At 45.7% G+C, this 72,089-nt stretch overlaps 1 protein-coding gene across 1 annotated transcript; it reads right to left on the bottom strand.

Annotated features, from left to right (window-relative positions):
- Positions 1-14,578: 14,578 nt before the first annotated feature.
- LOC136576827 (heparan sulfate glucosamine 3-O-sulfotransferase 2-like) lies at positions 14,579-58,386 on the bottom strand. Its single transcript, XM_066576409.1, has 2 exons — positions 57,797-58,386; positions 14,579-16,020 (listed from the first exon to the last, which is right to left on the bottom strand). Exons 1-2 carry the CDS (start codon positions 58,294-58,296, stop codon positions 15,402-15,404), a joined length of 1,119 nt encoding a protein of 372 aa, XP_066432506.1. The 5' UTR covers positions 58,297-58,386; the 3' UTR covers positions 14,579-15,401.
- Positions 58,387-72,089: the final 13,703 nt, after the last annotated feature.

The following is a 72,089-nucleotide window of genomic DNA, read 5'->3' as shown; positions in this document are numbered from 1 at the left end:
GTGCCCCAACCTGCCACTGAGATCCAACCCCCCTCTCAGGGCACAGGCACTACCGTCTCCTGGCCTGCACCCACACCCTCACCTCCGCTGTCCTCGGCCCCATCCACCAATGTCTGTCAGCGCACCGTCCAGCTGTCGCTAGCGCAAGTGTTGGAGCGCAAGTGCAAGTACGCCGCCACGCACCCGCACGCTCAAGCGTTAAACGTGCACATAGCCAAATTTATCAGCCTGGAGATGCTGCCGTATAGGGTTGTGGAAACGGAGGCTTTCAAAAGTATGATGGCGGCGGTGGCCCCGCGCTACTCTGTTCCCAGTCGCCACTACTTTTCGCGATGTGCCGTCCCAGCCCTGCACGACCACGTCTCCCGCAACATTGTACGTGCCCTCACCAACGCGGTTACTGCCAAGGTCCACTTAACAACGGACACGTGGACAAGCACAGGCGGGCAGGGCCACTATATCTCCCTGACGGCACATTGGGTGAATTTAGTGGAGGCTGGGACAGAGTCAGAGCCTGGGACCGCTCACGTCCTACCCACCCCCAGAATTGCGGGCCCCAGCTCGGTGGTGGTATCTGCGGCGCTGTATGCTTCCTCCACTAAACCACCCTCCTCCTCCTCCTCCTCCTACGCAACCTCTGTCTCGCAATCAAGATGTGTCAGCAGCAGCACGTTGCCAGCAGTCGGTGTCGCGCGGCACGGCAGCACAGCGGTGGGCAAGCGTCAGCAGGCCGTGCTGAAACTACTCAGCTTAGGAGATAAGAGGCACACGGCCCACGAACTGCTGCAGGGTCTGACAGAGCAGACCGACCGCTGGCTTGCGCCGCTGAGCCTCCAACCGGGCATGGTCGTGTGTGACAACGGCCGTAACCTGGTGGCGGCTCTGCAGCTCGGCAGCCTCACGCACGTGCCATGCCTGGCCCACGTCTTTAATTTGGTGGTTCAGCGCTTTCTGAAAAGCTACCCACGCTTGTCAGACCTGCTCGGAAAGGTGCGCCAGCTCTGCGCACATTTCCGCAAGTCCCACACGGACGCTGCCACCCTGCGCACCCTGCAACATCGGTTTCATCTGCCAGTGCACCGACTGCTGTGCGACGTGCCCACACGGTGGAACTCTACGCTCCACATGTTGGCCAGGCTCTATGAGCAGCGTAGAGCTATAGTGGAATACCAACTCCAACATGGGCGGCGCAGTGGGAGTCAGCCTCCTCAATTCTTTACAGAAGAGTGGGCCTGGTTGGCAGACATCTGCCAGGTCCTTGGAAACTTTGAGGAGTCTACCCAGATGGTGAGCGGCGATGCTGCAATCATTAGCGTCACCATTCCTCTGCTATGCCTCTTGAGAAGTTCCCTGCAAAGCATAAAGGCAGACGCTTTGCGCTCGGAAACAGAGGCGGGGGAAGACAGTATGTCGCTGGATAGTCAGAGCACCCTCCTGTCTATATCTCAGCGCGTTGAGGAGGAGGAGGAGCATGAGGAGGATGAGGAGGAGGGGGAAGAGACAGCTTGGCCCACTGCTGAGGGTACCCATGCTGTTTGCCTGTCATCCTTTCAGCGTGTATGGCCTGAGGAGGAGGAGGATCCTGAAAGTGATCTTCCTAGTGAGGACAGCCATGTGTTGCGTACAGGTACCCTGGCACACATGGCTGGCTTCATGTTAGGATGCCTTTCTCGTGACCCTCGCGTTACACGCATTCTGACCACTACGGATTACTGGGTGTACACACTGCTCGACCCACGGTATAAGGAGAACCTTTCCACTCTCATACCCGAAGAGGAAAGGGGTTCGAGAGTGATGCTATACCACAGGACCCTGGCGGACAAACTGATGGTAAAATTCCCATCCGACAGCGCTAGTGGCAGAAGGCGTAGTTCCCGAGGGCCAGGTAGCAGGGGAGGCGCAGAGATCAGGCAGCATGTACAGCACAGGCAGGGGAATACTCTCTAAGGCCTTTGACAGCTTTCTGGCTCCCCAGCAAGACTGTGTCACCGCTCCCCAGTCAAGGCTGAGTCGGCGGGAGCACTGTAAAAGGATGGTGAGGGAGTACGTAGCCGATCGCACGACCGTCCTCCGTGACGCCTCTGCCCCCTACAACTACTGGGTGTCGAAGCTGGACACGTGGCCTGAACTCGCGCTGTATGCCCTGAAGGTGCTTGCTTGTCCTGCGGCTAGCGTCTTGTCAGAGAGGGTGTTTAGTGCGGCTGGAGGAATCATCACAGATAAGCGTACCCGCCTGTCAACCGACAGTACCGACAGGCTTACACTCATCAAGATGAACAAAGCCTGGATTTCCCCAGACTTCGCTTCTCCAATTAAGCCACATTAACCAAAGCGATTAATGGGTTTCACCTGCCCGCTTGGTTGGGCATGGGCAATTTTTCTGAGGTACATTAGTACTGTTGGTACACCAATTTTTGGGGGCCCTCGCCTACAGTGTAATCCAATTAACTTTTTGCCCACCTGCATTAAAGCTGACATTACATCAGCTGTGATGGGCAATGCAATGGGATATATTTATGTACCGCCGGTGGCTTCCTGGCACCCACACATGCTGTGGGTCCACAGGGAGTCTTAACTGCATGTGTCTACTTCTAAAGAATCCCAGTCTGACTGGGGCATGCAGTGTGGGCCGAAGCCCACCTGCATTAAACATGACATTACCTCAGCTGTGATGGGCAATGCAATGGGATATATTTATGTACCGCCGGTGGCTTCCTGGCACCCACCCATGCTGTCGGTCCACACAGAGTTGTAACTCCATGTGTGCACTTCTAAAGAACCCCAGTCTGACTGGGGCATGCAGTGTGGGCCGAAGCCCACCTGCATTTAATCGGACGTTACCTCAGCTGTGATGGGCACTGCAATGGGATACATTTATGTACTGCCGGTGGGTTCCAGGGAGCCACCCATGCTGTGGGTGCACACGGAATTCCCATTGCGGAGTTGTACCTGCCTGTGACTATTTATAAAAAACTGCGGTCTGACTGGGGCATGCAGACACCTTGACAGAATGAATAGTGTGTGGCACATGGGTTCCCCATTGCTATGCCCACGTGTGCAGCTCCTGATGGCGGTGGCACAGGATTATATTTCTCATTGCTTCTGTACAGCATTGTGGGCTATCGCCCTGCCCCTTTTAAAGAGGGTCGCTGCCTAGCCATGCCAACCTTCTGCAGTGTGTGCCTGCGGTTCCTCTGGCAGACGCACTTATAAATAGACATTAGGGTGGTGTGGCATGAGTGCAGCTGAAGGCTGCGCAGGGAGACTTTGGTGTGCGCTGTGGGCACTGCGTCGCCCATTGACTTCAATGGGGTTCGTTACTCGAAACGAACCCTCGAGCATCGCGATAATTTTGTCCCGAGTAACGAGCACCCGAGCATTTTGGTGCTCGCTCATCTCTACTAGCCAGCTTGGGAAAGGTTTAAAGACAGTAACGGAGGCTGGGTGAAAGATAATGGACTAGGAGATATGTTGAACAGTTGGAATTAAATACAAGTTCAGACACAGTGGGAATGGGTTATCAGAGAAAGGATTTTAAGGGACACATGTAATTTTTGTGGTAAACCAGGTCATTTCAAACATGAATGTAGAAAGTTCCTGGGACAGAAACAACAGTCTGACTCCGTGCCCCCTCCTCCTCTGGAGGAACAGGCATGAGAAACAGGTGACCCGCTGCCCCTATTCCCCATCACTGTGGAAACAGAAGGTTCAGTGGTCTACATGAAGGGGGAAGTTTTACATCATAAGATTCCATTTCTTATAGATACAGGGGCTGCCATGTCTGTCATACAGGGGCACCTTGTATCTCCACCCCATAGACAGTAGAGTACACAATCAGTAGTGGGGTTGGGAGGGAAACCGATTGCAACGTGCCCTTCTTATGCCCCCTAAAATCTCTTTCCAGCAGTGCACTGCGTTGAACCCGGCTACTCTTCTTCCAATCGAGTACCCTGGTTCAAATGGGGGAGGGAGAGACATAGGTGATCTAGGTACAAGTTACTGAAACCCCTCTTAACAATGCACATTTTGAGCTTTTTGTAGATGGTTCCAAGTACCAGGGTGAGGATGGACGATTCCACACCGGATATGCAGTGGTCACACAACATAATGTCCTAAAAGCAGAAGCTCTGCCTCTGCATGTCTCAGCACAAGAAGCGGAACTGAAAGCCCTCACTAAAGCATGTAGATTGGCAAAAGGTAAGTCGGCAAACATTTACACTGATTCCTGGTATGCATTCGGCATAGATCATGATTACAGCCCAATATGGAAAGCCAGATAGTTTCTTACCTTAGCTGGACAACCAATTAAGAATGGTGCAGTGGTGCAGAGTCTCATGGAGGCCCTACTTCTACCTGACAAAGTAGCAGTCCTCAAGGTGAAAGCTCACACCAAAGCCGACACTGGAGAAGCAACAGGCAACGCCCTAGCAGACTTCACAGCAAGGGCAGCAGACCTCAAGCCGTCGAAGAAAGAAGAAAAGAAGATACTGACAGCACAAGTCAGAGACAATGATTTGGATATTGATATATTAAAAACTTTACAGTTACAAGCCAGCAAGAAAAAAAAAGGATAAATGGACTAAAATGGGAGCAGCGGAAAAGGACGGCGTATGGCGAACAGTCAACAGAATTTTCCTATCATGATCCTTGTATCCCATGATGGCCCAGCTGATGCACGGAAAGACACATCTATCAAAAGCAGCAATGATGTTGACACTTGAACAAAGATGGGTGGCTCCTGGATTCTCTGTAGCTGCTGCATCATTTGTCCAATTCTGCATAATCCGTATCATAAGCAACCCAGGACTGACGGAAAAGGTGCCACAAAAACACTTGCCTAGGCCACTCTACCCATTTCAGAGATTGCAAATTGACTTCATTCAGCTCCCACCCATTGGGAAGTATGAATATGTGCTTGTTTGTGTTGATATCTTTTCAGGTTGAGTTGAGGACCCTGACTATCCTGTTACCAAGGCAACCGCGCAGGTAACCGCAAAGAAGCTCATGAACAAGGCAATCTACAGATACGGGGTACCGGACGTGATTGAGTCAGACAGAGGTACACACTCCACAGGTTAAATAATGCAACACATCATGTTTGCTCTGGGTATATCCCAGGCTTTTCACACACCCTACCATACACAGAGTAGTAGGAAAGTAGAGAGGATGAATGGTACACTGAAATTAAAAATATAAAAGGCAATGGAGGAAACGGGCAAACCTTGGCCTTCCAATAGCCCTTTTCTCAGTTAGGTACATACCTAACAAAAAGACAGGATTGTCTCCCTATGAAATTTTGTTTGGTAGTGTGCCAAGACTGGGCCTGTACTTTCCTCAACAACTGCAGGCACAGTTTGGAACACTGACTAAGTATGCACAGTTCTTAAGCAAACGTCTGAAAGTAACACACGACCAAGTATTCTCTTCTATTCCAGATCCTAATTCTCTTGAAGGCACACATAACCTGCAGCCTGGAGATTGGGTTGTCATGCGCAGACATGTGAGGAGAGTGCTGGAACCCAGATTTGATCGTCCCTACCAGGTTCTGCTGACCCCAAGCACTTCAGTCAAGTTGGAAAGAAAGACAAAATGGATTCACGCTTCACACTGCAAAAAGGCAACCAAACCCCATGGGCAATAAAGCTTGTAGTCATTTATATATTGCTCTGTTGCGGCATACAATGTATACCTTCTTTAATATCTCTATGTATGGGATGTTTTGGGCATGCCAGAAACAGTCTTGAGAAAACACTTAGCCCAGTATTTCCCAACTCCGGTCCTTAAGGCACCCCAACAGGTAATATTTTCAGGATTTCCTCAGTCTTGCACAGGTGATGTAATTGTCGGTGCCTCAGACATTGTTACAGGTGTTCTTACTAGAAGATATCCTGAAAACATGACTTGTTGGGGTGCCTTGAGGACTGGAGTTGGGAAACACTGCCTTAGCCTAACCGCGCGTTAAGCAGAAGTAATAATAATGCAATCTGCTATTTTACCTGTGGTAATTTTGTTTTCTTTGTATTTCCTGATTGCTAAGCATTTGATTTTGCCAAGTATGGAGACAAGCAAGGAGACTTCAGAACGCCTACCTGTGTATGAGATAAAACAGCCACTGAAGAATCGGTGGCGGTGGGAATTGGGCAGAAAAACAGAAGAAAAATAAACGGACAAGCCCCGCAGGGGTAGAGTAGAACCCTTGAATGTACCTTTAACGCAATGTCACCAAGAATCTCAGGTGAACTGTTTTAAATGGGGGAAATGTTAAGACCCAGGTTCTGTTTCTCTCCATTTTGTCTCCTTTCAGCCTACAGAACTGACTATGAACTTTAGCCTAATTCTCTTTTCAAGCTCAGATGAGGACTCATCTTGGCATACAGCCAAGTTTTGCTATCTCAGCAGTTCTCATCAAATATTTTAGCTGGTTATCTTTTAGTTGCTTATAGTTTTCTGTAGTTCCGTTAAAAGTTATCTTTTGAAATGTACTGTGTGTTAGTTTCACATGAGAGTGAAAAATTGCTTAGGTGAATTAACAGTTTCACACAAGACCTTATGTGAAGCTTTGGCATAAAGCCATGTATACGCCTTCTTCTTTCTGATAACAACTCTATGCTTGCGGAATAAACGTAGAATTCTTTGAGATACAACAACCTGTGTGTGTCACTGAACTCTCCAGGCCTGTAGTAACATATACTCATTTGGAACTCAGCAACATATCTTTGGGGTCCCTGGAATATCCCTAACACACAGTGAAAAATGAAAGCGGACTCCAACATAAAGTGTCACAAGGAGCGCCAGACTCTGCATATAAAGCAATGTCTACACTGCACAAGTCCTTGCTGGGAGTCACAACTTGCTAAAGAGGTTTCAGAGACATAAACATAGCAAAAGAAATAAAAGAGAAGATACTCACAGAATTGCTTGTGCTGCTGTTGAGTGGCTGAGCCCCACCTGTCTACAAGAAGGGCATGGCATGTTTTCAAGGTACATTTTCACAAACCTCTCTCCAAAATACTTGCAGTGGATTCCCTACAATTTCCCGAAGGCTCTATAGCATCCTGACAGGTGGCTGAGCAATTACGCTGTTCTTCACACATGTCCGTGTAAGGGGGTCTTTAGGGTCCATTTATGCTTTAAGGTAATGGTTTGAACAAGCGACCGAGTGAATAATGTCAGAGTTCGCTCAGGTAGCCTGTTTATACAGGCAGATACATCGTTGGTTCGTTTAAACGAGAAATCGTTTTTTTGTTCACATTCGCTGTATAAGTGACTGAGAACGACTAAACGATTGGTGTTTAAAGTAAACGATAAGTGAACGAGCCGACGATGGTTTTTATGCTGCATAAAATGAACGACGAATGAAAAGTGAAGGATTATTGTTTGACTCTTTATCTCTACACCAACATAGAAGGGGGTTCTTTACTGTAAGAGCAGTGAGACTATGGAACTCTCTGCCTGAGGACGTGGAGATGGCAAACTCAATAAAAGAGTACAAGAGGGGCCGGGACGCCTTTCTTGAGTGATAGAATATTATATATTATAGTTACTGATTACTTCAGAAGTGTCGGTGATCCAGGCATTATTCTGATTGGAGTGAGGAAGATTCTTTTTCCTTAAAATAAGGGAAAATTGGCTTCTACCTCACTGGGGTGCAATAGGCTGAACCACACATACATTTTTTCGGCCTGTGCTGGTTTAGGATCTGTGATGATGTCACTGTCCTGTGACCCCAGACTCCTCACACACAGGCGACTGATCACATAATGGTGATATCATCACTGGTCCTGTCAGCAGATGGCTGCTGTCCAGTTCTGCAGGTTTTTAATAAACTGAAGCAGCAGTGATGACGTCAGCATGCTGTGATCGGGGTGGAGGTCACAGCCCATGTGACTGATCACATAATGGTGACATTATCACAGGTCCTGTGAGCACACAACTGCTTTCAGGCACGGCATGTTTTATACTTTAGGACCTGCAATAACGTCACCATCATGTGATCAGGGGCTGAGCATGAGAAGCATTTATCCTGTGTATTCACTGCATATTTACTCAATCCCATTTACTTTAACTCCTTAAGGACATGGCCTATTTTGGCGTTGAGGACCAAATGATTTTTGGTATTTTTTCATCTACATTTTTCAATAGCCATAACTTTTTTACTTTTCTGTCGACGCGGCCGTATAAGGGCTTGTTTTTGCGTGGCGAACTGTAGTTTTTATTGGTACCATTTTTGGGCACATAGACTATATTGTAAAACTTTAACTTTTTTTTATGATCGTAGGGAAAGAAAACGCATCAATTGTGCCATAGATGGTTTTTTTTTAAAGCGTTAATCATGCAGCATAAATGACACAATACATTTTTTTTCTGCGGACCGGTACGGTTACAACGATACCAAAATTGTTATATTTTTTTTTAGGTTTTTCCACTTTTCTACAATAAAACCCCTTTTTTGGAAATTATTGTTTTTTTCTAAAATTATTGCATTCAAAGTCCTATAACTTTTTTATTTTTCCATGGACGGAGCTCTCTGAGGGCTTATTTTTTGCAAGACGAGCTGTAGTTTTTATTGGTACCATTTTGGGGTAGACACGTTTTTATTTAATCACTTTTATTGCGTTTTTTGGGAGGCAAAATGCTAAAAATTAGCATTTTGCCTCAATTTTTTAGCATTTTTTAACGCTTTTTGCCGTGCAGGATAAAAAGCAAGTTCAATTTATTGTACACGTCATTACGGATGCGTCGATACCAAGTATGTGGGATTTTTAATTTTGTATCGCAGCGGGAGGCCGGCTACTAGTGACAACCGACTCCCGCTGCGGAATAGTGCGAGATCTGCTATGATCTCGTGCTATCCCTATGATGTAAGGGTACGTCATTTTGTGGTAAGTACCCTGCTCCCATGACGTACCCGTACGTCATGGGGAGGGAAGGGGTTAATGCACAATTTTGGGCCATAATCTGACCCAAAATAGGACATGCTGCAATTTTGTTTTTTTTGGCACACATAAAAAAACCTGCGTGAAAAATGCATGTCTGAATACCACAATGCAACTCAACGGGGGACTAAGCTGTCCGTTTTACATGTGTAACAAATAAGCACGTAATACGGAGTGCAGATACGCCTCTGTGAACCCTTTGAAGGCAACCATAATGCGGATATGTCCCTAGGCGAAAATGAGTTTGTCCCCCCTGTTCTACATTGTAGCAACTAGTGGCTGTTACCTTATTGACATAACTAGGTGTCCTACAGATGCGCCAGGGGATTTCGGTCTCGCAGTTGTCTATGCGCTATTGCTGCCATGAAACACCGGATGCAGCCGAGTTGTTTGGCGCCTACAAGTCGCCACCGTGGAGGACTGTTCTTCAAACTCAGCCTGAGACCGCTTGGCTCCCTTCTCCAACTTGTCTCATGATAAGTGAAGTCCTAAGACGCGTACAGTAAGTCATTTCACGCCTACCTGCATTACATTTCAGGGGTGCGCAGATTTTATCCGGAACACAGGCAGAACTCATTATCCCAGGAAGACTATTATTTACAAGGCACAAGTGACTCGGCTCCGGTATCTCTCCCTGCAGATGCTAGACATATATATTGTAAATGGTAATGGCTAATATAGAGCCAACCTTCTCCTGAGCCGGATCTTAAGATCAACGGGAAGGAGCGATGATTAATAAATGTTCATAGGCTGAAAAAAAGCTACAACAATCACATTATAATCTGCAGCCGACGAGCTGACAGAACATCGAGCTGATGGTTGTATTGGAGGGGGCTGAACAGGTCTGTTGTCACGTAGAATATTAAATCCATCGATTACTTCTTTTTTTCCTCCAGATAGATAATCTTACCGCTCCAAACTCAGCCGCTCACGGAGTTCTTTAAGAAGAAACTATGCATAGAGTCTAAGCTTGAATAGATGGAAAGCGTACGTCAATCCCAGGAGGCCTTCAGTCGTATCATTGAAGTACAGATGGAAAATTGTTTATACTAGTGGTTTGCAAGAAACTACAACTCTCAGCATGTACTCAGCACTGCAATAGCTAAATATCAAGTTCCAGGCTCTAAAAGAAGTTGTGCCATTAGGGCAACTCAAGAGGGCACATAGACATCATTGGTGAGAGGTCCTCATGTAGGATACCCTGCAGAAGGGGCTCACCACACTGTCGTTTGTTGCATCCGTTAGCAGGCAGACTTTAGAAGGGTATCCCAGCCTGACCGCTGGTCTACAGACCTGAACTCGGAGTATCATAAGGACGTATGATGCTCCAACGTCTGGTCTGGAAACAAGCGGTCAGGTCAGGCCACCCTTCTGAAGTCTGTATATGAAATAGATGCAACAAAAGACAGTGTGGTGAGCGCCTAAGACTTTCGGCTTGACGGACTTGGCCTGTCCATATATTACACGTGAATGGTCACTATGTAATACTACATTTCACCTGTGGTGGCCACTGCAGAAGTAATAGCCAATTCCCTATATCATCTCCTGGTAAGGTCTATTTGGCAGGGGAGCTGGACTCATGGTGCCTCTTGTACTAAGGGGTTTATTTGTGGTGAGATAACACTTTAAAAGCCAATATTCATAGAACACTGCTTTCCATTTTATGTATAGTTACATCTTAATAAAAAGTTAAGTACCTTTGGAAATACATTATATTACTTATCCTGTACTGATTTTGAGTCACATCCAGTATTATTCCTCCAGATCTGCACTCACTATTCTGCTGGTGGAGTCACTGTGTATATACATCCTCTATTATACTCCACCAGCAGAATCGTAAATACAGCTCTGGAGTATAATACGGGGTGTAATTCAGGATCAGTATATAAGTAATGCATGCATACAGTGACTCTACCAGCAAAATATCCTGTATAGATCCTAAGTTACATCCTGTATTATAGTCCAGAGCTGCACTCACTATTCTGCTGCTGGAGTCACTGTGTACCTACATTACTTATCCTGTACTGATCCTGAGTTACATCCTGCATTATACTCCAGAGCTGCACTCACTATTCTGCTGGTGGAGTCACTGTGTACATACATTACTTATCCTGTACTGATCCTAAGTTACATCCTGTATAATACTCCAGAGCTGTGCTCACTATTCTGCTGGTGGAGTCACTGTGTACATACATTACTTATCAAATACTGATCATGAATTACATCCTGTATTATACTCCAGAGCTGCACTCACTATTCTGCTGGTGGAGTATAACAGAGGATGTAACTCAGGATCAGTACATAATTAATGTAAATTATGTACACAGTGATTCCACTAGCAGAATAGTGAGTGCAGCTCTGCAGTATAATACAGTATATAACTCAGGATAAGTACAGGATAAGTAATGTATGTAAACAGTGACTCCACCAGCAGAATAGTGAGTGCAGCTCTGCAGTATAATACAGGATATAACTTAGGATCAGTACAGGATAAGTAATGTATGTACACAGTGACTCCACCAGCAGAATAGTGAGTGCAGCTCTGAAGTATAATGCAGGATGTAACTCAGGATAAGTACAGGATAAGTAATGTATGTACACAGTGACTCCACCAGCAGAAAGGTGAGTGCAGCTCTGGAGTATAATACAGGATGTAACTCAGGATCACTACAGGATAAGTAATGTATGTACACAGTGACTCCACCAGCAGAAAGGTGAGTGCAGCTCTGGAGTATAATACAGGCTGTAACTCCGGATCAGTACAGGATAAGTAATGTATGTACACAGTGACTCCACCAGCAGAATAGTGAGTGCAGCTCTGGAGTATAATACAGGATGTAATTCGTGACCAGTATATGATAAGTAATGTATGTACACTGTTACTCCAGCAGCAGAATAGTGAGTGCAGCTCTGGAGTATAATACAGGATGTAATTCGTGACCAGTATATGATAAGTAATGTATGTACACAGTGACTCCACCAGCAGAATTTTAAGGTTTATGTCCCTCGGCAAGCTTATTGACTGCTTGTAAAAACAATCAGCAAAATTATGAATGCAGCTTTGGGGTACAAGATAAGTTATGCAATTTATTTAAAATACATGTTTATTTTATTTAAGTCTGCTGTCTAAACTAGACAGCTCTTAATAATGGGTGGAGTCTGACAAATATTTTCTCCTATGGGAAACCAGTTGTCATGCACTGTGAGAGGGAAATCTATTTAGCAGTATATTAGGATCACTTAATATAAAGTGGCCGCATACGGTAGATTTCGTTAGGTTTGAGCACACAGTTAACATTTTATGTGATGTTTTCTGGTTTTCCCGGGGGTAACAGACCTACTCTAATAACCAGGTGTGAAGAACAATGAACCTTTTATCCTCCATTGTGCGGTCTACTACCTGGCAGACAGTATACAATTTGTGGAATCAATGCTGACCAGAAAGATCCCTTGGTGCAGCATCTTAGCGGTGCAATGCATTGTGGGTAAGCAGAGACAGGAAGAGATTAAATGCCACACATCTATAGAGCATCACACATGGGTTTTATTGGATTGAGTTGTTTCGTAATAGGCCCTAGCGTCCTGACAGACGAGGCTCCTCACTCCCAAGTTTAATTTCTTCTGAGTGAAGATTCTCAAGACCAGGAAGGATTGTTGCAAATGATCTGGAACGCTGCCTCGAGGAGTCTTATCTCTCCAGAATCACAATCCTAATCCCCCAGACCCTGGGAACAGGCGGAAGATATTAACCTATGGAGAGGACAAAAAATCGACTGGCTGCAAAGTCTGTCTCCTTGACTTTGGGCCCTTTTAAAGGATGATTTTCATGGTAGGTCATCAATAGTTAATCGCCAAAACCCACTTTTTAATTCCCCCAGCAATCTCCTGATTGCCCAGCCGGCCGGAGTGCATCATAGTAGACGGCAGCGGATGTGACCTAGCTGGCTTCACTCTTATTGAAATCAATGGGCTATTGCACTTTTGAGGCTGTTCCTGGTGTTGGAGGCGGAAGTGCCAAAAGTGTAATAGCCTGCCTCAGCGATATCAATAGGAGTGAAGCAAGCTAGCCACTTCCGGTGGTCTACAATGATATAACGTCCGACTAGCTGCACTAACAGTCCGCCGTACGATCAGGTGATCGCTTGGGGTTCCATGCGGCAGGTCCCAGACAAATAACTATTGATGACCTATCCTGAGAATAGGTCATCAATAGTTTTTGCCTGAAAAACCTCTTTAACTGATACACAGTGTGTATTGGGATGCATCAATATTCTAAGACACTACATGTGGCTCTGACTGGTCAGTACTGCTCATGTGTTCAGCACTGGCCAATCAAAGCAGCATGTAGTGTCTTCGACTAATAAAGCATACTAGTGCGCATCCAGTAGTCAGAGAAGCTGGTGCGACCATCTTTTATTTGTCTAGGACCGGAGGGTTGCTTTAATTGGATATTGCCAACTCAGACATTTATGGCAGGTCCACATTCCTAATAGATATGGGTTCCATCTCCGATACTTGTCCCTATAGTGGAAGAACAGGTTTTGGGAACCCTGTTCTTCACATAAGTGCGAATCCCAGACATTGGACCTACATATTTCAGACATTTATGGTATATTCTGTGGCTGTAGCATAAATGTCTAATTTGGGAATACTCTGTTTATGTGTAACTCAACAGAAAGTCTTGGAGTCCATCTTCAACTAGTAAACAGAGACTGTTTTCAGCTGAGCACTTCTGCTACTACATTCTAGCGATCTGTAGGGGTTTCGGTCCATCAAAATTTTGACAGCTCTCTATCACATCTCGAAAGTTTTATTCACAGCTTAAAATAAATGTCCGAGGCAACTACTGATTTTGGTTGGATGGGCCAACCATCTCTCAAGATGACCAACAACGGGGAAAGAAAAAACATGCATGTTAGATCTCAAAATGCCCAATCTTTTGTTCCCGTGGGAGTCAAACTTCTGCCAGCTTATTCCCCTCTATCCATTAAACAACGTGCAAGCTTTGCCAAGGTCAGCCTTAGGTAGAACTCCTAGCCATGGTGGAACATCTCGTCAATTTCTAGGAATATTACATGAGCAATATCCTTTTTTTAAAGTATTTTTGAGTGTCAGAACTTTTTGTCGGTCACTCTGAAAGGTGTACATATATATTTAGGCATCTTTAGTTATTGACCATCAGCACTAGAGATCTATGATATGGGGCCTTCGCAATTTGATAGAATTGAGGGACTGTGGGAGTAATATCCCTTCAACCTAACTCTATATATCTATGTAAACTTGGTAGCAATTCTATTAAAATGAACAATATGGTTATTTTATGCATTACAAAAAGTTCCTGTGAAATAGCTTCAGTGTAAAATAACAGGTCTGCTTGAAGGTGGAGTGAAATGGAAGTTGTCGCCTATTAGTCGTTATTAGAGTCATGGATTGGAGAGGACCCTTCTATGGACACATTGCGATCTCAATGAAAGAACAAAGCTCGGACAGTGGTATTTAAAGTGGATGCCATGCCCATGGTCTGGCCCATAATTCTACGCTCTTCAGTGCAGAGTTAGGACGTGACATCTCCAAAATTTCCCACCATTTAGCATTTATGAACCTGAAGAAAAGACAATGCGAGACGCTTTTTGATACGGATGGTCATTCCCAACTCTTGGTCATTTATTTTAATAGAATGTGATCCTTTAGTAATTCCCTATTTTATGGTTACAATCTTTTACATAAAACTTTTTTTTGCTGAGGTTTCCTTAAAACGATTTAGGGCGCTTTCACATCTGCAAGAGATTCCACTCTTCTGCTTCCCACAGCCGAACGGTTCCATCTCTAGACGGAACCGAACAGCGCCGGACGGACCCCATTGACTATAACGGTGTCCACCTACTTTCCACTCAGCTACCCAGCTTTTGGACGGAAGAAAAATGCTGTAAGCAGCGCTTTTTCTTCTGGTATTTTCAGCCGAACCTGTGATGGAACCTCCGGCCGGAGGTTTCAACTAAGATGTGAAACCACCCTAAAACCTTCCTTTTTTGAAGAATATGGAGTAACCAAAACTTAAAATGGATGAATAGTTAGTAGAGTTTTGATTACTGGAACCTTCTAGTTCTGATGCTTTAGGCTCCATTTATGCATCATGTTCTCTGGTATTTGCAGTGGAAGAGCAAAAGTGCATCGTGCTTCATGTCTCCTTGATATGTGGGACAAGTTCATCCATGATGGTTTAAGATTTTGAGGATGTGGAGATCTCTAGACTCTTGGTGAAGACTTATTACAGCCTTGTTTCCTCCTCTTATCCTGATCCAGGCATCTTAAAATAAAAATCCAAAATATCTCCATAAGACTAAAGTCGGTACCTCTTGGTGCCCTCACTTTGTCCACAGGGTAAAGATATTTATCATTACGCTGTGTCTTTTTCTGATTACTTTCCTCGTAATAGACTTTGTACCCTTGTTTTTGACTGATACCCTACTCCCAGTGAAAGTCCTGGCCAACTGTTTCATAAAACTTAATGTTATGAGGTCTATAGAATTCTCGTAACTGTTCTATATCCTCAGTGTTGATCTGTACATGAGCCCGACCCTTAGATTTACCCAAACAACGTGGTGCTCCTCCACCACCAGGCTTTTTGAGACATGGAAAACCCTTAGTCTTGTTAAAGTAGAAATGTTTTTCTGTAACCAGACGTTTGAGGCCGAGGAAGTCCTGTACTCTTGCCATCTCCCCAGCCGGATCTGTGATCAGCCTTTCTCCACTTACAAAGTGCATTTGGGAGATTGGGAAATGATTTAGCCAAGGTTGCAAATGTAAAGCATAAAGTCCGATCCGGATGGCATTCCAAGTGGTATCCACCTCCCCAGTTGTCGTATTACGAAACGCTAGTTCACTGAAGCTGGGAATGTCCGGTTTCTTAGATAGAGTCTGAGTATAATCAGAGATTGCCCGAGTCACAGGATTACGGACAACCACAATAAGTTTGACTCTAGGTGACATGTGCGAAATCCGACGAGGCGCTTCCCGTGTCACAAAGTAACTGGGCGTCTTCTCCACTGTAATCTGGTGATCCATGGATCGAGGCATCAGGTTTCTAGAGTTGATGAGAAGAAAATTGAAATGTTAAAAGCATCCGGGCAAATGAAAATGATACACGGCCCTCCTTAAATTTAGACCTTTTAAGAATAACGATTGAGCTAATTTTAGTAATAATCCTTGTGTATTTCAACATTACTGGTGGAGCGTATATGTCTGTCCCAACAACCTGCAGTAGGGAGATCTTGGATTGTACTATACTAAGTATCTAAGATTTTGTGTAGCAAATCCCAATGCTGGTGTTCACTGGGATTTCCTCATCTTATGGTCTGGGATAGTAGTACCAGGAGAAGAGAACAATCAGACCATATCCTTAACCCTTTCCAATCCAATTTGTATCCTGGTTTTCCTAGGGGGCTTACTCTTTTTCACCAGTATACAATGGCGCTATCTGCTGGCTAAAGCCAGTATTGCATGAGGTGACACATTGGATAGGCTCCGACAGCAGAGAGGCTGGCAATGTACAGTAAGAGAACCCTGACGGACGTCTAACCAACATCGGAACTGTACAGCCTTAAATCATAATGTCTTCAGACGTCAGACAGTGGATTGGAGAGGGTTAAAGAAGGACGTCAGATCTCCAGATGAGCGTATTTGTATATGTCCGTATTTCATCAGTATCGGCCTTCGTATACACTACACGTGTGTGGCAGGAGCTGGACTACATGCCCCGATGTGGAAAACATTTTTAATGTTGTGCAACAAAACCTTTTGAGTTTCTGTTTCCGTTGATCTCAAATTTATGTATCTGAGAGTCACTAAATGTGAGTTATGAGGGGTTCAGATCAGGAAGATTATCTGTAATAACCCTCTATATCATGCGATAGGGCAATTTTAAAAGAAAACCCCTGAGTGTATGGCAAAATACAAATTGCTTCTGCATGCTGTTTTAGACATCATAAAACGGGTCTTACGAAATATGGTCAAAATACGCTAGAAAGATCTACTCAGCCGAATGAGCCTTCGGGGCCCTTTTACACCGAGCAATTTGCTCCAGTGGATGAATGGCGATCAATGAGATCAGAGCTGGTCTACCGGCCTCTATTATGGAATGATCATTAATATTATCACTTGTCCCCAGAAGAGTAGTCACGGCCACGCTACACATCTCTCAGTTCGCACGGGGTGATGGGCAGCTGACCAGCGACCATTTTCATGCTCACAAAGCATAAGCCGATAAACCTACGAAGAGCGTTTGCTCATTCAATGGCTGAATGTTTGCACTTTTATACAACTCCATGACCGGGCACAAGAAGATTTGGTTGCACGCTCTCGTCAAATTATTGAACCATGTAAAAGGCCCTTAGGGCTTATTCACACAGGTATATTATGTGCCTAATACAGACGGTATAGAACACCATTTGTTTTTACGAGTATGATAGAAAAAACGAACATGTTCGATATTTGGTCCGCATATATTAGGTAGCTCTTTCACATAAATTGGCAAAAAAAGGTTGGGCCGGGCTCACACTGGCGGTCTGGATTCTGCATCCCAGAGCCACACAGCGGATTCCGGCCGTGAGACCGGTCGGTCAACCTGCATACCTGCTTTTTCTGTATTGTGGTTGACCGCGGCAACTCGCCATTGGTCATGCGCAGTACAGTATTTTTTTTTCAATGTTTATATTTCCCGCGCCGTTGCTAAGCAATGATGCGGGTACCTGCAGCCCATACGCAATATTAGGCCATCCGCGCCAAAATAGTGCATGTAGGCGATTTTTCTGCCTCTCGTGAAATACGCAATCCATATCCATGAATGTGAAGAAAAAATTTGAAAGTTCATGCCTTTCAATGGCCGTGTTTCACCGCAGATCCACAGTGCGAACGCTGTTTGTGGATTCCGCAATTGGAATCCGTTTGTGTGAGACCCCCTCTTTTTCTGATAATTTAATGACATCTTTTACAAACCTTGTAGAGAGACTGCTGGGTATCCGAATGAGACATTCTCATAGCTAGGACCTGGAATTTTTTAATGGCTCATACACATAGCAAAGCCCAGCGCACAGAAGCTATACGACTCCCTAATGCGGAGATGCTGGCCTCCATATGTTATCAAAGAGACACACTTAAGTACCATACCTACTGAGATATTCTTCACTAGAGGGAATCCTGCTGGGGAGAACACCTGGATTGAGATATATATATATATATATATATATATATACACTCACACAGTGTGTATATATATGCATACATAGTCTAGTGGAGCATGCATATATATGGAATTCAACCAAAAACCCTTTGTACCTCTATATGTCCATATAAATTAAGAATGAGTACAATAGAGGACCCATACACCACTATGGAAGCCGTATTATAGCTCAATACAAAACGGAACTGTAATGCAGAAGCATGTATGTAGCCTTCCAGTGTCAGTATCAGTTTGGGTCGAACACTTGGTCACAGGTTTGGTTTCCGATCATACGATCAACCGTTACTGCCTCTACTGCACAGGTTGTCTCAAAAGTGTGGAAACACCCATACAGGATGAAAACTGTTCTACAGATGGTGATCCAATTTTACATACAAGATACAGTGGAAGGGAAAAACCTGTAAGGCCTCATCACTAACATGACGGCCATTTTGAATTCCACCATCTTCGATTCAACTCCAATTTTTCCAATGGGAAGGTAGGTGTGTCATGTATCAAACGGGCAGAAAATTTCGCAAGAAAGACAACGGTCTTTTCCATTTTAACTTAATTCGTTCCTATGTTAACGCAGTGATTTTTCTTTATTACAGGCAATGTGAATGATGGCATTATCTCAAGCAGAACATGTTGAGATTAGAGATGAGCGAGCATCCTCGGTTAAGGAAATTACTGGAGCAAGCATCGGCATTTTCGAGTAACTGCCTGCTTGTCCGAAAAGATTCGGGTGTGGGATCTCTCTCCCCACCCCACCGCAACTCCGCCGCCCCTCTTTTCGCCAACTCTTTTCGGACGAGCAGGCAGTTACTTAAGCATGCTCGCTCATCTCTAGTTTAGATGTGTCATCACCACAGATTTTCAATCAACGACACTCAACCAGAACTCCCATTAAAAACAGTGTAGTTGTAAAACTTCTTTCCAAATTCCAAGCAACAGGTTCTGTCATTGACCAAATCTAGAAGATCAAACCAAAATCTGGACGATCAAAATTGGTTACTAATGAAGCATCAACAAACGCTGTTGTGGGCTCTTGCTGAATGACAACAGCACAACAGTTGCTGATGCTTCATTAGTAATGTTTTTGAAATATGCATCGATGACACTTCTGCTTCACTCACCTGACATATGGACAATTTCAACACGTTCGACTTGAGACAATGCCATCATTCCCATTGCCTGCACTGAAGAAAAAACACTGACGACGAATAAAGTTTAAACGAAGCCCACCGTTGTTTTTCTGGTGAAATTCTATGCCAGTTTGATATATCACACACCTATCTTCCCAATGGGAAAATTAATCCTAGATGGCGGCATTCAAAATGGCCGTCATTTTGGTGACATGGCCTAACAGCCCTGCAGCTTGTATGCAAAATGGAATCACCATCTGCTAAACCATTTTCAGTCTATATGGGTGTCTCCACACTTCTGAGACACCCTGTATACACGGAACCTATTGAACCCAACTGTGGCTGCACGATTACAACACGTATGCAATACATTGTGTGGTCCTCGACTGGTTAATAGGAAAGATCATTCAAATCTCGGAAGACTTTGAAGGGTCCAGACCCATGTGCTGCTCAGGCACAACATAGTATTAGCTGGAGCTACTGTTGACGGCGGTGACAGCTGCTTGCACCCGTGGCTTGGGCTATTCCTAATTAATCAAAACACTGCCAGTCTGCCACCCGACAAGCAGAATTTAAATACATAAAGCCCTCTTAGCACCCGACGGGGCTAGAAATCATTAAAACAGACAGAGTATCCACTATAGATGTGCGTGTGCTGCCATCTACTACCTCAGCCTCTGCCTTACTTAGACAGGCATTTATGTGCAGTTAATTTGTCTCAAAGTAATTAATCTGAGGTGAAATTCCAACCTAGATAAAGCAAGCTACATTCATTAAAAAACCTCATAATAAGCTACAGCTGCTGCAATTATTTCCTAATCAAAAGCTTGTCGGGATGAAGATTTATCCGTGTATTGCGCATCCACACCGTGCAAGAAGCCGCCTGGAAATTACTGCAGCCGCTCATGTGAAGCCATCAGTTAGGGCCGTATCTGCTTTCTCTGCCTCAGTGCCAGTAAAACCAGGGTTACAGCCGATCTGTTGACAGCAATTAGGGGGTGAACTGAATAAGCCAGTTAGCCCCTTCCTCCTTGCCTGGAGACTACTGGCCCACTCCACCATACTGCATTAAAAGTCACGTCCAAGATGGAAAAAGAAGGTTTTTCGTAGAAACAAAAGAAAATCCCCTATGTATAATATGTAATAGGAACTGCTCTCAGTTGTGGGGTAGGCCTTAGGTTGGTTGGCGCCCCGTGCAGTACCTTCTCTGGGCACCCCACCTATGGTCTTCCATGTAGTGCCCAAATAAAACAATGACATAGTGCCCAAATAACACTGATGAATTGTGAGATTAAGAGTGCAAGCCTCAGGTGCTCAGATCTAGTGTTGTTCCCTTCAGTTGTGACCGCACATGTTGTACACCCATAAGATCAACCCTGCTCAGCTCCTTGCAAAATCATAGATTCTTCTTTTAGAAATTAGTTGTGTGATCCCATCAGCAGACACCATCTGAGTTGGTCTGTACCTAAACCCAGAATGAAGCAGCTCTCTCTCCCTCTAGCACAGCAGGAAATCTCCTGCACTAAAACACCAATGTAGAAACTGAACTACATCCAGTCAAACAGCAACATAAAAAAACAAGTTTTCTCTTTATGTATCTGTAGAGCATGGTTTGTAAGTTACTGTGCGCCGTATAAAAATGTTAAAAAAAAGTAAAAACTTACCAGAATCCCAGCAGCTCCCTTTCCGAGGATGCCCAGTTCTCCACTACACTCTTCTTCCAGCTCCAGCGATGACATCCCGACAGAGAGACACATGACTGCTGCAGCCAATTACTGGCTGATCCTGAGTTACATACAACTTGTAATTGGCTCTAGTGATCACATGTCCATGGAACCGGGAGAAGAGTGCAGCGGAGGACCAGGTACTGTCAGAATGGGAGTTGTGGGAGATCAGGTGAGAGCAGGTTCCAGATTAACAGGATTTTATCAGAATTACAAGTTATTCCCTATCCAACCAATCCTGAGGATGGGGGTCTCGTATCTCTATCCTCCTCACTGCAGGCTTACTGCACCCCACCGCAGTGAGGAAGAGATTGAATGAAGTGATGGTCACGCTATTGTATTGCCATTCCATTAATTTTCAATGGGACTGCTGGAGATAGCGGAGGAGCAAGTGCTCGAGTAATTCCATCAGCCCCATTGAAATGAATGGAGTACCAACAGCGCATGCATGGCTAGTGCTCCATTTAATGTGACATCACTGCAAGTGGGAGGAGCCATCCTGCAGTGACGAGAACAGAGGGGCAAGGGACTCCCATTCTCAGGATTGGTAGGGGTATCAGCAGCAAGACTCCCACCAATCAGCAAGTTATACCCCATCCCGTGAATAGAGTATAATTTGTAATTCCGGTACTACCACTTTAGTTTTTCTCCCCAGACTACTCTGTTAGTCGTTGACAATTTTCTATCATCTACTTGTTTTGGCAGGTCATATAAATGTTTGAGGGTGCATAAAATATGAAAATCCCTCGCTAGCCCTTGTTCTCTACTCAACATCTGCCAGTTAATTTTCGGTTACATGATTGTTTCCTTCTCCGTCCACATCCAAAGCTAAATTTGGAATTCAGCAGGTTGTCTGTCAGGGCATTGTGGGGGCTCAGATGACCGTTATATAATTGGCGCTAAGTGGTTAGGTCAAATGACTGTGTGCAGGAATGTAGATAAACCACAGACATGTTCCAAGTAGCAACAAGCAGAATTTCTGCTCTTCCTTTGCATATGAATGGAGAATAAGCAGATTTTAGGAAATGCCTTCTGGGTAAAATATGCAAAATGCAGAGAAACAGATGAAAGGAAAACGGTCTCAACGGGCCAAAGTAGAAATATCCACACATAGGGGGCTCTGGTTAGTTAATATCTGGATGATGCCTAAAAGTAAATGTCGATTTCATTCTTCTCCTCTACAGTAAATATGTTATATGTATATTACCGGATTGAGAATGTCAGGTGTGGGGCAAAGAAAAGCTACAGGGACTCACTGCTACATATATTTGCATCAATCAGGTCATTATTAGCTTGGTTATTGGCTTGTTCATCTGATTGGGGCAAAATCTTTAAGTTTATGTGTATCTTAATGAGGTTATTCGGTATTAGAAAAAAAACTGTGTTTTTTTAATTCTGAAACAGTGCCACGCTTGTCTATTGGCTGTGTCTGGTATTGCACTTTTCTTTATTCAAGTAAATATGGCTGGCCAGCAATACCGGACACAGTCAATAGACCGGAGGGGTGCTGTTTCTGGAAAAAAAAAAACAGCTTTCCCCCCCAATTCTAGATAACCTTTAATTAAAGCTAGAAAAAAAACAAAACCAGCACATTATAATATACATTTCTCTCTGAAAGGATCTTAAAGGGGTTATTGCAAAATCTGAAGTCAACCCCTGTCCACAATATAGGGCATAACTTTATGATTGGTGGGGGTCTCACTGCTGAGACCCCTAATGATCCTGAAAACTGGGGTCCTGTCCCCCCGCCTCCTCACTGTGGGCTTACTGTACCCCCTGCAGTAAGCAGCTGATTGAATGGAACACCAGTTGTGCATGCACGGTACCACTCCATTCGCTTTCAGTTGGATAGCTAGATATAGCCGAGTACAAGTACTTGGCTGATTCCATCAGCCCCATTAAAATTAAAGGGGCAGCGTGCACGCATGCTCGGTCATTGCTCCATTCAACGTGAGGTCACTACGGTTGGGAGAAACATCCCCGCAGTGATGAGAAGAGTGGGACGCGGGACCCATGGTCTCAGGATTGGTGCAGGTCTCAGCAGTGAAACCCCCACCAATCTCAAAGATTAGCCCCACAGGCTAGGGTATAACTTTGGATTTCGGGAAAACCCCTTGGTTTCTGACATGTTTTTACATGACACTGTAGTGAGCAAGTCCTGAGGGATGAATGTACCTGAGCAGTTGGTCTTACAGTACAAACCATATCATTACTGTAAACGAGGCAACAACTGGATGACCCAAGGGAGAACCTTGATACAAAACTGGTATAGTCTTTAGAAAAAAAAAGTACAAGGTCCTTATATCTTTCTTGAAGGTGACAGTCTTGAAACATTCCCATTTTTTTTCATATGTTCAGTGAATTGTGTCTTTCGAAAGAAGCCCCATTAGCTAAATCAGCTATGCACTGAAGTACTTTTATGGTACATTAACAAAAAACCTTGTGGCTTTACAAAGTATTCTCACATTCTTAGTAGGATTAGAACTTTCCAAACCAAGAAACACATAAAGGGGAGCATTTACTAAAAGCAAGCTTACTGACATCTGCCACAGGAAGAGGGAGATATATGATCCTACGTGTCTACCAGCAGAACCTAGAAGCATACTTGCCAACTCTTCTGGAATGTTTGGGACACTTCAGGAAAGGTTGGCAAATATCCCAGGTGCTACAGAAGCCTCCCGGAATCCCCGAGAGAACAGGGCTTTAAGCTAAATATATGCTGTCCATGGTAGCAGGATGCAGCACCCTTCGATTTCGACGTAGGTGGCGGTACTGCACAATAATATATAGTATAGTAGCAGTGGGCAGGAACAATTTTTCTGCCCGATGTTCCACCAACCAGGTCCTACTCCTAGTTTCCCCTGTTGCTGTGTACCATTCAATTGTTTTGCCTCAAGGCTACCTGCTCCAGCCACCCATCTTGTACTGCTGCTTCAGGAACCCCCACTTCCACGCTAGTGCCCTTGCTCCAAGTAACCTCCACCTTTTAGTGCCCATGCTCGATGTGCCTCTTTCGTGCGTCTGCTTTAGTGCCTGAACCCTCCGTCCAGTGGCCCTACTTCCATTTTAAATGTGCTTGCTCCAAGGTGATGGGTTGTAATAAGGGGAGCTGGTTATAAAAAAAGGGTGTGATAGTTAAAATTAATGCGTCTTGTGACAAAAATAATTTGTTGTTAGCACAATATTCTCTCCCTGAGGACAATCGCTACCAATTTAAACCGCTACCAAGGCCATTCCTCATTACACCCGCATGAGCATCCCGTCTGAGCATGAGCACTTTCATATGTCAGAAGGCAAGGGTCCATGTCATTGTTGGTGGACAAGCATCTGCTCCCAATTGCATCACTAGGATAGTGTTATAGAGTAGGATATACTTATGATTATGTCATATATCAAGAAGAGAGAGGATATACAATCAAATTAGCAGGTTCGTTACTATTCATTGGCTTCCTACTCACACTTGAATGGGGCTTTGATCCGCTAATTCTCCCTTTGCTTCTAACCAGAATGCTCCATTTAACATGTGTATAGCCTTCCTGATCTTAGTAAGACTCTGTCTCCGAACTGCCACAGGACAGAAGACCCTGAGTAGCACTGAGTTAAAATAAAGTGGAATTTAAAGGGGTTTGGTCACTAAAACAACACCCCATCCGCCAGCTGGGTTCTGCCTAAAATAACAAACGAGGACATATTCAACACTCCTGGATCCCTGGGACACAGTTGACAGCCGGCACTGACTTCCAGGTAGACAGGCTGGACGGAAGCAGATGGCTGCTGTGGCCTCTAGCACGTCACCAAACTCCTGGCATCATGGTGGCCAGAATAGGAGCGCTGATGCCAGGAGTGACAGCAGTGACATGCTTCCGTCCAACCTGTCTACCTGGAAGTCACCACCAATGCCAGCGATGGCTGTCAGCTGCGTCCTGGGGCCCCAGGAGAGTTGAGTATGCTCTTGTTTGTTATTTTAGGCAGGGCCCAGCTAGGGAATGGGCATGGCAAATCCCTTTAAACAACTAAGATTATGGATTATCTATGGGATCTGGACGTAAGAGAACCTTTTCTCCAGAATCGTGAGATGAAGCTGAACTCAATGCATTCACTTCCATTGTTGTATGATTTTGGGACCACGCCTAAGCGGACATCTATTGAACTATCTCTCCTATATCATATTTGGTGTCCTTTAATAGATAAAATCGTGTTATAAAATATGGCAGTCATAGTTTCTATCTTGGAGGACCTCCTGGGGAAATATGACCAAAATATGGAACTGTATTTCCCTCTTGGAGATTTGTGCATACGGTCAGCTTACTTCTCCATGATGTTATGGGTGGGAGGTTGGAGATGTGGTTCCTTTATGGCCAAACAGCAGCATAGACCAATGATGATTTGTCAGAATTCCAGGGACAACACTTGCCCGAACTGTCCAACAAGCGTTTGCTGGTGTCCTTGCACCCAGATTCCAGTCGATCCACTCTGTGAGAACTGATATTTCCATTATTTTCCCTTTTCTTTTCATAGCCGTCTTGTAAATACTGTATGTTCCTTTCTTTGTAGATGATCCTTTTCTTATATACCTTTTGTAAGGACTGCAAATTTTTGTAATGAGGTTTTAACCTTTATTAGTCAGTCCTTGACATTCTATAAAGCCCCCTAGATCCAGACCAGTGTGATAATCTTATTAGAGCCAGGGAGACTGTAAGGGAGTAGAATCCATGTGGCTGACCGGCCTCGCAGGAAATCGGTCAGTGGTGGCAGCAATCTTTTTGGGGCATGCAGGACCATGGGTGACTGCAATTTATGCTCCATCTTGCAACAAATGTAGGACTAAAGGAGTGAAAGTAAATAAGCCTGGTGGTTGTGCCCTGCATCTCATGCCATAAGCCCTGGTGTTCATCACAGGTAGCATTGAAGTCCATTGTCCAGGAGCAGTTCAGCAGGGAAGTATCCTCTCCCTGGTGGCCTAGTGGTTTAGTCTTATCGAGTTCCATGCTAAACTCTTCTAAAAATGTTTACACTCCCTATAAGAAGATGCATAAGATTTGTCTTCAGGTTCTCGCATCTAATTTTAATGGTATAATGATTTCTTTTATTTAATACGTTTATTTAGTTAAATATTCATTCACGTAGTCACAGGGACTCCTGAAGAATACAGAATGTGATGGGATCAGGGACTTTGAGAGTCATTACAACTTCTATGCAATGTGATGTGAGCAGGAAATGGATAGCACTGTGAGAATATTACTATTCAGGTTTTGCACAACTCATGTTTACAAGACGAGAACCTTTACATAACCGGCAAATTCCTATAACAAACCGTCTGCCCGAGGAATGAAGTCATTTTCCTTTATATTCACTGGCGGTATAGACAGACCTATAAGAAAATGCCAAGGAATGAATAATCTTTGAAGGAAAGTGAAGTCTCCCGTAGACCCCTCTGACTTTTATTTAATTATTTATGAGCTACATAATGACTGGTATATCTGAGTGACGTGCCATAAAGACCTTGCAATTCGCGGATTACATCCTCAAACAGGCCAGGCACCGCTTGCAACCATCCTCCCAGACAAAAGCTTTGGCTGGCACAACAAGTGTAGAGGAATCCAGATGCCGCCTGCAGACATAACATACATAAACACACCAGGCAGTGCTAACAAACGTTATTGAGCCGGCTTGCGCGTTCTGGCATGCATATAGTGGAATTGTTCTTTAAAGCATTTTTTGTAGATCAGTAGGACCTCTTTAGGGCAGTGGACCTCAAGTTCAAAATTCTTCTATATACTTTTTTATAGCCCAAAGCTTCCACAAATGTAAATAAATCCAGTCTTGTCTTTATGGCATACTTTATGTAGATCATACTTTTATAGTAAGAAGAGGAGGCAGAATTTCACTAGAAGCTGCAAACCTTTCAGGGCCAGGATCATGGCTGAGTGCGGACCCTACAGGACAGTAGTACTTTCTACATGGCTCTACTGCTACGTTGGCATAATAGACTTACAGGGCAAGAGTTATCATGGTTCGCCTGACATGTCGGATCAGGGTGACATCATGGTGTGGGACGCTTATGTAAGCACTGCTCTACGGGGGTGTGGATGGATTGGTTGACTGGGAGGTGTGTCAGAGACAACCAATCAGTGGCTGTCTCTATATATTTCTTCCAGCTCCTCCTCATGGAGGAAGCCGGTTATACTTCTAGTCTGAAGGTGCTTGTGAACTAGTTGGCGGCTCCTGTCCTGAGAAGTCTGATGAGAAGGATATCTGGGGTGTTGTAACATCTATCTCTTGACTAATTATCATTTCATCTGGTTCACTGCGGGTCTGTTTTACAGTTATACCACATATATTGTTATATATTGTAGTAAACTTTATACCTGCTTTCCAACTAGGAAGACTCAGGGTCAGGCGGCTCACTTAGGAAATCAATAGCTAGCTCGCTCTTCACGTGCCGTCCATGCTAAAATCACTGCTGAAGCCAGTGATTGCTTGAGCAGTAACGTGTACAATAAGCAGCACATGTCCACTGCTCAAGCTTCATAGGAGACCTCTGACTGGTGAGTAATAGGCTTTTTTTTAACCCATTTCTTCCCAATACTATTTTTTACTATTGCAAAACCCCTTTAAAAGGGGGTTGTCCTAAAAGGTGACTTCTGTGGATCCAGCTGTTGAAATAGCTGATATATGGGGGAAGTAGCTTGCGGCCTCACATTTCTGCAATCACAGTGATATTTATAAGCCCTAATACAGTTTTCCCCAAAAGTAAGACCTACCCATGTTTTCGGGGGTGGCTTGAAATATAAACTATCCTGCCGAAAATAAGCCCTAGCTAAAGTACATGAAAGAAACAAAACATCACTACTCACCTGGCCCGCAGCGTCTAAATGCCTTGCGATGGTCCCCGACGCTGTGGCAAGCTGCTGTGGCCTCTGTGCTGAGAAATTCTCTTCTTTCTGGTGACTGGGCTTAGAATACCCCACCTCCAGCAAAGCCAGCGCTGTATTGGATCTAGCGCCAACCAATCAGAGAAGGTGCTCGATCATTCACAGCCATTCTGTGAATTACATCACTGAATGGCTGTGATTGGCTCATTGAGCGCCGGCTGTGATTGGCTGGTGCTCGATCCAATCACAGCACTCACTTTGCTGGAGGCGGGGTATTCAAAGCCCCGTCACCAGAAAGAAGAGGATATCTCAGCGCGGAGGACACTGCAAACTTCTGCATCGCCGACGGAGACCAGCAGCGCGAGGCACCAGGACGCCGTGGACCAGGTGAGTATAAGCCCCCGTTCCTGAAAATTAATATAAGACAGTGTATTATTTTCGGGGAAACATGGTAGCGCCAGATGGGTCTACCCCTTTAAGTAAATGGGCTTAATGAATTAGGTGCCACCTTGAATGTATGCATGACATGCAGGTATGTCTGTAGGACACGATCGAGATTGGGTTTCAGTCTCTTTTTACTAATAGCAAGCAGAGATGGTAAAAATTATTATTTAATTCCTGGGTGGGAAAAAATAAAACTCCATTCTCTGGTGAACTAGAAGTAGAAGCATTTCTTTACGCTGTGACCCATTGACCATCCAGACAAGAATGAGGATTCATAATTTTAGGCTCTTCCCTCCTCCTAGGATCACAGTTGTTAGGCATTTTTGGTTACTGTAGAGACCCCTAATAATACATACCTCCCAAGTGTTCCTCTTTTAGAGGGACAGTCCCTATTTTTGCCTTCTTTGGCTCTTGAATGTCCCTCTTTTTGACCTTGGACATTGATTTGCATATTAGTAAACAATATTAACCACATTGCTCCGTAAACCTCTTGTATGGTTCCTAGCTGTATCGGAGACCCCAATTTATATATTATTCCATCATATGGTACAATTTGGATTTTATAAAGTTCTATATTCTGATGATTTTTGTGCTAATATTTAAATTAAAAGCATTCAAGTGCATAGATGTGGATAAAAAATGCATCAGTCGCACAGTGAACCGAAAGTGTCCCTCTTTGACACTTAGGAGGTATGATAATGGGGTTATCTAATTCTTTAAAATCGATGGCCTAGCCTTAGGATTGGTCATCAATTTTGCACTGGTGATGGTCTGACTCTCAAAAAACCCGCTTGAAGGAGCAAGTGCAGCACAGTTTACCAGACAAAGCTCCATACAGTTATTAGTGGCTGTTCCTGGTATTGCAGTTCATGCACACGAATGTATATTCGGGCCACGTGCCAACAATGTATTTCACGGGTGGCACACGGATCCATTATAGCCACTTAGGCTATACACAAGGGCATTTTTCCACGGGATGTACGTAAGGGTCCATTCCCATGGTTATTTTTTCTGTTTATCTTATGCCATATTCACACAGACGATATTCTCATGTGAGTTCGGTCCCTGTCCGAGTCAGAAAGAACTTGCATGGAAAATAAGCCCATTCATTTAAATGGGTTCGTTCACATGACTGATTTTTCACTCTGACCTACAGTCCGAGAATGAAAAATCACTGCATGTCCTATTTCCATGTAAGTCTTCCATGAGAATGGGACATGTAATGTGTGGTGCCCCCTACATCGCAGATCACACGGACGGGGTGTGCAGTGAAAATGGTCTGTTTTTCATGGACTGAAATTCCATCTGTCCATCCGTCTGTGCATGAGCCTCAAGTCTTAGGCTCCATTCACACGGGGAAGTGCGGTTGCAATTAAAATTGCACCAAAAAGTGCATTTTTAAAACTGTGAGCGTTTTTTTGCCACATTTTACTAGAACTCTGGCAAAAACATACATGGTTTTACCGATGCACTTTGGTGCGGTTTTAATTACAACCGAACTGCCGCGTGTGAATGGAGCCTTACTCCTCTAACAAGTTTTACTCCTCTAATAAGTTTTACTCCTCTAACAAGTTTTACTCCTCTAACAAGTTTTACTCCTCTAACAAGTTTTACTCCTCTAACAAGTTTTACCCCTCTAATAAGTTTTACTCCTCTAACAAGTTTTACTCCTCTAACAAGTTTTACTCCTCTAATAAGTTTTACTCCCCTAATCATTCCTCCTTCTTCCCCCTTGAATTTAGAATCTCCCTCATCAGACTCCTCATTTGTTCATGTCATTTAACAATATGGCTGTCGGTACAAGTATGCTACCTATTGATGGCGCCAGACTACTCGAAGGAGCATTTGGCAGGGAGAACCTGAACGCTGCACAGTTATTAATCACTAGCACATTAGTCAGGAAGCCTTAGGACAGCACAAATCCGATCCAGTGCTGGCTGCATACGCTCCCTGAGCTATGCTAATATGCTGCTCTTCAGTGGCCTAAGTCAGCGTATTCCCCCGCTAAGAGTACCTTTCAAGTACCGTGATCTTGGCTGATGCAGCTCCCAGCTGACCCATTCCGTATAGCTCTTAGGCCTGCGGAGCACCTATCTGCCACATAGGAAGTATAAATCAAGGGATGAACTTGGGAGTGAGAGAAATTCTTGCTGCTGCCAGAATCTAATTACGGCCCTCCATAGATTTTCCAATTATACCTCTGATCAGAATTATTGATCCGTTTGGAGGACAGTCTATTAATTATCGGCCAGATGAATCTGTTTCTTTACTTTTAATTTCGCAACTGATCAAGTCAACTTGAACGAGTCAAAAAAGAAACTGCACTCATTGGGTCTAATGAAGCGGAGACATCTTAGACGTTGGAGAAATGATGGAAAATGACTGGTAATGGGCAAAAACCATAATGACGTTGGGTTGGAAAGTTGCAAAATTGAATCAAACTTCTGATTGGTGGAGACTTTAGAGAGGGATCGCTGACAGAAAATACAAACTCATGAGAGCTACCATAGCTGACTACAGTTGACTGATCATACAATGGAGCGCTGTGTGATGTTGGACTAATGTGGACATCAAGGATTCAAATGGGTGTTGCTCCTTTAAAAGTTTAAAACGTGTTTTGGAATTGTAAGGGGTTAAATGCTCATGTATAGATCTATGAATACTACTGATGTATTTGATGTTGCTGCCAGGATCTCTACAGAGAGGTCACATGATTGTGTTTTTCATACTCTAACTTTGCTTCAGTGAACTAACAGGACCTGGGCTGTCCGTTGTCTGATGGACTAGGTATAATGGCCAGGCTCTGATGTGACTCAGTAGTTTCAAAGAGTGCAAAGAAGAGAGGCTCTGCTAGTGAGAGCTGCAGCAGAGCTGGCCTGCAGCTGGATTTGTGAGATTCTGAAGCCATGCTGAAATAGTTTTTTGCAGAGAACCTTGTGAGGAGTGAGCTGCCCCAGTGGGAGAGGAGAGAGAGGGGGGGGGAGAAACTTGGATACCTGGAGTGGTGCTCTACAGCTGTTGCAAGATAAGTGCCAGAGGGAGATGTGCCGATCGTCAAGAAAATGTCAATTTTAATTAGCAACTGCAAGCGCTAAGCCTTTACCAGGAGAGAGACTAACAACGAGAGCAGATAGACCAACAGCCAGTATCCGGATGTTTACGTGACTGCATATTTCAGTTAGCAGGTTTAGTCATTTGGTTAATCGAACTTTCTACAAGTGTAAGTTATTTCAGAGAAGATTCCTATTTCCAACCAGACATCTGTGGAGCTACTTACCACTGCCCAGGGTAAACCATTTATTGACTGTGATAATTCTACACTGCCTGCACAGTATTTGAAGCACCTTAACCCCTTAACGACCAGCCCATAGTGTTTTTACGTCCTCCCGAAGTGGGCTCTATTCTCTGAGGACGTAAAAACATGCTTCCTGCAGAGAATAATGCCCCTCGGGCTCTGGACGTGACAGCTCCTTGCTGTCGGTGTCCGCAGGTAGCTGACAGCATGGAGCTGTCATCCCGGGCTGTTCGGAGCCCCCCCCCGGCATTGCGATCGGCGCTATGCAATGGATAGCGCCGATCGCAAAAAAAGTAAATAAAAGTACATTAAAGTTAAAGATTCAGCTGCTCTGATGGATCGGATCCATCGGAGCAGCTGAAATTACTCACCGAGGTCTGGCACGCTGCTCCCCGCTCTCCTGCCGCTCCGGGGCCCGAAGCCGGTCTTCTGCGCATGCGCGCCAGGCGGCATTACGTCAGCCGCATGCGCAGAAGGCCCGGCGGCGCGGGAGATTTAAAATCTCCTGGCTCCCGGCTCCTGTAGGTAGCCGGGAGGCAGGAGATGTCAGCGGGGACTGCGGTGAGCGGTCCCCGGTACCGCGATCGCCGTTATCCAATGGTTAGCGGCGATCGCGAAAAAGTTAAAAAAAAGTTTTAAAAAAGTCAGTTTCACCTCCCCTCATGGATCGGATCCATGAGGGGAGGTGAAAATACTCACCCCCAGTCCTCAGCGGTGTCCCGATGTCCCGGGACCCGAATCCCCGTCTGCGCATGCGCGCCCGATGATTGACATCGGGCGCGTGAACAGACGGGCTCGAGCCCCGGGAAATTTAAAATCCCTCTGCTTCTGGCTGCCATGTGTAGCTAGGAGCAGAGAGATTATACCGGGGACATGATCACTGTCATCCAATGGATGACAGTGATCATGTAAAGTGAGAAAAAAGTGTAAAAAAGTTAAAAAAAAAAAAGTAAAAAAAAGTTTTTAAAAGTTTAAAAAGCGTACGTTTCATCTCCCCTCATGGATCATATCCGTGAGGGAGGATGAAAGTACGTACCTAAGGCCCCCAGATTTATCCGCGGACCTTACCACAGCTTCTGCACACGCGCCCGTCGCCAAAATGGCGGGCGCATGCGCAAAAGCTGTGGATTGCCAGGATAATTTAAATTCTCCCTGCTCCTGGCTACAAAACGTAGCCAAGAGCATGGAGATTTAATGGGGGTCCGCTGTGAGCGGTTCCTGGTCACGTGTTCGCCATTATCCAATAATGGCGATCACGTAAAAGTTAAAAAAAAAATTTGAAGTTTCATCTCCCCTCACTGATGCGATCGGTGAGAGGAGATGAATCTTTTTACCGGAGGCCTGCGTATTTGAATCCCGACGCGATCTTCCTCCGTGGACCTTCCAGGATTCTGCACATGCGATTGCCGGCAAAAAGCCGGACACATGCGCAGGAGTCAGGGAGCCCAGGAAACTTAAAATCTCCTTGCTCCCAGCGACCAATGGTCACCGAGAGCCTGGAGCAGTGACGGGTGGCCTCGTTGAGCGGTCCCCGGTCACGTGATAAAAAGGTAGCGATCTACCTTAGGCCGGTCTCACATGACCGGATAGGAATGACGGATTCCGCATGCGTCTGATCCGTGGTAATACGCAGATCAATTGCATTGGATTACACAATTCCGCTCACATTAGCGGGTCAGAATTGCGTAATCCACTCGCAGAAAAGAGAACGCAGCAGGTTCTATTTTACTGCGGATATCGGCAACATAGAGCCCATTGTGCTCCATGGTCGCGGATATACCCGCAGTCCATACGCAACTACATTGTATACGGGCTGCGGGTACCCATGTCATCGCTAAGCGATGGTGCGGGAAATACAAACAAAGGTGTACTGTGCATGACCGCCTGTGTGAGTACGCAGTTATGCGCAGTACATTACGCAGCCGTACGCAGGGTCACAGCCGGGCTCACAGATGGGATCCGCTGTGGGCCTCCGCAAGCGGATTCCGCCTGCACCCGCGTGAGCCCGGCGTTATTCAGACCGCTACCTGTGATACGTATTTTACAAGAAGCCCCGGGAACGCTCGCTTTCCTGCAGTTCCAGGAGCACCTTGTTCAGCGCCTTCTGTGTGAGACCGCCGCACCTCATCAAGCTTACGGAAACTCACGGAACGCCACTTTTTACACCCCATACCCGCCACTGAGGTCATGAAATACCCCCAAAAAGCATGAGAGGAGGGGGGGGGGGGGGATACCCGGTTTTATTGCCCCATGGGCCCATTCCAACCAGCCTCCGTAATTACCCCTGTCTTCGGAAATACTACACAGTTCACATTTTTACTTTTATCTAAGATTTGCGAACGCCAAAAAGGGCGCGGAGGGGGAGGGGCGGGGGATTTTTAGGGAGTCAATCTTTATTCTGTACAAATAAGCAATGGGGCCTGGAATTTATTCAGTTGTGCCCTGAAATCCAACAGGTGTTCCGTCCTTTATAGGCCTTGCCATGCGTCCTGTAAGTAGATTAGGGCCACAATGGGTATGTTTCTGAACACGGGACAAACGGGGGTATCCATTTTGGGGTGAACGTCTTCATTCCTATGTGCACTGTACAAAAAAACTGTTTTTAAATTGAAAAAATTGCCAAAAAAATTGAAAATCGTAACTTTTTCCTTCTGCTTTGCTTAGATTCATTCAAATACTGTGGGGTCAAAATACGCAGTACACCCCTAGATGAATTCGTTAAGGGGTCTAGTTTTCAAAATGGGGTCATTTGAGGGGGTTCTTTATAGTTTTGGCCGCTCAATGGCTCTATAAGTGGGCAATGGGGCCTGAAATTTATTCAGTGGTACCCTGAAATCCAACGGGTATTCCTTTCATTGTAGGCCTAGCCATGGGTCCTGTAAGTCTATTAGGGCCACAATGGGTATGTTTCTGAACACGGGACAAACAGGGGTATCCATTTTGGGGTGAAAGCCTTCATTTATATGTGTGCTGTACAAAAAAAACTGTTTTTAAATTGACACAATAGCCCAAAAAATGAAAATCCTATTTTTTTCCTTTTGCTTTGCTTAAATTTATTCAAAAACTGTGGGGTCAAAATATGCAGTACATCCCTAGATAAATTCATTAAGGGGTCTAGTTTTCAAAATGGGGTCATTTGTGGGGGTTCTATATGGTTTTGGGCGCTCAAGAACTCTACAAGTGGGCAATGGGGCCTAAAAGGACTTCAAGCAAAATCTATGTTCTGAAAGCCACCGATTACTCCTTTTATTTTGGGCCCCGTTGTGCATGCGGACATAAGATTAGGGCCACAATGGGTATATTTCTGAAAACAGCACAAACAGGGGTATCCATTTTGGGGTGTAAGTCTTCCTTCATATGTGTGCTGTACAAAAAAAGCTGTTTTTAAAATGACAGAATTGCCAAAAAAACAAAAATCCAAATTTTTTCCTTTTGCTTTGCTTGAATTTATTCAAAAACTGTGGGGTCAAAATGCGCAGTACACCCCTAGATAAATTCGTTAAGGAGTCTAGTTTTCAAAATGGGGTCATTTGTGGGGGTTCTCTATGGTTTTGGGCGCTCAAGAACTCTACAAGTGGGCAATGGGGCCTAAAAGGACTTCAAGCAAAATTTGTGTTCCGAAAGCCACCGGTCGCTCCTTTCATTTTGGGCTCCGTTGTGTATCCAGACATAAGATTAGGGCCACAATGGGTATGTCTCTGAACATGGGACAAACAGGGGTATCCATTTTTGGGTGCAAGTCTTCCTTCATATGTGTGCTGTACAAAAAAAGCTGTTTTTAAAATGACAGAATTGCCGAAAAAACGAAAATCACAATTTTTTCCTTTTGCTTGGTTTGAATTCATTCAAAAACTGTGGGGTCAAAATATGCAGTACACCCCTAGATAAATTCCTTAAGGGGTCTAGTTTTCAAAATGGGGTCATTTGTGGGGGTTTTCTATGGTTTTGGGCGCTCAAGAACTCTACATGTGTGCTATGGGGCCTAAAAGGACTTCAAGCAAAATTTCTGTTTTGAAAGACACTGACTACTCCTTTCATTTTGGGCCCCGTTGTGGACTCAGATATAACAATAGGGCCACAATGGGTATATTTCTGAACACGGGAGAAATAGGGGTATCCATTTTGGGGTGTAAATCCTGATTTTCATGTAAACTATAGGAAAAAAATATGTCTTTAAAATGACAGATTTGCAAAAATATGAAATTTTACTTTTTCTCCTCTAAATTGAATTAATTCCTGAAAAAAAACTGTGGGGTCAAAATACTCATGACACCCCTCAGTGAATACATTAAGGGGTGTAGTTTTTAAAATGAGGTCATTTGGGGGGGTATCTATTATTCTGACACTCATGAGCCTTTCCAATCTCGGCTTGGTATAGGAAAACAAAGTGTTCCTCAAAATGCTAAAAAGTAATGTTAAATTTGTGCGTCTCCTAAATAGTTAAAAAAAAACGAAAGTTTTTCCAATGTGCGCCCAAAATAAAGTAAACGGGTGGAAATATAAATCTTAGCAAAAATTTCTATATTATGTTTGCACATATTTAAGATATTGCAGTTGGAAATGTGAAAAAATGACAATTTTTTCAAAATTTTCCCAATTTTGGCGCTTTTAATAAATAAACACAATTTCTATCGGTCTATTTTTTCCGCCTAAATGAAGCACAACATGTGGCGAAAAAACAATGTCAGAATCGCTTGGATATGCAAAACCTTTCTGGTGTTTTTCCATGTTAAAGTGACACATGTCAGATTTGCAAAATTTGGCCTGGTCATTAAGGCGCAAACAGGCTTGGTCACTAAGGGGTTAATTGTAGGGTGTGGACTGAGTTATAGTGTTAATTGAATGTGTTTGCATTGCATTGAACTGGCACAAAGCGTCTCCATAAATTGGTGTCATATTCAGCACGTGTTTCATAATCATACTGGCTACCTCCTCAGGCTTGATCATTGATTGATGCTGGAGAGTTGTCCTTTGTGCAGAAGATCTGCCATATAATATTACTTCATTGCTATTGTAGTACAGTTGAAAACTACTGATGACCTACGCTTAGGATACATCAGAACATTTCGATGGGGGTCCACCACTTTGGACCCATACTGATCAGCTGATGAGGATATGCTGCACAGTGGTCTGATATGGTATTGCAGCTCCCTCCAATTGATTTCAATGGGAGAGAGATGTAATACCAATCCAGGCTGCTGTTGAACGAACAACGTTCTGAGCATTCTGGCTGTCCGCAGCTTCTTCTCGGTAAGGGTCCTGATTGGTGGACTGATCCCGATCTGCTACTAACTGACCTATCCTGAAGAAAGGTCACAAATAGTTTTTGCCTGGAAATCCCTACTAATATGGTTATTTGCTATTTACAATCACTTTTCATTAGAATGGTTCCTAGAAAATAAGCAGATTACTGACTTTCCTGCTGTAAGGACCCATGTCATCAGCTAGAATCTGCAATAAGTATTACATTTCCCCGCAGCACCTCCACTGGGGAAATGAAGCATTACACAGTGAGTATTGGAATCGGTGGACTGTCCCTCTAACGTAATAAGGCTTATCTCCGAAAATTGCACTGAAAAATCGCCCGTGTGAACACAAACACATTTGTGCGCCCACTTAGACGGCCCAGGCCCGGCACATATACACCGAGGCCGCAATGCCGTTGGGCAGGGAGTAAAAGCGCCTGGCGCTATATATATATGTCTGTGTGATCTGATGCATTGGAATCCAATGCATCAGATGGTAGTGTATATACGCTCAGATATACGCTTGTGTGAATAAGCCCTAAGGCCAATCTCACACACCAATTTTTTACAGCGTTTGAAACGCCGTACTAATACTCTGTAATACGCCTCCATTGATTTCTTTGGGGCTTCTCCGATGAGTGGTTGAATGGGGCATTTCTTATGCTACGATTTTCGAACGCTGTCTCCTCTTTTTTAGTGCGTCTTAGTGATCTGTAACGCACCTCATCACCCATTGCAATGATGGGGTGCGTTAAAGAACGCTGGAGAATGCTGTGTTTTTACAGACGCCAGTGTGAGAGTTGCCTAATAGGTTACTTGGTGGTGCATACAGAAATCATAAGGCCCCATAGCAAAACTCAGAATAGACCCAAATAATAGCGCCACCCAATGTATTATGCTTTTATTAGAGTTGATGCCCAACATTCGATTTTTAGGCCCTAAATTCTGTGCTGATTAATTTTACAATATATAGAATCTGTACTGGGAGCTCTGTTTACCCCTTGTTAAATCATCAAATTCTAGCATAACCCTTTCCAATCCACTGTCTGACGTCTAAAGACATTCTGATTGAAGGCTGTACAGCTCCAATGTCGGAAGACGTCCGACAGGGTATTCTTACTGTAGATTACTGGCCGCTCTGTTGTTGGGGGCCTCTCCAGCATGTCTCATACCGCAGTACTGGCTCTAGCCGGCAGATGGCGCCATTGTATAATGGCAGAAAGAGAAAGCCCCCTAGGAAACCCTAAATCCAAAATTGGATTGCAAAGGGTTAATGCAATCACCACTAGGAGGAGCTTTCTGCATACCAGTTTATACTGAAATGGAATCTATATACATTCATATGCAGTGAAAACCCCTTATTGGTGGCAGATGGTAACCACAATGACAGTGTCCCTACAAAGTGGGGTATCATTTTAGTGCCAGACCCCCTCACAGTATAGTAGTTTGTGCCCTTTCTCTATAGATGAGGCGAGTGCCACTGAGATCACGCTGGCCATAGCGCTCTGGACATTCACTAATATAAGCACTACACGAATAATGCATATATATTGTGGCGTGCCTATGCTAATAATGTAGCCCATCACCAATGGAGGTTGATGCGGTTACATCCGCACGCTATTATCTGTATATGAAAACTAGTTTTCTAAACCAATCTAGTTTTGCTATTTGCCTCAATACAGTTCAGCAAGGTGAGGGCCCATTCCTAAGATTGCTATGGGGCCCTAAGAGTTCTAGTGACCCCCGGTGGCAGCCTCCATCGTAAGATAACATTTTGCTGTGACTCGGAGAGTTCTGCTGTCATGTTCTAATTTATACGAGTCCTGCTGTGCCTTCACTGTTCATCACAGCACTTGGGAGGCCGCCAAGACTGTTGCCTCTTGTTCCATCTAGAAATCCATACTTTTATAGAAGGTTTATCATCTTGAAAAGGAGTCAAAAAAGGAATTCAAGTCTTTAAAAAGGGGTTGCATAATAAAAATGTAAAAGGAACGCTTCGGTGTAGACATGTGATGCAACATACTAGGGACTTACACCATCGGCAATTCTCTTATACAGGGTGGCCATGGAAAAGTAGCCGGCACCACACAATTATGAAAGCAGTGTGAAAACAACTTTCTTTTAGGGTGCGCTGACACATAGTGAAAATGCTGCAGATCTGTGGCAAAATTCACAGCATTTCTGCTTCACCAACCGCATCAAAATCCACCACTATGCGGACTCTGACTCGGATTCAACAGCAGATGTCAGTCTTTCAGCTCCAACCAGGACTTAACAGGACCAAGTGAAGACACTTAAGAAATCACCGCTGCCTCTGTTAGTCAGGTGATGCGGAAGTGGGCTGCCTGTCACCGGAAAAGATGGCAGCATTCAGTAGTGGTCCCCGGTGTAGGCAGTGAGTAGTGATTTGTTAAGTGTGTTTACTTCTCTTGTTTAACCCCTTAGTGACCAAGCCTGTTTGCGCCTTAGTGACAGAGCCAAAATTTGGAAATCTGACATGTGTCACTCAACATAGCATAACTCCGTAAAGGTTTTGCATATCTAAGTGATTCTGGCGTTGTTTTTTTCACTAAATATTTACTTCTTTTAAGTAGTTAAAATAGACCAATAGAATTTGTGTATATTTATTAAAAGTGCCAAAATTGGTGAAATTTAGAAAAAATAAAAAAATTTCACATTTTCAACTGTAATATCTCAAATATGTGCAAACATACTGTAAATTTTTTTGTTAAGATATATATTTCCATCTTTTTACTTTATTCTGGACGCACATTTGAAAAACTTTACTTTTATTTAACCATTTCGGAGACGTACAAATTTACCATTGATTGTTAACATTTTGAGGAACACTTTGTTTTCCTGCACCAAGCCAAGATTACAAAGGCTCATAGATGTCAGAATGATAGAAACCCAACAAATGGCCCATTTTAAAAACTACACCCCTTAATGTATTCACTGATGGGGTGTCAGGAGTATTTTTAGCCCACAGTTTTTTTTTTCAAGAGATAATGAAAATAAAATTTCATTTTTTGCAAATATGTCATGTTAAAGACATTTTGTTTTCTATAGTGCACATGAAAATGAGGATTTACATCCCAAAATGGATACCCCTGTTTGTCCTGTGTTTATAAATATACCTGGCGTGGCCCTAATCTTATGACTGTATGCACAACGGGGCCCAAACCGAAAGGTGCAGCCATTTTGCTTCAAGGTGTTTTAGGCCCCTTACCCACTTGTAGACCCCTTGAGCGGCCAAAACAATATAGAACCCCCTCAAATGACCCCATTTTGAAAATTATACACCTGAACGAATTCATCTAGGGGTGTACTGCGTATTTTGACCCCACAGTTTTTGAATGAATCTAAGCAAAGCAGAAGGAATAAATTATGATTTTCATTTTTTTGGCAATTGTGTCATTTTAAAAACATTTTTTTTGTACAGCAGACATCTGAATTCAAACTTTCACCCCAAAATAGATACCCCTGTGTGTCCCGTGTTCACATTTGGCCCTAATCCTATGTCCATATGCACAACGTGGGTAAACTTAAGGGTAAACACCCACTTGCGTTTTTTTAAACGTGATTGTCTATGGGACTTTCTAATGTTAAAAACACACCACAAGTTCGCGCTTTGCAATTTTTGTGTGATGCGTTTTTAGCATTAGAAAGTCCCATTGACATTTGCGTTAAAAAAACGCAGCGATATCGCAGCGTTAAAAAACTCAAGTGGGTAGGAGCCCTAAAGGAGCATTAAACTTCAAATGTTTTTTAACTTTTACGTTATCCGTTGGATAATGGCGATCACGTGACTGTAGACCGCTCGCCGCAGCCCTCGGTCACTGCTCCAGGCTCTTGGCTATGTTTAGTAGTAAGGAGCAAGGAGATTTTAAATTTCCTGAGCCCTGTCCAGCTTCTGTGTTTGCGCCTGCCATTTTGGACGAGAAAACGCTAATGAAGCTCAGGACTTGATAATGGCTTTTCCTCATTCACGCAACTTTTGTCCGCGAGGCGGCTAGCATGGATTCCTTTAGGAAGTCTTTTTTACCCAATTATTGCACCATTTAAGATGAAACTCAATGAACAAAGACTTTTTCGTCGGACGATCGGATGTTTTGTGTGGCTCAAAAAATTACTGTTGTTGGCAGCACTTCTTCCTGTATGAATAAGGATGTGCTGCCAACAATGATGAAGCTGTATGCTGGGGGGGGGATGATCACATGAATAATCATTTATTGTCTGAATCCCCATAGCCTCATAGTCTGAATCGACCAGTGTGAAGGCCATGTAGACAAGGGCCGATCTCATTGATCGGTGCTTCATCTATTATGCAAATGGACCTTAAAGGGGTTGTCCCGAGGCAGCAAGTGGGTCTATACACTTCTGCATGGCCATAATAATGCACTTTGTAATGTACATTGTGCATTAATTATGAGCCATACAGAAGTTATAAAAAGTTTTATACTTACCTGCTCCGTTGCTGGCGTCCTCGTCTCCATGGTGCCGACTAATTTTCGCCCTCCGATGGCCAAATTAGCCGCGCTTGCGCAGTCCGGGTCTTCTTCTTTTCTGAATGGGGCTCCGTGTAGCTCCGTGTAGCTCCGCCCCGTCACGTGCCGATTCCAGCCAATCAGGAGGCTGGAATCGGCAATGGACCGCACAGAAGCCCTGCGGTCCATGGAGACAGAGGATCCCGGCGGCCATCTTCAGCAGGTGAGTATGAAGACGCCGGACCGCCGGGATTCAGGTAAGCGCTGTGCGGGTTGTTTTTTTAACCCCTGCAGCGGGGTTGTCTCGCGCCGAACGGGGGGGGGGTTTTAAAAAAAAAAAAAAAACCCGTTTCGGCGCGGGACAACCCCTTTAAAGGGGTTTTCCAAAAATCAAAAGTTATCCACTATCTATAAGATAGGGAATAACCTTATAATTGGTGGGGGTCTCACCACTGAGACCCCCAACACTCCATTCAATCTCTATGTCACTGCGGGTGGGAGAAACATCCCTGCAGTGATGAAAAGAGGGGGAAACGGGACCCCTGCTGATCATAAAGTTATCCCCTATCCTGTGGATAGGAGAAAACTTTAGATTTTGGGATAACCCCTTTAAGGGTATATTCACACGTTGAGGAGTTTCTGCAGCAAAAAAATTGCACAAAATGGCACAGATTTTCCAGTGGATTTGACCCCCTCGTATGAAGGAGTAAAATCCATGGCGAAAATTCGCAGCATAAATTGACATTGTGAGGATTTAGAATCCGCAGCGCAGGTCAATCTACACTGTGGATGTTCTCCGCAGCGTGTGGACAATATTTCTTAAAATCCCATCTCCACTGCTTGTACTATGTTTGGATTGTTAGCGTTGCCCCCCATGGAACCTAGAACAAGTGGTGCATGACTATCATCTCTGCTATGTTTTTGGGCCAGTGATTGAGTGATTATAATATTAGCAAATTAGAAAATTACTCGAGTGGCCATCCATTTTTTACAGTCCTTTTTTTTTAGAAGAGACCCCCAAAAACCAAACCTGATTACTGGTTTTCTCATTGCTGGGATACCCAGAGATCAGCCAAAATCCACAGAAGAACCTAGTAGCAAGCGGTCATTTGTCTGCAGCACCTCCACAGGAGAAAGGAAGCATTGCACAATTCCCATTGAAATCACTGGAATGTCTAGGTAATGCAAGGACACACCGAGTCCTCCAGAGCAAGAGAGGCTCATCTCCACTCCAGCTAATAGATATAGGTCCTGAATGGGGAACACCTAGCCGGTAATAATCCAGACACACGTTAAAAGGAAAATACTTGAGGTGAAATATTCATTAATATTGAAATACTTGTTTGAACAGGAGCCTCGTCTGAAGGACGTTATTGTAGACAGGTTACTCAGACTGAATTGATATAGCAACGTCTCCTGCAAGTGCTGTTTGGACTCAGGATTACTCGGGGTAATTATTATAATTACATCATTAATTAAATAATTTAAACAAACAAGATAGGAGAACAAGAGCCCAGCGAAAAATGAGTTTATAATCTGCACGAATAAGACGGTGGTGAAGGAACCTGGGAGGTGACGGGACACGCATTTTAAGTCATCTCCGAGACGTGATCCAATCTATTAGGTTATAGTGGATAGTTTTTGTTAAGGGGGCTCTGTCACCAGTGATATACGTTGAGTCCTAGAGCCGATACCTGAAGCTCTCTGGTTGCGTTACTCCAACTCCCATCTTGCATGGTCAGCTCATTGCATGCTAGGAGTTATACTTTTGCAACAGCAACACAATGTCACGGCGCAGCGCTGCCACTCCCCTGCTTAACCTGCACCGCCATCCTGCGCGCCGTGCTCTGTCCTCCTCTGCATCCCTGATGTCGGCCAGAATGTGCTCCTTAAACCTGCCCCCCCAATCCTATCCCTGCTACATTAGGCATGCCTAAGTAATTGAGCTACCATCATTTGTGGCAAAGCCCACTTGTGTATATTGTTTCGGACCCTTGCCTGACTACGCTGACTTTTGTGCTCCCTAACCTTGGCTCTGCCCATTGCCTGTATTCCTGCAAGACTCCTGTTCACACTATCGGGTACCATGCCTCGGCCCCGTGCAGCTTTATCATCCACATTACTACGACTATCTGTGCATGTAATAGCTTGGTGATCCGGCAGCAAAGACCAAATCCCACTTGGAGGGATAAAGAGTGAAAACCAGGGTGCCCCAGATAACCCACAGTCAAACTGGTGATGCACATCTGTCAGCCTGAGACATAAGTTTGAGACCACTGGATCAGGAGGTCCTACAAAAAGCCCGGTCATCCAGACAAGACTATAAATTAGGACATCCTATTAAAGGGAACCTGTCATTGAGCCCCGTAGACTATATTATAGGGCTCAAGGTTGAAGGAATGGGGAGTCTGAAGAGCTGTGTTTTATACTCAGCAGGTCCCCCTACCAGCGTTGTGTCCCCATGACACCATGTGTTCAGTTTGAGTATGAAGCCACATTAGTTGGAAATATCTAGTGTTCTGAGCAACTTCCAATGAGGTTTGGTCATCGTTGCTAGACTAGCCGGGGCCAGGATTTTAATGCCTACCTTGTGGGGGTTTCTCATACAACAGTGTGAAGAATATACCAAGAAAGCTGTGGTTGAAGAAAACATCCAGTGAAAGGGAATCTTGTGGATGGAAAAAAACTTGTCGACAAAAGGGGTCAGAGGAGGACGTGAAGAATTGTTACAAGAAAATTGCAGCCAAATAGAGTGCCGGTGCTCCAACATTAACAGCAGATGACCAGTAACAGAGTCAGTTTCATTGGGCATAAGAGCGCAAAAATTGTATCACTGAGCAGTGAACAAACATCTACTGGTCAGATGAATCCAGATTTCTGTTGCACCATTCAGATGGGATGTCAGAATTTGGCGCAATGAGCATGAATAGATGACCCCTTCCGGTCGGGTGTTCAGAACATGTCAGGACCTTCATCTAGTTTGTAGCAACTACAAGAAGCTTCCTGTCCGCAGGGGCCGATATTCCTGCAGGACGATTTCATCACATATTATATCAAAACGAATTGTTGTAGTTTTGAAGTCCCAAAAAGTTCCAATGCTGCTGGACGGGGGTCTCTAATGAAGTGGCCATCGTGTGCACATATACGTGCTGAATGTACATGCCGTCTTCCTTCACAGTCATATATGGCTCACGTGTCACACAGCCCGGCCTCTAATGAATCAGATCTCTTTGTGCTTCTAGGACTTTGTGGAGTGGAAAAAACTGATGTTCTATTTCAGAACCTTCAAAAGGCAATTCATAAGTTCAGGTCATAACTGCGCCCGCTAGTTCACACTTCATAAGGAATCCGCCAACATATTCCATGGAGAGAGTCTTTAACCCCTTCAGGACGTGGCCTGGTTTGGCCAAACGAATGTATTTTGTGCAGTGTATTATGCACGAAAAAATTGGCGCACGCAGTGAATGTGACCCATTAATTTAAATGGGTTTGTGCACATAAGTGTATTTTATCTCAAATTAAGCTCAAATTAATATGTAGCATGCTCTATTTTCCTGCACATTTGCGAAAGGGAAAGAGCACATATTGAACTAATTACAATGAATGGGAGAATGACTGCGTGTTTTTTTGCGCACCCATATGCGCACGATTTGCGTGCGTAAAACGTACAGCAAACACGCACATACACACGCAAATATGCAATGCCGATTGCACAAATTTGGTCAGAAATGGGCTTACGCCTGTGTGACATTGGACTTAGGGATGGAACGGTTTTGGGGGATTTTTATCTCCAACTTTCAAAAGTCTTAACTTTTTAAAAATGTTTCCATTGACCTAGTCATATTCTCTGCCATGCATCCCCCTTCACTCCCTCAGCCACCAATTTGTCTATAAGTCTCCTCACACACCTTCTCCTTAAGTAGAGATGCTACCCCTCCCGACCCACATCACAGGCCTCTCACTAGCCAAGCCAGGATGCTACTGCACACTGATGAGGGGCCAAACACCCCGAAACAGCTGTCTGTGTATGGATTCTAGCTTGGCTTACAATTCCCAGTCATTGTTATAAACTTTGTCTAAAAAGTCTGACATTGGCTTGCAGGAATTCTGCCATCCAATAGGTGGTGCTGAGGAGGTATTGTTCCATTTTTTCATTTGCATACCAGAGGAGTGTGGATAGCCTTATAAGTCTCCTAACACACCTTCTAGGTGCTCTTCTTAAGGAGAAACGATACCCTTCCTGACCTGTGCAGTATAAGGAACACAATTACCTTTTTCTGTGAGTTGGTACAATTATGATACTAAAAGTAGATATTTTAGGTTTTTCCACAATAAACCCCTTCTGGAAAATAATTTGTTTTTGCCATCGCTGCCTTCAAAGACCCTTTATGAATAGAGCTGTGTGAGGGCTCGTTTTTCGCATGAAGAACTGTAGTTTTGATTACTTTTTTGTTAGGCTAAATGAGCAAAAAAAAAAACCATTTTGGCTACTTTTTTTAAGGGACAAAAAGGGTGTCCGGTTTACTGTACGGATCGCTATGGATGCAGCGATCCCAAACATGTATTTTATTCTACTCTCTTTTCTTTTGCAAATACAAAAATAAAAGAAATATGAAAAAATATTATTTTTTTTTTTTTACAATTTTTATTTCAATTTTTTACCTCCTTCTATGTCCCTAGGGGACTTGAACCTGCGATCCTATGATTGCTCAGATAATATACTCCAGTATTTCTGTAACGCAATATATTAGCTCTTATCTTTAAAATTACAAGCAGACCTGTAGGTCACTGTCAGGCATATAGTTGCCATGGCAACCCATTGTCTTCTACAATTAGATGGCGAAGGGGTCGATGATGATGTCACAGAGGGAACTTACTCCCTCTGTTAACTGCTTAATTGCCACAGTCAATATTGATCATAGCATGTAAGTGGTTAGCAGTGGGGATCAAAAGTTCTCTTTGATCCCCACCATTGCAGCAGGACCGTTGCAGCAGGACCCTGGCTGTCAGTCACTGACGACTCCCTTTAGGCCTCTTTCACACGGGCAACAGCGACATCAGTCCTACAAAATCGCGGCTTTATACACTCGATTTTGTATCGTCAGTGATGCTTTTTCTTGTAAAAAAAATCTTGCGTTGCTGCTACCTGTGATTTTCTCGCTTTACAAAATTGTGTGATTTTATCACAAAAAAAGTTAATCCGACTTTCTAATGCTAAAATCGCATCGCACGCAAATCGCAAGCGATGAACAAGGAGGCTCCGTAGGGAAACATGGACTACAAAAAAAATCGCAAATGCGGTTGTATAGAGCATGCCGCGATTTATCTACATAGCATCAGACAAACCATCACTAATGTGAAAGAACCCATCGGCTTCACTAACATGCATTTTGTAGCGCTGTTGCATTGCTACGAAATCGCGTGATTTTGTAGCCCGTGTGAAAGCGGACTTACGGATGGTGCGGGTTCAGCTCCTGAGCCCACACCATCTATACGCCATACATCTGCGACATTTCACACCATCTGCTTCCCTTTAATGTACGTCATGGGGCAGAAAGGGATTAAAGACTTGGAAACTGTGGCTGAAGTGATGCAGAAGCAAATCCTAGAGAAAGGGGGTAGCTCAAGAGAAAAAGTATCAGTCATGTACAGAAAAAATCTTCAAACTCCTCAGGAGTAAAGGATACTAGACTACTTGTGGAAGGATAGTTACTGTCCCTCATCTTCCTTCTAGGCCCATGACTGGAGTGAAGAAGTAGAATCTGGATTGTGTGCATATCAGAAAGTAGAGTCCTGTCCTGAGTGCCGAAGACATTCCTACTGGTCCTTTTAGCCAGAGCGAGCACCACCAGCTTGTGTGTTTAGATTGTACGATTCTCGTTGAGAGTCTTGTGGGAAGGAAGATGAATGGACAACGATGAATCTGTAAATGTGTCATGGTACAAGCAGCTGACCCAACACAGTCAATGAGTGATAAGCTCCCCACTGCGGCTGTATGGGAAGCCTCCTATAGGGGAGCTAGAATCCTGTTATTTTAATTGTTATGTAACTGTTTTTATTAATCTTTTGAACCCTTAGTGGTCCGGTTGTGCCGACAGAGCCCCTTCCTGGATTTTGTCTAGTTTGAGGAGGTCTGAGAAGACTTGTGCTTCACTACACGCTTCCATAGGCCTGCGCCACCTTGGGCATCTGGAGTGAGACGCCAAAAGCAACTTGGATAAGTTGCACATTGACTTCTGTCTGCCGCAGGAGACAATTGAGGCTGTCCTGCACTACACGGCCACGACACAGGGTGCCGAGAACCTACTACTGCTTATGTTATCCCAATTGAGGTGTCCTGTACGAATAAACCATTTATACTGTTTTGAGCAAGCAACATGGTGTGGCCTGTGCGTTAGATCCTCCCTCAGTATCGGCTGAGAGGTAGACCCTGTGATCTGCACAATGATTCCCAATGCCATAGCAGCAGTTCAAGGGATCGGACTATGGTAAGTGCAGAACCGCACCTGCCTGTAGCCCCCACTGCTGAGGGTCTCTGCACGAGCACCCATTACAGGAACACCCATGGAATAGACTGTTAGTCAGTACACTAATATATACCGTAGTTGTATATGGGGTCATAATTACTGGTGAGCTGTGGGCCTCATTTATCAAAACTATCTATGGGTAGTTTAACAAGGCATGATTATCGACAAAAAAATCACCTTGGTGGGGGTCCAGAGTAGGAGGGTCCCATTGGTGATTCTCAGGTCAGAGCTGGCCATACACATATAGCTGCTTCTGCATCAAAGGCATGTGTAGTTCTGGAGATCGGCCAGCACGTGCTTCATATGACAACTTGAGCACCACCCTTGTCCATTGGCTGCATGTGGTATTACAGCTTGTCTAGTTTTAAGTGAATGGGGATGAGCTGCAATACCAGACATGCCCTATAGACAAGGGTGGCGCTCTCTTTCAGAGAAAAAAAAGCAGGCACCTTTTTTTCTGATTTCATAGATCCTTTTAATGGAAAAGTAGATACTAAAAATTCCTCACAACATGTTGGAAGATTTTTTCATTAGGATATGTTCACACACCGCCGATTTGCTGCAGATTTTGTTGTGGATTATGGCGGATCTGCAGCTGCTTTCACTTTAATTCACTTCAAATTGAAGGGATGTAAGCTGCTGCAGATCTGCACCATAATCCGCAGCAAATCAGCGATGTGTGAACGCACCCTTATCTGGGCTAATCTGACAAAATGAACAGATGTATTGCCACATAGTTCAGACAAGCAGCCGTGCTACTGTCAATCCGTAAGGGTCTGCAGAGAGGCTAAGTGTTTCGGATGTTGGTTCGGACCTGCACAAGTACGGGTCGCGGTGGCTAATAACTATTTATGATGAATGGTGGGAGGCAAATCAAAAACATATAGAGTCGATAAAAAATATATTTTCATTGATTATTAGATTTCTCAGCTTGTTTACCTGCCTAACATTTCATGACGAAGAGGCTATTCCACCTAAATCACTTATCACTTATCCACATGGTGAATGCAGCGGCGATGGACATGGGTGACCACTGTTCCATTCACTTCCTTGGGACTGAGGAGGATAGCCAAGTTGTTATGGTTGCTGGCCACAGCCAGTGGTTCCTTTCACCTACTCCTCCCCCGGTTACAGCCATTATCTTTGTCTTCACTGTGGCCAATGCTGCACTATCCTCCTGGCTGTTAGTGCTGACTAGCCCACCTCTTAAAGGGCCTCCAGATTTTCTATCCCCAACCAATCCCAATACTTATTTGATTATTTAAAGGGATTGTCCCACCTCAATCTGTTTTGCTGCGGGCAGCAGACAGCTCCGTCCATTGTGCAGTGGCCCGGCTTGGTTCTGCAGGGCTGGGCCTATTTGAAGTGATTAGGACTCAGCCTGCAGTACCAACCAGGGCCACTGCACAATAGGCAGAGCTGTCTGCAGCAAAAGAGCTAAAAGTGGGACAACCCCCTTAAGGCACCCTCCACCATTGGACAGAGTCTGAGTGATAGACTCTGTGAAGTTGCTTCCAGTTTTCGTTGGAATCCTAGTTTTGACCCTTGTTTTTGTACCCAGCTTTCCCATATTCTGCCTGTCCTGGCTGCAGCTCATTTTTTGACTAAGAGTCGCCTGATTGATATCTACCCCAACCCTCTGCCTATCTCTCCTTCTTGCATGAACTCCGCCTGTTCGGACTTAAGGCTGTTACATTGACTCCATCTCTGCTTGTTCCTCCGATACCTCACTATGGTGCCCCTGACCTCCCTGTGTCAGCTGCCTCTGCACCAAGATTACTCCTGGGAAAACAGCCTTGGGTTTTGGGTTGCCACCCACCCGGTAAACCACTAGCCCAGCTGGTGACGGTATTTATTTTTACCAGCCTTCTCTGAGCAATGCAGCAGAGTCCCTACCAGAACTTAAGAGTGTGTTATAGAGCTTGATGGTATGGTTGCCACCCAGCCAGAGGTTCCAAGGTGGGGAGGGCCCTTAGAGGGGACACTATTACTACTGGGGGCACTAATAGGGGTACCATTACTAGTTGGAAGAGGTATTATTAGTTTGAGGCAGAGACGGACTAATACTTTGGAGCAATTCCTGAGATGTTCATTGCTGTAGCAGCAGGATGGGAAGGTAAAAGTCAGGACTGCAAGAAGTTTTCATGGCAGTCCGGGCCCAGAAGAATGAAAGTGGATGTCACCAATCAAGGAAAACATCACCTGTGATTGCTGAAGCCGACTGCACTGTAATCACTATGACTGTAGGTAACTGCACTGTAATCACTATGACTGTAGGTAACTGCACTGTAATCACTATCACTGTAGGTAACTGCACTGTAATCACTATCACTGTGTAGAGCTGCTATCTATTATATATTTAGAGGTACTAGAGTTAAGCTGCTGTATCTGTGCCCATCATGTTATAGAGGTTGTCTTACAGAATATACTTTTATTTTGGTGGGAGAAATTCTGTGTTTTATATATGCCCCTGACTAGTGGGTCATAACTAGTCCCCAAACCACATGTACACATTTATAAAGGTATCAGTGCCCCACTATTGGGGGTGGAGTGTCCATGGCTGCTGACCATACAGGGTTGGCATCTTAGCACCATGATATAAGAATGGTGCCAGCCAGCTGTCAGTTTGTTAATACATTTCCAGGGGCGATGATGGACTGCTGGTATATATGGATGACAAAGCTGTCAATCCTACTTGGCGCCCCTTCAGCAAACACCAGAACCCTCAAAAAGGGTTTGAAGGGTAAAATCAAATCGACCACTAGGTGAAGCCTTAGGTCAAATTGGTTAATGTATCAGCTATTTCCATAGACAGTGAATGAAGTGCTTGTCATGCATGTGCATCACCGTTTCATTCACACAGAGGACTTGCCCTTCTTGTGGTCCCCGGAGGGGTTCCTGCAGTCGGATACCCAGGGATCATATATATATATATCGCCTATACTGCAAATAGGTGTTACATGCTTTTTAGTGGGATAGCCCCTTTACTTTAAGGATCATTTGCATCATGGAAGGTTGTCTAGGATTAGAAAAACAGGTCTGTTCTTTCCTGTTAACAGTGCCACTCTTCGGCTGAGTCTGGTATTGTAGCTTAACTCCACCGAGGAGAATACTGCAATACCAGACATAGCCTCCAACCCGAAGTGGCACTGTTTATGAACGGGAAGAAATCCCAGCCCCTGTTTTTTTACTAATCCTGCACAACCCATTTAACGCCTTCCCTCCACTAAAGAATATAGGATCCTGGTAATTATCAGTCATAAATGATGCAAGCCACAGTAATTCCTTAAGATTCCTCTCCAGAAGTAGGTGAATTCTCCCTGGTTCCTTCATGAATAGTAATCGAGGTGAAAGCTGAAACATACATTACTCCACTTTTCCACTTCAGTTATCTTCTACAGCATCTGCGTCTACATGATAAATATGGCCACCGGCGGTGTCTGCGTCCCTCTCGTACATCGTAACCTCTGCCTCTCATGCTGCTGTTGCTGAAGGGAAGTTTTTTCCAGAAGACTGAATCCTTGTTGTACACGATATTACCAATTATTGGGAAGCAGTCAACACTGTCAGCTCACAAGAGATCACGGAGAGTCATAGATTGCAAGATATTAGGGTGGTGGACTTTTTCTGCCACCGATATCCCCCCATGCACCCGAAGGGGGTGGAAATCATAACCTCATAGGTTTCTTCACAGTGTGGATGGGATAATGAACTCACTATCCATAGGCATTGTAGTATAAATCGCGGAACAGAATCCAGACCGCAAATCCACGGACAGCTGCGTGACTAAGTAGCTGGGCAACAATGCAAGATACACTACAAGGCCCTCCACCTACCTTGTGCCATTTGTAATATGTGCCATTTCTCATATGGCAGAGGACCTTTGGGGTATTTACTACTGATAGCCAGTAGTTGATCAGCGTGGGTCCTCGGCTCAGGATCCCCGGCGATCAGCTGATCCTCTGGCCGATCTCAGTGCAGTGTAGATAGATGTTTTCATCAGTGGTCAAAGCCGGACGTATAAGAGAAAGGCTCGGCTCCCATTGATTTCAATGGCAGCGAAGCCTTTCTATTACACTTCTGGCTCTGACCACTGATGCAGACATCTGGCTCGAGGGACTGAGAGTGTCCAGAGAATGCTCAGCTGATCGTTGAGGATTCTGAGCAGCAATCCCCTGCCGGTCAACCATTGATGACCTTTTCTGAAGATGCCTTGAAAACCCCTTTAAGCACCAAGAACCATAGTGCAACTACGACCTCTGCACCCCCTATAGCTGTACCACCATCCGCTGCAATTTCCGCCCCGTCTGAACATACCCATAAAATTTACCTTCACTTCAAAAACGATTTTTAATGACTAGATGGGAAGAATGAAATTAATCCTTTTTGTAATTTGCTTTTAATAGATTTTCAGCTTTGTTTCACAAGCAGAACAAACCACAGGAGACAAAGAAGCTGAAAGTAGATTAGAAAAGTAGTTATTTTTAGGTTTTATCCATGATTTATTAAAAATCATCTTTCAAGAATTGTCAACTTTGCATAATCTCTTTTTTGTCATTAAGCTTCCCCCAACAATGAATGATCACAGGATGTCCCACTGGGAATCATCTGTAATCTGTGGGGGGAATTTAGCAGCAAGTGCTCAGTTTCCCTGCAGCACCTCCGCAGGGCAAATTAAGTATTACGCCATTTTCATCTAAGTCCGTGGGCTGTGTACCCATAATGTATTAAAAATTATCTTTCAAGAAGTTGTCTATTTGGATAATTTATTTTGGTCAAAGCTTCCTACACTGATAAGACGATCACCGGGTGCCCACAGCTAGGATCCGTAGAATCTGTAATCTGTGAGAGAATTTGGTAAAAAGAGTTCCGTTTCAATACAGCACCCCCAAATGAAGCATTCTCATTTAAGTTTGTTGGCTTTCTGTAATATACACACCTGCTGGGACCTCCAGCAATGTGAGAGGGTCTTTTTTTAGCTGATCTTGCAAACAGATGAGGAACCTTATTGAGGGACCCCCTCCCTATTAGCTCACAGTGGCGTTTCTATAACTGGCCATACACTTGGAATATTGATCATCCATGGAATTATTCATACAGATCTATGACCAGCTTCAAGGGGTTTTATCAATTTTTTTATATTGATGATCTACCCTCAGGATAGGTCATCAATAGTTGATCGCCAGGGATCCCCTGGCCTGCTGTTAGTGCAGTGGGGCCATTAATCATTAGGTTGGAGAAGGAAGTGTAATGGGAAACATCACTCCCATTGATTTCAATGAAAGTTAAGCCACCTCTTACACTTCCAGCCTAACCACCAATGCAAACACCTAGCCCCGCTGCACTGAGAGTGAGCTGGAGAATCAGCTGACCAGCGGAGATCCCAAGGAGCGGATCAGAGCCGATCTGCTAGTGATGACCTATCCTGTGCTTAGGTCATCAATAGTAAAAGGTGTAAAACCCCTTTAAAATAAAGATACAAACTTATACTCACTTCTTAAAAATGAACTTCCAGTGCTGGAGCCCCGGTCACCACCGTGCTGAGCCTGGAAGGACCTGGCGGTGGCCAAGTGCGCGATGAGCAACATGTCATCGCCACCAGCTTCTTCCGAGTTTGAAGTGGGGGCGACTGGGGCTCTTGCGCTCCACGGGGAAGAACACTTAGAAGAGGTGACTACAGGCTTATTCCTTTATTTTTCGCTTGTCCATGCTCGTAAAACATGGCCGGATTAGTGCAATCATGCCATACACTTGCAATTTTGCATACAGTTGGCCAGAACTTTCCAAGAAGACAGATCACATCTTTGGTAGACTATGGTTTGCCATTTGTGTTAATTTTGCAAAGAAGAGTTGCCCAAATTGGCCATTTTGGGTCACTATTCTCTCAAATGTATGGCAAGCTCCAGGGAGAATACTATGGATGACCTATCCTCAGGATAGATCATCAATAGTTCATCGGCTGGCGTCTGTCACTCAGGACCCTGGTCGATCAGCTGATCGGGCGCCCACTAAAAGGACACCAAATACACAAGGATTGGAAGCAGAGCTCCCATTGATTTCGATGAGTCCCCATCCTGCAGTTACAGGCACTGACCACTATACATGGGTTGGAGCACCTGCTTCGGCTCCAACCCCTGTGTAATTGCAGGCGCCTCATCTGATGAATAGTATTTTCCTTGGAGATCCCTTTTAAACCAAACAACCCCTTTAAAGTCAATCCAATTCACATATGTGCGTGCGTGACCCAAACGTTCTTCAAAAGCTGGTTTGTAATAAAAGTCAATATGAGGACAACTTTCCTATATCTCGGGGACTGCGCTGCATAGACCTCTATAGGTGATGTTCTGCAGCTCTATCCTATGGGACTGTTACAATATCATCTCTCATACCCATTGACCCCCTCCTCCATTCTACCGATGGGCCATAAAACACTGTGGCGAAAGCCTAATAAATGGTAACAATGTAACTATTCTCCAGCCTATAATCATATAAGTCACATGACCCTCCCCAACACCATACACTATCTATTGCCCGTTCACAGCTCCTACGGACACTTTTGGTCCAGCCTTCGCCTCTCCGTGTATATGTGCGGATGTATATTGTACATGACATCTCGGCACTATGTGAAGAGTTAGGAAAGTATTGCCAAAACCCATAAAACCTCATCGTAATCTGACTGACGCATATCATAAAACTGAATTCAATGCTCTACGGATGACTGATGGATAAACAAGGTTACGGCAGGAGCTCCAGGCAATTACCGCAAGGTAAATGCAGGCCACCGAAAGGGTTAATGTGCTTCTGTGGAGCCAGAAAGAGGCGGTAATTAATGCCCCGTATGGTCATTTTAGTGTTGGAACAAATCTGTGCCCCCCTGGGAGTACACTGTGTGTAGAGTCTTAATATTTTTCGCTCTAAACACTGATTTAATTATCTAAGAAATGACACGCTTCTTAATGTATCCGCCAGGACGACCTCAAGTGATCCCGAGGCTTTCGGCCAGACCTGGTGCCGGGATACACCGGTCTGCTGGAATTTTTGGGGGTGACGCCATTGCAGGGACGGTCTCCGGTGAATATTGGACAATATTGGAAGCCATCTGTCATGGTCACCTTGCTGGCAGTATTTGTGCAGTCCTTGCATTGCTTCTAGGGAACCGCGCTCAATCATTCTAAATGACTCCTGCTTGAGATGGAAGTTGAAGGAATTACAATTTCGGTGACTCCTAAAATGTTGAAAATGGCAACTGTATCCCCATGTGACACCATCGATACACGTCTTATAGATACACTTTATCCGTGCTGTCGGAACTGATTTAAAGGGGAAGTGCAGTTAAAAAAAAGAGACATCAAATTCTAGAATTGCCCCCGTTTACAGAGTCATTAATATTAATGAGGGTCAATATTGATGTGGGTAAGTCTAATGAGTTGGTATTATACCCCACGTGTCGTTAGGAGATAATTATTGTTTGGGTTTGCTTTTAAATTAATTTGCGCTTTACTTGGCAGCGTAACCCATGAGGCATCATCGGGGTTAATGGATGCCAACCCGACAGGTCAGCTGTACAGGAGAGAATGGCAGGTAGTGGTTACTTTTACTGGCTGCTTTTCTGCCACACAAGTGAGAAAATCGTGCAGGTTTTTCGTGTTGTGGGATGTACGAAAATACAAACCGTGAGCGATTTTTTTTTTCTTGCCAAACGGAAAATCGCAGCATGTTCTATTTTTTGCGCAAGTCACGCAGGAGAATAGCACATGCAAATGTACGGGCTGTCCGCGTGCTGTGCGATGTGAGTTGCGGCTGAGAATGTCAAGTGCGACTCGCTGTCGCCCGCGTAAACGCACCCTTAGGCCTCATTCACATGAGCGTTTTTACGCGGATAAAACGTCTGATAATTGCGATCACGTGACGCATTGGATTCCAATGCTTTCATTCACATGGGCGATTGAAAAAAAAACGCAACGTAAAAGCGTGAAATCAGCGAACGAAAACACGTCGTGAAAAGATAGGACTTGACCTATCTTTTGCCGAAAAACACAGGAAACTCCCATAGACTGCTATGGGAGCTGACAAAAAAGGGAGGGAGGAGTTTACCTGCGACCGGCGCTCGGTGAAGAAGACAGCTGTCAATATTTAAGTATTAGAAATCATTTCGAGGATTTCTGCCAACCGAAGAATTTCCGTGCTGCAGCGTATTTTTCCCGCGATACGCATGTGTGAATGGATGAGAAAGCGCTAATTGAACTCGGGACTCAATCGCGGCTATTCTTCATTAATGCGATTTTACGGCACGCACGCCCGGCTGTAAAAATGCATACGCTCATGTGAATGAGGCCCTGGGCTGCTTTCACACGGAGGGAAAATCGCGCGAGATTTGTGCGTTGCGAGCTGAACAAGTCTCCGATGACTATGAGCCTCCTTCTTTCGAATGGGGTAATACACGAGCGATTTTTTCCCCCAGCATCACAGCGTGGGAAATATTCGCGGCACTTCCTATCTTTAGGTGTTCCCTCAGAACGCATCGCCCATTGTTTTCAATGGGGCCGGAAAAAGCATTGCACGGCCGGCGAGGAGCACGCGAATGCGAGGCGAGTTTTCCAATTGATTTGCTACTTCCCTGAAGTCATGCAAGGTGTTTGTAACACAAGAACGCCTCGCATCTGCAGGGAAATTGCATGTTGGCAATCGCGGGATCGGTCCAATATCCCAATGGCGATTAGCCTCAGGGCGCATTTACGTAGGTGATTTTCTTGCGCAATACGTGTGTTTTGCGAGATACACAGGACAAGAAGCCATTATTTTTAATGGGTATTTTTACAAGTGCGATTTTGGTTTCGCACGCCGCTGCAAGATAACGGGAACGCAGCGTGACCTATTTTAGGCGATTCTGTTTAAGGATCGCCCATTATTCCCTGTCGGAGGAACAAGAAAATAAATAAATTGGCGCTGTCCTTGCACGTACGTACGAGTGCGATGCGGATTCCTTTTTTTTGGAATAACTTCAAATGAACGAAAATTGCAAGCGTGGCGCTGCAATAAATTTTTCTCACAAATCGCATTGTACACGTTTAAGAATGCAACATTGCACCAAGTTTCTCGCACCGATATCACACTCACCCGCGTAAACACACACTTAGAGCGCGTTCACACGGGTGCATTTGCATGCGCAAAATCTGCATACCAAATACGCACGGAACACAACCCATTGATTTCAATGGGTTCGTCCTCGTTTTTGGCGCACATTTCTCTTGCATGCAAAAAAATAGGATCTGCTGTATGCATTTGTGCACCAAGGGTCCCTATAGAGGTCTATGGGAGGTGTGCAAAGGCGTACGCAAAACGCTGCGCAATTCTGTGAACGAAAGAACACACCTCATTAGGCTAAATAGCCTTTTAAAATGGGGGGGGGGGGGGCATGCATAAAAAAAAAAGGAAACTACGCAGACACGCACAAATCAACCTCATTCATAGCGCAAATGCGTTGCGATGAAGTGTGCGCATTTGTGCCTTCCCCTATAAGAAGCCGCCCTTAAAGGGGTTTTCTGGCTCCTTAAAAAAAATTGCTACCTTCTCATCAGGACCGGTCTCGGTAGTGACTGGCGGCAGTCGGCAGCGGGTTGGTACGGACAGGCTGTCCCTTTAACGGTCATCACTTTCGATGAGCTGAAAAATCCCCCTTATTGCGATAAAAGCCATAAAATGCTCAGATTTAAAGAGACAGGACTATTTTATCCAACATCAGACGGCTGATGAAAATTTGCTATAAAATGGGATTATATTAAAAAAAACTAAAAATTCAATTTTTGCACGATGGGAAGCGATCCCCCGGAGGGTCGTGAATAAAGGTTACAGTCCTATAGAATAAGTGTGATACTCTTGTGACATGCAAGGTGCACTTACCTGTACCAGTCCAACCCCCTCTCATAGTTCCTGTCAAAGAAGTGGGGTTCAGTGCCCATGGCTCTCACTTCGGGGTGCACCCTAATAAATTCCAGGACTGCTCTAGTGCCCCCCTTCTTGACCCCCACAATGATCGCCTGGGGCAGCTTCTTGTGCCCATATCTGGGGGCAGCGGTGGCATTTGCAGCGGGGTGCCCGGTAGGTTTTGCTGGGATGCCCATTATTTCAGTCTGGTTCTTGCTACTCCAGTCGGGGTAGGAGGAGAGGTCGGTGCTGGGGAAGGTGAGTGCCGCTCCGGAGTGCGGGCACAGCAGCACCTTCTGCAGTAGTTTCTTGCCCCCTAGTACTGGGGGGCAGCCGAGATGCTGGTACTCCCGGCGGTGCATGCTGGGGTGCCCGCCGCGCAGGATCAGGTTGTAGCAGAGCAGGGTGCAGGACAAGCACAGGGTGCAGAGGAAGAAATACCTGCGGGCATTGCGGGGGCTCAGTCGGGGTGCCATGACTCCATGCACAGGGGCCACATTGTGGCCCCCCGGGCTCCTGCATGTGTGACTGTGCCGGTAGAGCTAGCACACAGAGCCCGGCACTGGCACACACCCCCTGTCTGAGATCAGCTGGGGAAGGAAGGAGGGCTCTAGCGATCCCCCACCCTTCAGTCCTCACCCACCCAGCGCTAAAAACGGGGCAGAGATGGATTACACGGCGCTTAACCCCTGCCCTGCCGGCCGGCAGCTGCAGCCGCGCGGGAGATGGCTGCAATGTCTGTCCGGAGTGAGGGGAAACTCCACACTCAGTAGTGAGGCGTCCCGCCGGCGGCATGTGACCCCTCACTAAAGCCACAACAGGGGACGTAACCCCTCACTGAGGTGACAACAGGGGATGTAACCCCTCACTGAGGTGACAACAGGGGATGTAACCCCTCACTGAGGCGACAACAGGGGATGTAACCCCTCACTGAGGTGACAACAGGGGATGTAACCCCGCACTAAAGCGACAACAGGGGATGTAACCCTTCACTGAGGTGACAACATGGGATGTAACCCCTCACTGAGGTGAAAACAGGGGATGCAACCCCTCACTGAGGTGACAACAGGGGATGAGACCCCTCACTGAGGTGACAACAGGGGATGTAACCCCTCACTGAGGTGACAACAGGGGATGTAACCCCTCACTGAGGTGACAACAGGGGATGTAACCCCGCACTAAAGCGACAACAGGGAATGTAACCCCTCACTGAGGTGACAACAGGGGATGTAACCCCGCACTAAAGCGACAACAGGGGATGTAACCCTTCACTGAGGTGACAACATGGGATGTAACCCCTCACTGAGGTGAAAACAGGGGATGCAACCCCTCACTGAGGTGACAACAGGGGATGAGACCCCTCACTGAGGTGACAACAGGGGATGTAACCCCTCACTGAGGTGACAACAGGGGATGTAACCCCTCACTGAGGTGACAACAGGGGATGTAACCCCGCACTAAAGCGACAACAGGGAATGTAACCCCTCACTGAGGTGACAACAGGGGATGTAACCCCTCACTGAGGTGAAAACAGGGGATGTAACCCCTCACTGAGGTGACAGCAGGGGATGTAACCCTTCACTGAGGTGACAGCAGGGGATGTAACCCTTCACTGAGGTGACAACAGGGGATGTAACCCCTCACTGAGGTGACAACAGGGGATGTAACCCCTCACTGAGGTGACAACAGGGGATGCAACCCCTCACTGAGGTGAAAACAGGGGATGTAACCCCTCACTGAGGTGACAGCAGGGGATGTAACCCTTCACTGAGGTGACAACAGGGGATGTAACCCCTCACTGAGGTGACAACAGGGGATGTAACCCCTCACTGAGGTGACAACAGGGGATGTAACCCCTCACTGAGGTGACAACAGGGGATGTAACCCCTCACTGAGGTGACAACAGGGGATGTAACCCCGCACTAAAGCGACAACAGGGGATGTAACCCCTCACTGAGGTGACAACAGGGGATGTAACCCCTCACTGAGGTGAAAACAGGGGATGTAACCCCTCACTGAGGTGACAGCAGGGGATGTAACCCTTCACTGAGGTGACAGCAGGGGATGTAACCCTTCACTGAGGTGACAACAGGGGATGTAACCCCTCACTGAGGTGACAACAGGGGATGTAACCCCTCACTGAGGTGACAACAGGGGACGTAACCCTTCACTGAGGTGACAACAGGGGATGTAACCCCTCACTGAGGTGACAACAGGGGATGTAACCCCTCACTGAGGTGACAACAGGGGATGTAACCCCTCACTGAGGTGACAACAGGGGACGTAACCCATCACTGAGGTGACAACAGGGGATGTAACCCCTCACTGAGGTGACAACAGGGGATGCAACCCCTCACTGAGGTGACAACAGGGGATGTAATCCCTCACAAAAGCCACAACAGGGGACGTAACCCTTCACTGAGGTGACAACAGGGGATGTGACCCCTCACTGAGGTGACAACAGGGGATGTAACCCCTCACTGAGGTGACAACAGGGGATGTAACCCCTCACTGAGGTGACAACAGGGGACGTAACCCATCACTGAGGTGACAACAGGGGATGTAACCCCTCACTGAGGTGACAACAGGGGATGCAACCCCTCACTGAGGTGACAACAGGGGATGTAATCCCTCACAAAAGCCACAACAGGGGACGTAACCCTTCACTGAGGTGACAACAGGGGATGTGACCCCTCACTGAGGTGACAACAGGGGATGTAACCCCTCACTGAGGTGACAACAGGGGATGTAACCCCTCACTGAGGTGACAACAGGGGATGTAACCCCTCACTGAGGTGACAACAGGGGATGTAACCCCTCACTGTGGGGACAACAGGGGATGTAACCCCTCACTGAGGTGACAACGGGGGATGTAACCCCTCACTGAGGTGACAACGGGGGATGTAACCCCTCACTGAGGTGACAACAGGGGATGTAACCCCTCACTAAAGCGACAACAGGGGATGTAATCCCTCACAAAAGCCACAACAGGGGACGTAACCCTTCACTGAGGTGACAACAGAGGATGTAACCCCTCACTGAGGTGACAACAGGGGATGTAACCCCTCACTGAGGTGACAACAGGGGATGTAACCCCTCACTGAGGTGACAACAAGGGACGTAACCCTTCACTGAGGTGACAACAGGGGATGTAACCCCTCACTGAGGTGACAACAGGGGATGTAACCCCTCACTGAGGTGACAACAGGGGATGTAACCCTTCACTGAGGTGACAACAGGGGATGTAACCCCTCACTGAGGTGACAGCAGGGAATGTACAGCTCATGCCACAAGATGAGCCCTTAGTTGTGGAGCGGACAAGTGTGACCAGGGTTCTCTTCGTTCCCGCCATGTTTGGCGTATATGTGTTTTATTTAATACTCTGAATATAACAGGAATGAGCGGTGCCTCGGCTGCGCAGCGGCCATTTCACTATAGCTGGGTTCACATGAGGGAATGTGCGCAGCCTATGTACAGGCGTCCCCTCTGACTCTTAGAACCAAGGGCTTCCCGTGGGAACATTCAGACAAAGTGATTTTAGGCGCGCAAAAAAATTGCACCTAAAAAGATAATAAATCAGCCACTTAAATTCCCTGCTGCGCCAAAATATAGATGTCGACCTATCCTTGGTGCGCAACGCGCAAGAGTGTCCGTAGGCTGGAAAAAAGGGAGGGGGAAGGAGATTAGTAGCGTCCGCTAAACCCAGAAGCACTGTGGCCCCACGGGGATGAAAGGAAGCGAAAACGTGCCGTTCTGAAGGACTCCGCGGCCGCCGCGATCTCTCTCATCACTGAACTCTCGAACAGCAGCGCATTTTTTCCGTGACTCATCAGCGTTCTTTCAACGCCGATACGGCTCGGGACTTCAGCGCGGAAAAGTTGTCCGTTCAGATGATTTTTCAGCAGCTAGAGTTGTGATTTCTTTTGCGCAGCTAACTGCGTGAATTCCGCGCCTTAAGGCTGCGTTCACACCTGCGTTACGGCTCGCTTCAGAGTTTCCGTCTCTCCGCTCTGTTTTTGGAGGAAAGAAACTGAAATAAAACGAGGAAAAGGCGGATGTTTTTTGCCAATGATTTCAAAAAAACGGGAAAACCTCAGTTTGCTTTTGTTTCGTTCATTTTCCATTAGTTTTTTTGACCGGACATTAGCGCAGTCTGCAGCGCTATTCTTTTGTCCAAAAAAATGGAAACCTGACAGAATGGAGGCAAACAGAAAGCTTTCCATTTTTTGAAACCCAATTGAAATCAATGGAAGAAACATCCTGTTTTTTTCCCTGTTTTATTTAAGTTTCTCTCCTCCAAAAACGGAAACCATGAAGCGAGCTGCAGCGCAGGTGTAACGCAGCCTCGTGCACGGGAATGCTTCCAGCTCTGTCACTCATTTCAGCAGCTGTAATGAAACGCCAAGATGGAATCCCACAGCGTAGTGAAAAACGCAACGGGAATAAAGGAAGTCTGTCACCTTGTACTTTGGTATCAGCTGAATGTACTGTTACACATGCGAGCAGGTGTATACACTGTGATTGTATGCCGGCCGGACTGATATCACCCGCGTGTTCCTGCGTGCTACGTGCGGCACAAGCCTGGGGATAGTGCAACGCATGATGTCTCCTGTGGGCAAAGCTGTAGATGGCGAATCTTAGGATGGGCAAGCAGACGGACCGCAGGCAGAGGAGTACCTCAGGCAGAGAGGGACAACAGGCAGAAGTGGACCGGAGGCAGAGGTAGACCGCAGGCAGAGGTGGACTACAGGCAGAGGAGGACCGGAGGCAGAGGTGGACCGGAGGCAGAGGTAGACCGCAGGCAGAGGTGGACTACAGGCAGAGGAGGACTGCAGGCAGAGGTGGACCGCAGGCAGAGGTAGACCGCAGGCAGAGGTGGACTACAGGCAGAGGAGGACCGGAGGCAGAGGTGGACCGGAGGCAGAGGTAGACCGCAGGCAGAGGTGGACTACAGGCAGAGGAGGACTGCAGGCAGAGGTGGACCGCAGGCAGAGGTAGACCGCAGGCAGAGGTGGACTACAGGCAGAGGAGGACCGGAGGCAGAGGTGGACCGGAGGCAGAGGTAGACCGCAGGCAGAGGTGGACTACAGGCAGAGGTGGACCGCAGGCAGAGGTGGACCGCAGGCAGAGGTGAACCGCAGGCAGAGGTGGACAGCAGGCAGAGGAGGACCGCAGGCAGAGGAGGACCGCAGACAGAGGAGGACCAGAGGCAGAGGTGGACCGCAGGCAAAGGTGGACCGCAGGCAGAGGTGGAACGCAGGCAGAGGTGGACGGCAGGCAGAGGAGGACCGGAGGCAGAGGAGGACCGGAGGCGGAGGAGGACCGCAGGTAGAGGTGGACCGCAGGTAGAGGTGGACTGCAGGCAGACGGACTACAGGCAGAGGAGTACCACAGGTAGAGACGGACAGCAGGCAGAGGTGGACAGCAGGCAGAGGTGGACCGGAGGCAGAGGTGGACCGGAGGCAGAGGTGGACCGGAGGCAGAGGTGGACCGCAGGCAGAGGTGGACTGCAGGCAGAGGTGGACTGCAGGCAGTGGAGGACCGGAGGCAGAGGAGGACCGGAGGCAGAAGTGGACCGCAGGTAAAGGTGGACCGCAGGCAGAGGTGGACCGCAGGTAGAGGTGGACCGCAGGCAGACGGACTACAGGCAGAGGAGTACCACAGGCAGAGACGGACAGCAGGCAGAGGTGGACCGCAGGCAGAGGAGGACCGGAGGCATAGGAGGACCGGAGGCAGAGGTGTACCGGAGACAGAGGTGTACCGCAGGTAGAGGTGGACCGCAGGCAGAGGAGGACCGGAGGCAGAGGTGGACCGCGGGTAGAGGTGGACCGCAGGCAGATGGACTACAGGCAGAGACAGAACCCAGGCAGAGGTGGACCACCTATCGGACGGTCCACCACTTATTTGCATATAGCGCGCAGCAAAAATAAAGACCTATATCTGGAGGATGCAGTTGCAGTGAGACACAATACAGTGACAATACCGTCAGACGTTTAACAGTGTAGTCAGCTGATACCCTAAAAAGTAAGTGACATTCCCCCGAGGTACCCTCACATGGGACAACTGTCGCACATATAAGCATCTGACAGTCATCCCAGCGACTGTTACTTCTGCGCTGTCACACAGGAGGAGTGATAGTCGCTCAGTGAATGGAGGTGGAGCGCGCCGGAGATCTCTTCCAGTCATCCGCTTCCTTTTGCTGCAGATAGGCAGTCATTAAAAGATTGAACAACTCGTGGTCATACTGAGCGAGATGTCGCTCGTTAGTCTCTATGTGTCATTGAGCCGAAGTAAAGCAACTACTGGGCAAGTTCTCGCTCATTGCCCTGTCCGTGGCTGTGACACGTATCGCCAAAAGTCACTGTTTCAAGCGATTATTCCGGCGATAGTCGTCTCATGTAAGGTACTCTAACACACTGAGCGATTTCTGACAGTCGATGGCTCAGGAGCTTTCCCCAGCGATAGGAAGAAGGCTGCAGGTTGTCTGTAGGTTCCTGTGAGTCTTCCACCATGGGAGGCGCAGTCTATGGGAAGCTTATATGTCTGTGTCTATTACATTCACTCCAAGTCGTAAGTAGTAAAAGAGGATAAAAAAATCTGCGATACGACTGGAACGAGCACTAAGGTTCTAGGGGAAGAAACATTAACCCATTTTCAATCTAGTGTCGGCTCTCATCCGACTTTAAGATTTCCCTGCATAACTCCGATGTTGGACGAGGTCAGACACATGTTTCTGGCAGTATACAGAACGGATATCGGAGGTTCTTGTGCATATGCATGTTACAGTATACAGGACAGAGCTCTGATGTCGGAGGTTCTTGTGCATATGCATGTTTCAGTATGCAGGACAGAGCTCTGATGTCGGAGGTTGTTCTGCATATTTATGTAACAGTATACAGGACAGAGCTCTGATGTCGGAGGTTCTTGTGCATATGCATGTTTCAGTATGCAGGACAGCGCTCTGATGTCGGAGGTTGTTCTGCATATTTATGTTACAGTATACAGGACAGAGCTCTGATGTCGGAGGTTGTTCTGCATATTTATGTTACAGTATACAGGACAGAGCTCTGATGTCAGAGGTTGTTCTGCATATGTATACTACAGTGTACAGGACAGAGCTCTGATGTCGGAGGAAGTTCTGCATATGTAAGGTGACCAGACGTCCCGATTTAGGCGGGACAGTCCTGCTTTGGGACCCTGTGTCCCACCTCCTGCCGAGACCCTAGCAGGACAGGCATTTGTCCTGCTTTTGTCCCACTTTCTGGTGATGTCTGGTCACCATTAGGCTGGGTTTACACAGGGTGGACTTGCCTTCGCCGTGACAAATCTGCCTGCGGCCGCTAATCCCGGGGTGAGCCAGCCATGTGGATGAGATTTTTCAGAAATTTTGTCCACACGGGACAGCGAATCCGCCATGGCAAAGCCGGCGCTGTGCCGTGTATTCTCTGGCCGCAGCATGTCCATTTTTTCTTTATTACGCTGCGGCCGCGCTCTCCTCTATGGGTGCTCCAGCCATAGAGGAAAAGCAAGCGGCCAGGCCGCTTAGAAACCCGTGGCTAAGTGCTGCAGGTTTTGAAGCTGCGCTTTTCCTGGCGGAAATCTCGCGTTGTTTCACTGCGGCCAAACCGCGAGATTTCTGTCAGGATTCCGGCGTGTGTGAACCCAGCCCTAAAGTGATTACTGGGCAAGGTGCCGCAGCTCTCCACCCGTCAATCACTTTGCAGCGCCGTGGGCAGATAGACACACTGCAGTGTGTGCATCCGGGATTCTCTGCCCCCATCCCCTCACCACTCATCTTTGGTTCTGCAAGTGAAGAGACCAGTGTGGAGGAAGTGCTGCTGTAGGTGCACAGACTTCCAGCCGCTGGCAGCAGCGCTGAGAGGAGGGTCGGCACTGTGAAGACCAGGAGGAGGGTAATGGGAAAGCGTTGTATAGTATAAAATCAGCTGCGATTATTCGACTGATTTCCAGTCAAAATCCGCACCAATGGTATGTGTTTTGACAGTTTTTTAGATGCAGAAATGCTGCAGAATTCGCACCCTGTCTTTTTTTGAACCGGCGCTGTACTTTTTATAAAGACGGAGGTAAAATCATAATCCCCACCCCTGACCACACCTCTTTGTCTTGCTTTGACCCTGAGAAAATCTGGTCACCTTAGCATATGTATATTACAATATACAAGGCAGATCTCTGGTGTCGAAGGAAGTTCTTCTACATCAGTGCGCTGTCCTGTACACCTTTACATGAGGCGATTATCACCTGAATAATCGCTTGTGTAATGGCCTAGAACTAGTAGGGCCCCTCCATAATGTTGTGTGTCTGTCTCGTGCCATTGTCTTGTCAGTGTCTTAATTGTAGTGTGCATTTGGTATGTGTATTGCACCTCTGCAGCACTGAATGGGTTAATGTCTGGGTTATGTCTGGGAAATGTATCATGTTGTGTGCCATGTGACTATGTTTTATATATGTGTTTGCAAGGTGAATGCAAGGGGGAGTCTGTGGAAGTCTGTCTGAGAGTTAGTTAGTGAGAGACCAGCCTGAGTCTTGCAAGAGTCAGAGTTTGAAAGCCAGTGAACCCCACAGACATTGATTGGTCTGTGTGTGGAGAATGAAAGAAACTGAGCGATACCCTTCAGCTTGGCCTACGCCTGCTCTACCCAGGATGTGCTGGTGCTACCACTAACCACTGAGAGAGAGAAAGAAGGACCGCTGCTTAAAAGAGAGAAAACCACCACAAGCGTGAGTGTTGGAGGGAGAAAGAGAGTCGCCAGGAGCAGGATCACACAGATAACTGGGACTGTGGATTGTCCGGATAGTCCCCCGAGAAGTCCTCCCTGTCACACCAGCTTCAAGAAGTGTAATTTGTGCCAAACTACTGTTATACATTGAAACTTGCTGAGGTTACAGTAAACTGACATTACCGACCATTCCAGAAAGTATCCCTGTGTGTAGACTAAGTTATTTACTTCACTGAAGTTCACCGCAGAGGACGGAACGGTGGCGTCACGAGTGACAAGAAGATTGCAGGTATGCTCCGGTTACATTTTTCCTGTGAGCTCCCCCAGCAGTAACTTAGAAAGGTTCCAAGCTACCCCCAGGGGAGGAGATGGTAGCGCCCTTATCTACTCCGCCATCTCCTCGGCTGTGGGCCCGCTCCTCGGATGCTGCACTTGGAACAGCGACTTTTGGAGATAGTTGGCCCCTAAATGGTGTAAATTTTTTTGCTACAGTTTTTGCTGTAGATCTACCATGGGTTTTAAACTTTGTTTTTCAAGGGTTCAAATCTGCAGCCTAAATAGGCATTCTGGGGATTTAAAAACCCTAATGCTTAACAGATTAATTGCAGACATTTTTCACTCCGCATGAAGGATCTTTTTTAAAATCTCCTCCACATGGCTTGTACTGTATGTAAATACTGTGGAATTTCTGCAGCAAAATCCGCTGCAGAAATTCTGCAGAATTTCCCCGCATACATGAAGCCGGCTAAGGGAGTCGTCGGTGAGCATCTTAATTAAATACAAACTGTAGTTCACAGAACTATCCTCTATAACCCGACACTGCTCTGCCCGCATTCTCCACCGTCACCACATGCAGAGTAATGTATTGTTGTGCCATCTGTGATATTCCTGTCTACAGCTCCAGCTAAAGCATACACAGCTATATAGGTACAGCGTCCTGCGACTATGCCACTATAACATACTGTAATGATAATTTGTATATGACAAGGGTCAGGGTTCCCGCCTGGAGGGTCTGTTTTAACCATCAGCAGAAGGGGGATGGCAGGACAGTGGTAGGGCTTATTCCCACACATTTGCGTATTGCATGGCGCACACAAAATTCACGTGCTCAATATACAGTGAATAGAACCCATTGATTTTAATGGGTTTGTTCAAAAGAGAGTATTTTGTGCAAAAAAAAAACGCAACATGTTCTATTTTCATGCATATTGCGCATGAACATAGCACATAATAAACTAATTCAACTTAATTGCCCATTGAAATCAATGGAAGCATGCTTATGTGCTTTTTTGCGCACGCAATACAGGTTTAGGCAGTATTAAAAGGGGCTGTAGCAGAATTTCTAGTTATCTCCTATCCGTAGGGTAGGGGATAACTTGCTAATTGTCAAGGCTGCTGAGACCCCTGCCGATCTCACCCCTACGCACTACCGCTCCATTCGCTTTCAATGGCACCGCAGAGACACCCGAGCGGCACCTGCTCTGGTATGTCCATCAGCCCCATTGAAATCAATGGAGCACTGACCGCGCATGTGCAGCCAGCACCCCTTTGAAAGTAACGACATTGCAGGTAGAGAAGCGGCCTTTACAGTGATAGGAGAGTGGGACATGGGAGTCCCATTCTTGAGATCAGCAGCGAAGAGATCCCCACTAATCAGCAAGTTATCCCCTATCCTCATGTGAATGAACCCATTGAAATCAATGGCTTCTATTCAATGTATATCATGCACACAAATTTTGTGTATATGTTCCAAGGCTGGATGCATACTAACGTACTTGGGCCTGTGTGCTGCCTGTTTGGATGGCGCTCTTCAACAGTGGCAGCAGCGATGTGAAAGACACTTTCAGGATAGCCATGCACAGCTGTCACACCCCGAAATAAAGAGCATTTCGATCAGGTCATCAGCGTGAATCGGTGCTTCCAGCGCATTGAAGCCAATAGTCAGCTACTTATACCGTTCCTTAGTCGGAATCTGCTGATTTGCGCGGATGAGTTGATTGAAACGCTCTTCATTCCGTAGTGTGACAGCTGTGCATGGCCGTCCAATACATGGGTCCCTTTCACGTCACTGTTGCCCCAGTTGACACGTGCCAACTACTGCATTACTGTGCTAATGTTTGCTTTTCATTCACCGTTAATGTTCAGCAAGCGTTGATGAATGTCAAAGGGTGCAGATATTGGCGGGAAGATTTATTGTCGTACCGCCATCATGTGCCAACATAATCAAATAGGAGGCATTAGTTTCAGCGCGACCCTCGAAGGTAAGCATTACCTGGTGGATTACTTAGGCAGACGACCTTCTCCATATATAAAGCCTCGGGGGTCTCAGGGTCTTATTTTGAACCGGGTATAATTTACAAAGTGTCTTTGCAGTCTGCACATTCGGTTACCTGTTTGAATGTTTCATGGCCGAAGTCGCACCTCAGCTTCTCCATTCTACCCTTGTCTTCTACATGACAGTTGGATACCGTGTAACCTGACAGATTCCGATGCCCTCGTTGATCCAATATTGTTGTGTTTGACAGAGTTGTGGAGAAGGTTTATCTTTCCGACAGGCGTTCTCTGCAAAGTCCATCTTCAGCCTGCAATGCTAATGAGTGCATCAGCCGAAGCCGGGGCAGAGGAGGGGAGAGCAGGGTCTCATCTGCTGTCATATCCTCTTATTGGGGTACTCCAGCTTTATAGTGGTCATTGCAGGGACAGGCCCTTCTTCACCACAATGTCTCCCGGCTCTTCAAATGCATTATAGATGATGGGGCAGAACAGGAGCTAATAGCCTTCTACCATTGTCACGGGTGAAGTGAAAGCAAATGAATGTAGCGGGATCACACTTAATGCATGTTTCCCATCACTATATGCAAATTTATGGAGGGAGAAAGGGATGGTAGACGCAGTGACAGTGTCCTTGCTACGCCTGGATCAATGCATAATGAACTCCATATCTTCATTATTTGACCTGGGTTTAGAGGTTGTCTAGATATTCATTTTGATGCATATATAATTTTTTTTTTATTGAGGCACTCTTACACGCGGCACCATTTTCTTAAAAATTTCAGATTGAATGCTGTTTTGTAATTTTGCGTTATAGGCTATGATTGAATTACAATATACAACCCCAATTCTAAAACAGTTGGGACGCTGTGTAAAATGTAAATAAATGTTAGGAAAAGAAGGAAAGCAATGATTTGAAAATCTCATAAAAACACATTTTCTGCACAATGGAATATAGAACACATATCAGAAGGTGAAAGAGAGACCGTTTTCTATTTCGTTTAAAAAAAATAACAAAAGGCTGGAAAAGTGAATGGTACTAATAAAAAACAGCTGTAGGGTCAATTTTCTACTTAGTCACTATATAAAAAAGGCATGTTAGAGAGGCAGAGTCTCTCAGAAGCAAAGATTGTCAGACGGTTTAGCGATCTGGGAAAAACTGTGTCTAAAAATGATGGAACAATTTCAGAAAAATGTCCCTCAATTTAAAATTCTGAAGACTTTGAATATCCAACCATCTACAGCACATAATATCATCAAGGGATTTAGAGAATCTGGAAAAATTCATGTGTACAAGAGACAAGGCTGGTGGTCAATATTAGATGATCAAGAGCTACAGCCCACAGGCGTCACTGCATTAAAAAAAGGCATGATTCTGTAAGGCCTCCAGCACACGAACGGATTTGCATAGCGGAATCCGCAGTCGCATCCACACCGCAGATCCGCAGCAAATACTGTCCATAGCATGCTATGGGAAATTGATTGTTCCTGCGCACTTGTAGAAACTGATTGCAGTTTCCGCGAGCGGAGGAAAAATCGCAGTATGCTTTATTTTCATGCGATGTCTGCATGGACGGCTTCCACCACCTTCCTGCCCCCTCTCCACCCCTTGCCAGCTTACGACAATGGGGGGGAGCTTAGCAGAGCTAGTTCCTCCCCCTCTCCGCTCAAGCCTATGGGAGCTGCTGACAAGGGGGGAGGGGAATGGCAGGACTTTAGCACACCAGCTCCCACCCACCCCCTCCCATCGCAGACAGGCAGCGGGACAGAAGGGGGAGGGAGTTTCGCAGTCACGCTGCTAAACTCCCACCCATCTCCCTTCTCCGGCAGCTGTCAGTGGCTCCCATAGGAGTCTATGGCAGTGGGCACCATCTTCCGGCCAAAGATATTTCCAGAACTATCTTTTTTGGCTGACGTAAAAACGTCCAGCCAGAATGCGCACCATTTGTGCTAACTTTGCCAGTTGGACGTTTTTATGCATGGGGAATACACCCATCTGAACTGGAAACCAATGCATCAGATGGGTAGCATATATTGGCCGGCCGTGAAAACACCGCCGATATACACTCATGTGACAGAGCCCTCATTCTCATAAACACTTGGGCTCAATTGTCGACCTTTACGACCTGACAGTCTAAAAATGCGCCAAATTTATCAGACTGGCTAATGATGGATGATAAATTTTGGCCACCTTTAGACACTTTTGTATAACTTTACACCAGCTATTGGTTGACTTAGTCTATGCTAAATTTTTGTGCCAAAATCTTGTTACACATTGCCACATTTTAGACCATGCCTTTTCCAGGCAACTTATACCCCTTGTCTTGTGGGGGGAGTTACATAGTAACATAGTAACATAGTTCGTAAGGCCGAATGAAGACAATGTCCATCTAGTCCAGCCTGTTTATCCTCCTGTGTTGTTGATCCAGAGGAAGGCAAAAAACCCCAAGAGCAGAAGCCAATAGCCCTTTTGGGGAAAAAATTCCTTCCCGACTCCCTAATGGCAATCAGACTGTTCCCTGGATCAACCCCTACTAGTTCCTACCTGCCTGTATACCCGGATTAACAATTAACCTAAAGAGTTCACATTGTGTTGTATTGTATTCGGTGCTGTAAAACATGTTAGAGGGTTTGTTACTTTAAGAGGAGGCGGAGATGGAGAAGTTCTGGAAAATGGAGTGTTTGGCTTGTGAAGATGGAGTGAGGACAGTCGTTGCGTGATGGAATATCTCCCAGGAACAGCACTGTGAAGCGTCTAAGTTGAATGGTTTTATAGATAGTAAGCCATCGGGAAAAGGAAAGGGAGAGCATCTTCATATATAATCTTTTCATTCCAGGTAAACAGGTTTGGCACAAATCATTGACCAACTGTTTCTGTCTGCACTCCATACTCACCGACCTACCTAGAGAGAAGGGTAAGGCAGATTGCGAAGGACTGTTGTTCAACTCACTAATAAATTGTTTGTAGGTTGTCAGCATGAGTCTTCGGCCTGAGTCTCTTCCACCAACCTTCCAGTACATTCTTGTGTCCAAACCCTCTTTTTGACCCGTCTACCCTCCGAACCAGTGTTGCCTGAACTGGGGTCTGACTTGTATGTGGTTCCGATGCTGATTAGAGATGAAGTTACAGCAACTATCAGAGAAGATACAGTCACCGTCATCCCAGTCCAACGAGTCTGTATTGGACTGGCCTACACCCTCCGGCCTTGTTTCATAGTATGTTAGGCTGAATGAAGACAATGTCCATCTAGTTCAGCCTG

The sequence above is a fragment of the Eleutherodactylus coqui genome, chromosome 8 (genome assembly GCF_035609145.1).
Source record: "Eleutherodactylus coqui strain aEleCoq1 chromosome 8, aEleCoq1.hap1, whole genome shotgun sequence".
Lineage (NCBI taxonomy): Eukaryota > Metazoa > Chordata > Amphibia > Anura > Eleutherodactylidae > Eleutherodactylus > Eleutherodactylus coqui.
Note: the sequence above shows the minus strand (reverse complement) of the source record. Positions and strands in the feature narration are given on the sequence as shown.

What these genes read in the sequence shown, in the direction of transcription:
- LOC136576827 (XM_066576409.1), bottom strand. Translation starts at nt 58,296, where the DNA reads ATGGCACCCCGACTGAGCCCCCGCAATGCCCGCAGGTATTTCTTCCTC. An exon ending in AGGGGGTTGGACTGGTACAG is followed by an intron (nt 16,021 to 57,796) that starts GTAAGTGCACCT and finishes CATCAACTCTAG; the next exon opens with AAACCTGATGCCTCGATCCA.